The 66,576-nt window shown below is 39.2% G+C and overlaps 1 protein-coding gene and 1 long non-coding RNA gene across 3 annotated transcripts; one reads left to right on the plus strand and one right to left on the minus strand.

Annotated features, from left to right (window-relative positions):
• Window positions 1-33,190: 33,190 nt before the first annotated feature.
• On the plus strand, window positions 33,191-39,433 carry ALG10 (ALG10 alpha-1,2-glucosyltransferase). Of its 2 annotated transcripts, none has more exons than XM_061125273.1 (3): window positions 33,191-33,515; window positions 34,781-34,978; window positions 36,624-39,433. In XM_061125273.1, the coding sequence occupies exons 1-3, from the start codon at window positions 33,333-33,335 to the stop codon at window positions 37,677-37,679; spliced, it is 1,437 nt and encodes a 478-aa protein (XP_060981256.1). In that variant the 5' UTR covers window positions 33,191-33,332; the 3' UTR covers window positions 37,680-39,433. The 2 variants fall into 2 exon arrangements, with proteins under 2 accessions (XP_060981256.1, XP_060981257.1); XM_061125274.1 differs by having other exon boundaries at window positions 33,351-33,489.
• A 15,242-nt stretch (window positions 39,434-54,675) lies between these two features.
• Window positions 54,676-60,188, minus strand: LOC133043328 (uncharacterized). Its single transcript, XR_009689685.1, has 3 exons — window positions 59,778-60,188; window positions 59,420-59,634; window positions 54,676-54,984 (listed from the first exon to the last, which is right to left on the minus strand). It is a non-coding gene; the product is annotated as an uncharacterized LOC133043328 (long non-coding RNA).
• Window positions 60,189-66,576: the final 6,388 nt, after the last annotated feature.

Here is a 66,576-nt window from a genome sequence, read left to right on the forward strand (position 1 = left end):
CTTATATACTAAAATTTAGACAAACTGGGGCTATGAAAACATTAGAAGAGCAGAAAGGAAAATGGGTATTATTTTGGGATTGTATAAGAAATATTAATGTCAATTTCAGGACAAAAAGTTAATAATGTCTAAAAGAGAAAAAAGAGTAAATGATATTATAAGCACATATTTTTAAATATGAGTGTAATGTCAACATTGTATGAAAGGAAATGACAACTGGAGTAGAAGAAAGAAATGTTGGATATAGGCATGTATAATTTTGATAGTATCATATTCTGAAATTTTTATTCAGATTTGAATAATTGTATGTAAGGTATTTCTGACCCAGAATCAAACAACATGAAAAATGAAGGCATAAGTAAATATTCATTAATTTTTAAATTTAAAAATAGTGTTTAAAGGACTAAACTTATATCTCTACTATATATAAAGTAAGTGAGCATCAAGGATATATTTTGTAGCACATGGAAATATAACTATTATTTTATAATAACCTTAATAGAGTATAATCTATAAAAATAATGACAAACTACATGTATATCTGAATATAATATTGTAAATCAACTATACTTCAATCTTTTAAAAAAGCTAAATTTTGTTTTTGTTAAACATCATTTATGTGGAACCATTCAGTGCCTCCAAAAGCAAACTTCAGATTTCTTTTTGCTGTTTGTTCATCTACAAACTATAAATGAAAGTCTGTGGTTATACTAATAGCAAGATGCTAACTGGATCATATATCTTCATTTGACTTAATTTTAGAATTCTAAAAATAATCAAACAAAATTGGGAAATCACCAAAATAAATCATTAGCTTAGAAAACATTAGGTTGAATGTGATGCCTGATTACATAACATTATAGTACTTTTGAGATATTAGTTCTTCATTATCAATAATGAATTTTTATTTTCATCTGATCCAATTTAACCAGGAATACTTGATCTTTATGACGTCCACTGTTTATTCCTAGCTAAAATCTACCCATGATACCTATCTATCCATGATACCTATCTGCTATTTTTCTTAGATGATGGATACCTAGCAAGGGAGGATCCTCTAAAACCTCTTTTACATTTTTCCTTGAGGTAAAAAGCAGAGCTAAACCTATGTAGCCAGGCAGGGCTAATTTGATTCTTTCTTGGGTTAAACTCCAGCTCTCAGAACAGTTTACCACTTCTCAAGATGAAGGCAAACCTTGGTTGATTTCACCACTCTGGTAGGAAAAAAGTCTGTAGAACAGTTTGAAATGAATAATGCAGGATCGTCAGTACCATCTTTCTAAATTCCATATATATGCATTAATACACAGTATTTGTCTTTCTCTTTCTGACTTACTTCACTCTGTATGATAGGCTCCAGTTTCATCCACCTCATTAGAATGGACTCAAATGTATTCCCTTTCATAGCAGAGTAATATTCCATTACGTATATGTACCAGAACTGCCTTATCCATTTATCTGCCCATGGACATCTAGGTTGCTCCCATGTCCTAGCTATTGTAAATAGGGCTGCAATGAGCATTGGGGTATGTGGGTCTCTTTCAGTTCTGGTCTCCTTGGGATGTTTGCCCAACAGTGGGATTGCTGGGTTGTATGGCATTTCTAGTCCCAATTTTCTTTAGGAATCTCCACACTGTTCTCCATAGTGGCTGTACTGGTTTTCATTCCCGCCAACATTGTAAGAGGGTCCCCTTTTCTCCACACCTCTCCAGCATTTAGCACAGATGTTAAAAAAGACTTTTGGACTCAATGGGAGAAGGCGAGGGTGGGATAATTTAGGAGAATAGCATTGAAACATGTACATTACCATATGTAAAATATATGACTAGTGCAAGTTTGATGCATGAAGCACGGAACCCAAAGCCAGTGCTCTGGGACAACCCAGAGGGATAGGGTGGGGAGGGAGGTGGGAAGTGGGTTCAGGGTGGGGAAACACATGTATGCTGCTGCTGCTTCTGCTGCTGCTAGGTCGCTTCAGTCATGTCCAACTCTGTGCAACCCCATAGATGGCAGCCCACTAGGCTCCTCTGTCCCTGGGATTCTCCAGGCAAGAATACTGGAGTGGGTTGCCATTTCCTTCTCTAATGCATGAAAGTGAAAAGTGAAAATGAAGTCACTCAGTCGTGCCTGACACTTAGCGACCCCATGGACTGCAGCCTACCAAGCTCTTCTGTCCATGGGATATTCCAGGCAAGAGTACTGGAGTGGGGTGCCATTGCCTTGTCCGGAACACATGGATACCTGTAGCCAATTTGTGTTGATGTGTGGTAAATATTTACACAATATTGTAAAGTAATCCTCCAATTAAATAAATTAACTGAGAAAAAGAAATGAATAATATTTATTTTTATAATCTCTCAAAGATTCTTTTTCACAATGGATTCCTTGCATTAATTTGATTATTGCTTTATTTGATAAATATACTTATTACATGAGTCAGGCATTTGTACTAGGCACTGGAGATTCAATGGTGATGAAAACAATCGTCTCTGTCCTACTAGAGCAAAGAGACCAGAGAAGGAGAGAGACTTTGTCAAATAATAACACGAATGTATAAAATTCAGTGAGTGACTTAGGAAGGACTACCCATGTTTTACTTATTCCTTGTCACAACCCCATCATTCCTTTTCTGAAGTTAAGATTTTGTTAGGAAGGGATAGGGTAGGTTGAGTGAATACATGCAGGTGTGTGGGGGGAACACAGGAAGCAGAGGGAAATATAATAATAATTATATTTAGATATAATAATAATTATAATTATATAATTAAATATAATTATATATTAAATATTATAATTAGATAATTAGGAAATATACCTTTGATACAGGGAGTCAGATTGCTTACTAAAAATTGGAATAAATTTTTGTTTTTAATGTAACTATGTAGTAGTGTAGACTTTTAGGCTAATATTTTTAAAAATCAGTTTTGCAAAGCAATAAATTTGTCCAATGAATCTATCCAACAGATTTTTTGGTATCAAAATTTTGACAGTGGAATATTGAGCTTTGGAAAGCTGAGAAAGTGTAAATGAATTTTTTTTTGGAGCCAGATTTGGCACTTTGTGATTTAAGACACTGTGATGTTTCCAAGGAGATGTTTCAGTCTTCTGTATGAAAATGAATGACTTTTCTCACCAACCTCCAACAAGGGAGCCACAAGTGATTATCACAGGGAAAAAAAAAAAACAGATCCTTTGCTTAGAAAAGAAACCCTGGCTGAGAAGATTATCATCAAGAAGAACCTTAGGATAAAGTTGTACCAACAATGTAATGAAAACAAACCAATTTGGCCAGGCAGGGCTAATTTGATTCTTTCTTGGGTTAAACTCCAGCTCTCAGAACAGTTTACCACTTCTCAAGATGAAGGCAAACCTTGGTTGATTTCACCACTCTGGTAGGAAAAAAGTCTGTAGAACAGTTTGAAATGAATAATGCAGGATCGTCAGTACCATCTTTCTAAATTCCATATATATGCTGGAGAGGGTGGAGAGGGGAACTAGATTCAATTTTTCTCACTCTTAATCCATGTCCTTATATAAATTAACTAGTTGGAATGCTTATTCAGGTTTATGACCTTATGTTTCTTTCAAAGTTCTCAGACTAATTTTTTACTGCCCTGTTTTCTATTCAGAGAAAGAACATAGTGAAATATTAGTTAGCATTTTTTAATAGATGCAAGTGTTACATTTATGTTTCAGATGGTTCTTCTTTTATTATGTTTGAATATTCTCTAATAAATATGAGGATGTAGCAGAATTATATTGTAAAATACATAATTCTTGCATTAAAAAGAGAAAAGGAAGAGGATTGCAGAGCATTAATGGTAAATATCTGAGTTGAAAAGTTGATTGTTTTTGGATTCAGTAATGAATGACATTTACTTTATTTTAAATTTGTATTTCCTTTCTAAAAAATTAAAAATATAAACATTTACCCATACTTTGGCAAAACCCATTAAGATATAGCTTAGCTGCATACTTATTAAGTTGTAACAGGTGTCACTAGTGGTAAAGAACCCGCTTGCAAATGCAGATAGATCACCCGTTGTTGTTCAGTCTCTAAGTCAGGTCTGACTCTTTGTGACCCAGTGAACAGCAGCACATCAGGTTTCCCTCCCAGAGTTTGCTCATACTGCTGTCCACTGAGTCAGTGAGGCTACCGAACCATCTCATCTTCTACTGCCCTATTCTATTGCCTTAAATGTTTCCCAGCATCAAGATCTTTTCCAATGAGTCAGCTCTTAGCATCAAGTGGCCAGAATGCTGGAGTTTCAGCTTCAGCATCAGTCCTTCCACTAAATTTTCAGGATTGATCTCCTTGATTTAATCTCCTTGCTCCAAGGGACTCCCAAGAGTCTTCTCTAGCACCACAATTCAAAGGCATCAACTCTTCGGCCTCAGCCTTCTTCATGGCCCAACTCTCACATTCACACATGACTACTAAAAAAAAAAATCATAACTTTGACTATACAGACCTTTGTTGGCAAAGTGATGCCTCTGCTTTTTAAAAATGTATTTAGTTTAATTGGAAGCTAATTACTGTACAATATTGTAGTGGTCTTTGCCATACATTGACATGATTCAGTCATGGGTATACATGTGTCCCTCATCATGAAGCCCCCTCCCACCTCCCTTCCCATCCCATCCCTCAGGGTTGTCCCAGTACACTGGCTTTGAGTTCCCTGTTTCAAGCATCGAACTTGGGCTGGTCATCTATTTCACATATGGTAATACATGTTTCAATGTTATTCTCTCAAATCATCCCACCCTCGCCTTCTCCCACAGATTCCCAAAGACTGTTCTTTATATCTGTGTCTCTTTTGCCATCTCACATATAGGGTCATCATTACCATCTTTCTAAATCCCACATAAATGTGTTAATATACTGTATAAGTGTTTTTCTTTCTGACTTACTTCACTCTGTATAATAGGCTCCAGTTTCATCCTCCTCATTAGAACTGATTCAAATGTGTTCGTTTTAATAGTTGAGTAATATTCCATTGTGTATATGTACCACAGCTTTCTTATCCATTTGTCTGCTGATGGACATCTAGGCTGCTTCCACGTCCTAGCTATTGTAAAGAGTGCTGCGATGAACATTGCAGTACATGTGTCTCTTCCAATTCTGGTTTCCTCGATGTGTATGCCCAGCACTGGGATTTCTGAGTGTTATGGCAGTTCTATTTCCAGTTTTGTTTTGTTTTGTTTTGTTTTTTCCTTTTGACTGGTTTATTTATTTATTTTTTCATTTATTTTTATTAGTTGGAGGCTAATTACTTTACAATATTTCCAGTTTTTTAAGGAATCTCCACACTATTCTCCATAGTGGCTGTACTAGTTTGCATTCCCACCAACAGTATAAGAGGGTTCCCCTTTCTCCGCACCCTCTCCAGTATTTATTGTTTGTAGACTTTTTGATAGCAGCCATTCTGACCAGCATGAGATGGTACCTCATTGTGGTTTTGATTTGCATTTTTCAGTAATGAGTGATGTTGAGCATCTTTTCATGTGTTTGTTAGCCATCTGTATGTCTTCTTTGGAGAAATGTCTGTTTAGTTCCTTGGCCCATTTTTTGGGGGGGGGGGGGTCATTTATTTTTCTGATATTGAACTGCATGCACTGCATGTATATTTTGGAGATTAATTCTTTGTCAGTTGCTTCATTTTATATTATTTTCTCCCATTCTGAAGGCTGTCTTTTCACCTTGCTTATAGTTTCCTTCGTTATGCAAAAGCTTTTGAGTTTAATTAGATCCCATTTGTTTATTTTTGCTTTTATTTCCAATATTCTGGGAGGTGGGTCATAGAGGATCCTGCTGTGATTTGTGTCAGAGAGTGTTTTGCCTATGTTTTCTTCTAGGAGTTTTATAGTTTCTGGTCTTACATTTAGATCTTTAAACCATTTTGAGTTTATTTTTGTGTGTGGTGTTAGAAAGTGCTCTAGTTTCTTTCTTTTACAGGTGGTTGACCAGTTTTCCCAGCACCACTTGTTAAAGAGATTGTCTTTTCTCTGTTGTATATTTTTGCCTCCTTTGTCAAAGATAAGGTGTCCATAGGTGCGTGGATTTATCTCTGGGCTTTCTATTCTGTTCCATTGATCTATATTTCTGTCTTTGTGCCAGTACCACACTGTCCTGATGACTGTGGCTTTGTAGTAGAGACTGAAGTCAGGCAGGTTGATTCCTCCAGTTCCATTCTTCTTTCTCAAGATTGCTTTAGCTATTCGAGGTTTTTTGTATTTCCACACAAATTGTGAAATTATTTCTCTAGTTCTGTGAAAAATACCGTTGGTAGTTTGATAGGGATTGCACTGAATCTATAGATTGCTTTGGGTAGTATACTCATTTTCACTATATTATTTCTTCCAATCAATGAACATGGTATATTTCTCCATCAATTTGTGTCATCTTTGATTTCTTTCATCAGTATTTCATAGTTTTCTATATATAGGTCTTGTTTTCTTAGGTGGATTTATTCTTAAGTATTTTATTCTTTTTGTTGCAATAGTGAATGGGATTGTTCCCTTAATTTCTCTTTCTGTGTTCTCATTGCTAGTGTATAGGTATGCAAGGGATTTCTGTGTGTTAACTTTATATCCTGCAACTTTACTATATTCATTGATTAGCTCTAATTTTCTGGTGGTGCTTTTCAGGTTTGCTATGTAGAGTATCATGTCATCTGTAAACAGTGAGAATTTTACTTCTTCTTTTCCAATCTGAATTTCTTCAGTTTCTTTTCCTTCTCTGATTGCTGCAGCTAAAACTTCCAAAACTATGTTGAATAGTGGTGAGAGTGGGAACCCTTGTCTTGTGCCTGACTTTAGGGGAAATGCTTTCAATTTTTCACCATTGAGGATAATGTTTGCTGTGGGTTTAATCATATATGGCTTTTATTATGTTGAGGTATGTTCCTTCTATGCCTGCTTTCTGGAAGGTTTTATCACAAATGGATGTTGTATTTCTTCAAAGGCTTTCTCTGCATCTATTGAGATAATCATATGGTTTTTATCTTTCATTTTGTTAATGTGGTGTATCACATTGATTGATTTGTGAATATTGAAGAATCCTTGCATCCCTGGGATAAAGCCTACTTGGTCATGATGTATGATATTTTTAATATTTTGTTGGATTCTGTTTGCCAGAATTTTGTTGAGGACTTTTGTATCTATGTTCATCAGTGATATTGGCCTGTAGTTTTCTTTTTTGTGGCATCTTTGTCTGGTTTTGGTATTAGGGTGATGGTGGGCTCATAGAATGAGTTTGTAAGTTTACCTTCCTCTGCAATTTTCTGGAAGAGTTTGAATAGGATAGATGTTAGCTCTTCTCTAAATTTTTGGTAGAATTCAGCTGTGAAGCCATCTGGTCCTGGGCTTCTGTTTGTTGGAATATTTTTTATTACAGTTTCTATTTCCATGCTTGTGATGAGTCTGTTAAAGTTTTCTTTTTCTTTTTTTTCTTTTTTTTTTTTACACATTTAGTTTTATTGTAACAAAGCAACTGGTAAACTTTTAATGTTTAAAACTGAGCACCATCTTTCCTTTCCAGTGAAACAAAAAGAAAAATTTAAAAATAAACAGGAACAAAATTACAATAGAGATACATAAATCACAGCAAGATCGTCTATGACCCACTTCCCATAGTAACAGAAATAAAAACAAAAATAAACAAATGGGACATAATTAAACTTACAAACTTTTTCACAATGAAGGAAACTATAAGCAAGTTGAAAAGGCAGCTTTCAGAATGGGGGGAAATGAGAGCAAATGAAACAACTGACAAAGAATTAATCTCCAAAATATACAAGCAGCACGTGCAGCTCAATATCAGAAAAATGAACAACCCAATCAAAAAATGGTCCAAAGAACTAAACAGACATTTCTCTAAAGAAGACATACAGATGGCTAATAAACACATGTAAAGATGCTCAACATTACTCATCAGAGAAATGCAAATCAACCCACAATGAGGTACCATCTCACATCAGTCAGAATGACTGCCACCAAAAAGTCTACAAAAAATAAATACTGGAATGGGTGTGGAGAAAAGGGAATCCTCTTACACTGTTGGTGGGAATGCAAACTAGTACAGCCACTATGGAGAACAGTGTGGAGATTCCTTTAAAAACCGCAAATAGAACTGCCATATGACCCAGCAATCCCACTGTTGGGCATACACACTGAGGAAATCAGAACTGAAAGAGACTTGTACCCCAATGTTCGTTGCAGCACTGTTTACAGTAGTTAGGACATACAAGCAATCTAAGATGTCCATTGGCAGACGAATGGATAAGGAAGTTGTGGTACATATACACAAGGGAATATTCAGTTCAGTTCAGTTCAGTCATTCAATTATGTCCAACTCTTTGCGACCCCATGGACTGCAGCCTGCCAGGCCTCCCTGTCCATCACCAACTCCCGGACTTTACTTATGCTCATGTCCATTGAGTCAATGATGCCATTCAACCATCTCATCCTCTGTCGTCCCCTTCTCCTCCTGCCCTCAATCTTTCCCAGCATCAGGGTCTTTTCAAATGAGTCAGCTCTTTGCATCAGGTGGCCAAAGTATTGGAGTTTCAGCTTCAACATCAGTCCTTCCAGTGAACACCCAGGACTGATCTCCTTTAGGATGGACTGGTTGGATCTCTTTGCAGTCCAAGGGACTCTCAAGAGTCTTCTCCAACATCACAGTTCAAAACATCAATTCTATGGTGCTCAGCTTTCTTTTTAGTCCAACTCTCACATCCATACATGACCACTGGAAAGACCATAGCCTTGACTAGACAGACCTTTCTTGGCAAAGTAATGTCTCTGCTTTTTAGTATGTTGTCTAGGTTGGTCATAACATCCTTCCAAGGAGTAAGTACCTTTTAATTTCATGGCTGCAATCACCATCGGCAGTGATTTTGGAGCCCAAGAAAATAAAGTCAGCCTCTGTTTCCACTGTTTCCCCATCTATTTGCCTTGAAGTGATGGGACTGGATGCCATGATCATAGTTTTATGAATGTTGAGCTTTAAGCCAACTTTTTCACTCTCCTCTTTCACTTTCAAGAGGCTCTTTAGTTTTTCTTCACTTTCTGCCATAAGGGTGGTGTCACCTGCATATCTGAGGTCATTGATATTTCTCCCAGCAATCTTGATTCCAGCTTGTGCTTCATCCAGCCCAGCATTTCTCATGATGTGCTCTGCGTATAAGTTAAATAAGCACGGTGACAATATACAGCCTTGACTTACTCCTTTTCCTATTTGGAACCAGTCTGTTGTTCCATGGAATATTACTCAGCTATAAAAAAAGAATGCATTTGAGTCAGTTCTACTGAGGTGGATGAAACTGGAGCCTATTATACAGAGTGAAGTAAGTCAGAAAGAGAAACACCAATACAGTCTAGTAACACATATATATGGAATTTAGAAAGATGGTAATGATGACCCTATATGCAATATAGCAAAAGAGACACAGATGTAAAGAACATACTTTTGGACTATGTGGGTGAAGACAATGGTGGATGAGTTGAGAGAATAGCATTGAACATGTATATTACCACATGTAAAACAGATAACCAGTGCAAGTTTGATGCATGAAGCAGGACTCTCAAAGTTGGTGCTCTGGGACAACCCAGAGAGATGGGATGGGGAGGGAGGTGTTAGGGGGTTTCTGAATGGGAGTACACATGTGCACCTGTGGCTGATTCATGTTGATGTATGGCAAAAACCACCACAATACTGTAAGGTAATTAGCCTCCAATTAAAATAAGTTAATTAATTAAAAAAAAGATTTCCCCATCATAAGAATAGCACCATCCATGCATTCTAAATCTCTCGAGTAGTGTCCAGTTCTTTGTGAGCCTACAGAGTGTAACCTGCCAGGCTTTTCTGTCCTTGGAATTCTCCAGGCAAGAATACTGGAATGGATTGCCATGCCCTCCTTCAGGGGATTTTCCTGACCCATGTATCAAACACACATCTTTTATGTCTCCTACATTGGCAGGTGGGCTCTTTACCACTAGCAACTCCTGGGGAGCCCAAGAATAGTGCCATATGTACTTGCAAATAAGCAGACATGCATATAAGTGCTGGCCAAGACACCAAGTGGCAGAGAGAAGAAACTCCTTTCACTTACAGATTTTATGGCTGCTTCTGCCTTTTAGAGCCAGTGTCAACTTAAAAAAAAAAAAGCACAATGTGAGAGTTGCAAGTTAAACATTCTTTGGGGCAAAATGAGGACCGTAGCCCATGAGACAACACCTCAATAGCTCTGAGAAACTACTCCAAAGAGGTAGGGAGGAAGTACAGTATGAATGTAATTTTGCTGAAGTGAAAGTACATTCAATCAAGCAGATACTGTTTCAGAAGCTTTCTGCTAATCACAAGGAACAGCCATTACCATGAAGGATTTTAGTGCTTTTCTAGATATGAGATATAAGAATTGGGCTCATAAAATCAGCTCCTGAAAATATCTAACTACCTGAACACCTAACCTGCCAGTTTTTCCCCAAAGCACAGAATCCCCCATTTCTGCTCTCCAATCTGAACTCCTTTCAGGGGGTGTTGAAGGTAAGTAGCTACAGTAGCTAAAGAGCCCATGGCAATTGCCAATTTGTATTTATTCTAGTAAATGTCCATTTTCTGAGAAATTGGCAGTTTGTTTTCACTGCAATCAATCATCTGATAATGAGCTTGTAGAGGTGGAGTACTAGAACTCTCACCAGCATCTCCCAACAACTGCAGGGTACCCATATACATGAGAGGAAAAAATTCTGGTACTCACTGAAAAGCCAAATTAGTTTAGGCTAGGTTTATAAATAACCTTGTACTCATAGAGACTAAATTCTCAGAAATAAAAAAGGGAAAATTTTAGACTGAATGTTGAACATTATACTAAATGATGTTGGACAAATAGAAGCACTATATTTAGATATCTATTACATTAAATTTCTTGATTTGCCAGGTCAAAGACAAGCCACTTTATGCATCTTCTGGACATAGCACAAAGTTTTTGTTTGGTTTTTTTTTTTTTTTTTTTTTTTTTAGTTAAATTATCATTTGTTATAATGAAATAGAGTGTTTATCAAGTTGTATGTGATATAAAAATCAGTTTTTTTAAATTTTCAACCCATTATGAACTGATAATTTTATAAAACACACAAAAAATTAAATAGTAAAAAGTAAAAGGAAAAAAGACATATAATCTTTTTTGCATTAAATTCCACAGACATGCAATTACTCTATGATACGGCTATAAAATTTCTAAATATCTATTTTTATTTCTGTATTTCAGTTCAGTTCAGTTCAGTCACTCAGTCCTGTCCAACTCTGTGCGACCCTATGAATCACAGCATGCCAGGCCTCCCTGTCCATCACCAACTCCCGGAGTCTACCCAAACCCATGTCCATTGAGTCGGTGATGCCGTCCAGCCATCTCATCCTCTGTCGTCCCCTTCTCCTCCTGCCCCCAATCCTTCCCAGCATTAGGGTCTTTTCCAATGAGTCAACTCTTCGCATCAGGTGGCCAAAGTATTGGAGTTTCAGCTTCAGCATCAGTCCTTCCAATGAATATTCAGGACTGATCTCCTTTAGGATGGACTAGTTGGATCTCCTTGCAGTCCTAGGGACTCTCAAGAGTCTTCTCCAACACCACAGTTCAAAAGCATCAATTCTTTGGTGCTCAGCTTTCTTCACCGTCCAACTCTCACATCCATACATGACTACTGGAAAAACCATAGCCTTGACTAGACAGAACTTTGTTGGCAAAGTAATGTCTCTGCTTTAAATATGCTATCCAGGTTGGTCATAACTTTCCTTCCAAGGAGTAAGCATCTTTTAATTTCATGGCTGCAATCACCATCTGCAGTGATTTTGGAGCCAAAAAAAAAAAAAAATACAGTCTGACACTGTTTCCACTGTTTCACCATCTATTTCCCATGAAGTGTTGGGACCAGATGCCATGATCTTAGTTTTCTGAATGTTGAGCTTTAAGCCAACATTTTCACTCTCCTTTTTCACTTTCATCAAGAGGCGTTTTAGTTCCACTTCAATTTTCTGCCATTAGGGTGGTGTCGTCTGCATATCTGAGGTTATTGATATTTCTCCTGGCAATCTTGATTCCAGCTTGTGCTTCTTCCAGCCCAGAGTTTCTCATGATGCACTCTACATATAAGTTCAATTGGCAGGGTGACAATACACAGCCTTGACATACTCTTTTTCCTATTTGGAATTAATTTGGTCATAAACCAGTTGTATGGGTATCTGGACAGGCACCTGTTGATAGACCACGTTTTAAAGTACAAAGAGCTTTTCAAAATACAATAAATTCAAAGGCTTATAACTTTTATTTTAAAATGGGCACTATCTTCACCAACCTGATTTCTGTTCCCCAGATTAAAGCATCTTCCACTCTTCAAGCTGCTCCATTGGACAATTAGCTCTATAAACTAAAATAACATGCTTATATTAATGTTACTACTGCTTGATTTTTCAATATTGTTGTTGTTGTTCAATTGCCCAGTCGTGTCCAACTCTTTGTGACCCCATGGACTGCAGCACACCAGCCCTCCCTGTCCCTCACTGTCTCCCAAGTTCATGTTCATTGCATCCACGATGCTGTCCAGCCATCTCATCCTCTGATGCCCTCTTCTCCTGCCCTCGATTTTCCCAGCATCAGGGACATTTCCAATGAGTCATCTGTGTGCATGAAATGACCAAACTACTGGAGCCTCAGCTTCAGCATCAGTCCTTCAGTGAATAATCAGTGTTGATCTCTCTTAAGATTGACAGGTTTGATCTTGCTGTCCAAGGAACTTTCAGGAGTCTTCTCCAGCACCACAGTTTGACAGCATCAATCCTTTGGCATTCTGCCTTCTTAACAGTCCAGCTCTCACAATCATACATGACTAATGGGAAGATCATAGCCTTGACTATACAGACCTTTGTTGGCAAAGTAATGTCTCTGCTCTTCTACACAATGTCTAGGTTTGCCATTGCTTTCCTGTAAAGAAGCAATCATCTTCTGATTTCAAGGTTGCAATCACCATCTACAGTGATTTTGGAGCCCAAGAAGAGGAAATCTGTCACCACTTTCAGTTTTTCCCCTTCTATTTGCTATGTAGTAATGGGGCCAGATGCCATGATCTTAGTTTTTTTAATATTTAGTCTTAAGCCAGCTCTTTCACTCTCCTCCTTCACCCTCATCAAGAGGGTCTTTAGTTCCTCTTTGCTTTCTGCCTTTAGAGTGCTATCATCTGCATATCTGAGGTTGTTGATGTTTCTCCTACCTGTCTTGATTCTGGCTTGTAACCCAGCCAGCCCAGCATCCTCATGAAGTGCTTAGTGTTTAGGTTAAACAAACAGGGTGATGGCAGACAGCCCTGTCCTACTTCTTTCATGATCTTGAACAAATCAGTTGTTCCATACACGGTTCTGCTGCTTCTTGACTGCATACAGGTTTCTCAGAAGACAGGTAAAATGGTCTGGTATTTCCATCTCTCTAAGAGCTTTCCACAGTTTGTCATGATCCACACAGGCAAAGGCTTTAGCACAGTCGACAAAACAGAGAGAGGTGTTTTTCTGAAATTCCCTTGCTTTCTCTATAATTCAGCAAATGTTGGCAATTTGATCTCTAGTTCCTCTTCCTTTTCTAAACCCAGCTTGGACATCTGGAAGTTCTTGATTCACATAATGCTGAAGCCTAGCATGCAAGATTTGAAGCATGACCTTACTGACATGGGAAATAAGTGCAATTATCCAATGACTAGCACATTCTTTGGTACCACCCTTCTTGGGAATTGGGATAAATGACCTTTTCCAGTCCTGTGGCCACTGCTGGGTCTCCCAGATTTGCTGACATAAGATGAATGCAAAGCCTTGATGGCATCCTCCTTTAGGGATTTGAATATTTCTTCTGGAATTTCATTGCATCCACTAACTTTATTAACAGCAGTGCCTCTTAAGGCCCACTTGACTTCATACTCCAGAATGTCTGGCTCTGGGTGACTAACCACACCATCTGGTTCATTAAGATCTTTTTTATACAGTCTTTTTGTATATTCTTTCCATCTCTTCTTGATCTCTTCAGCATCTACTAGGTCTCTACCATTTTTACCCTTTATTGTGCCCATCTTTGGGTGGAATATTCCCTTGATGTTTCCAATTTCCCTGAAGAGATCTCTAATATTTCCTCTTTTGTTGTTTTCTTCAATTATTAACCACTGTTAATTGAAGAATGCCTTCTTGTCTCTTCTATCCTTTGAAACGCTGCATTTAGTTGAATGTAAATTAAACATCCCTCTCTCCCTTGCTTTTCACTTCTCTTCATCCTTCCACTGTTCATAAAGCCTCCACAGATAACCACTTTGCCTCCCTGTTTTTCTTTTTCTTTGGCATGGCTTCGTTCACTGCCTCCTGTATAGTATTATGGACCTCTGTCCATAGTTCTTCAAGTACACTGTTATCTAGATCTAGTCCCTTGAATCTATTCATTACCTCTACTGCGAATTCATACAGGACTTTATTTAAGTCATACCTGGCTAGCCAGAAAAATCGTTTCCTGGTTTTCTTTAAGCCTGAATTTTACTATGAGAAGCTAAAGATCTGAGGCACGGTCAGCTCCAGGTTTTGTTTTTGCTAACTGTATACAGTCGTCTTTGGCTATAAAGAATGTAATCAATTTGATTACATTGACCATTTGGTGTTGTCCATGTGTAAAGTCATCTCTGTGCTGTTGAAAAAGAGTATTTGCCATGACTAGTGCATTCTCTTGGCAAAATTCAGTTAGCCTTTGACCTGCTTCATTTTGTTCTCCAAAGCCAAACTTGCTGTTACTCCAGGTATATCTTGATGTCCTACTTTTTGCATTCAAATCCACAATGATGAATAGAACATCTTTTTTAGGTGTTAGTTCTAGGAGGTCTTCTAGGTCTTCATAGAACTGATCAACTTCAGTATCTTCAGCATTGTTGGTAGAGGCATAGACTTGGATTACTCTGATGTTGTATGGCTTGCCTTGGAAACAAACCTAGATCATTCCGTCATTGTTGAGATTTCACCCAAGTATTGTATTTTAGACACTCTTGTTGATTATAAGGGCTACTCCATTTCTTCTTTGGGATTCTTGCTGACAGTAGTAGATATAATGGCCATCTGAATTAAATTAACCTATTCTGGCCCATTTTAGTTTGCTGATTCCTAGGATGTCGATGTTTATTCTTACCATCTTCTGTTTGACGATGTCCAATTTTCCTTGATTCATGGACCTAACATTCCAGGTTCCCATACGATACTGTTCTTTGCAACATTGGATTTTACTTTTGTCACCAGACACATCAGTAACTGAGCATCCTATCCCCTTTGGTCCAGCAGATTCATTCATTCCGGGGCTATTGACAATTCTCCTCCACTCTTCCCCAAGAGCATATTGGACACCTTCAGACCTGGGGGACTCATCTTTTGGTGTCATATCTTTTTGGCCTTTTATACAGTTCATGAGGATCTCACAGAAAGTATACTGGAGTGGTTTGCCATTCCCTCCTCCAGTGGATCACGTTTTATCAGAACTCTCTGCTAAGACCCATCCATCTTAGGTGGCCCTGCATGGCATGGCTCATAGCTTCATTGAGTTATGCAAGCCCCTTCACCATGACAAGGTAGTGATCCATGAAGGGGTTTTCAATATTAGACATTCTCAACTGACTTCATACTATGAAATATGAGGATATGGTTTATTTGCATCCTTCACTTATATGTAATATTCTTCCCATATTATCCAAACAGAGATCTATCATTTGTTTAAATTTATGGAATTGTTTAAAATCAAGACTCAGAATGATGTACCGAAAAGAGGTTGACAAACAATATCAAAAACTAAAAGTGTAGTGAACTACTTTATACAGTAAAAATGTCATTTCTCCCCTGAAATAGCTGAATAGATTCAATACAATATTAATTGAAACAGCAACTAGTTTTTTGTGGGAATTAATAAAATATAAATGGATATGCAATATCCAAGAGTATCCAAAATACTCTGAAAAAAGAACACAGTGGGGAAAAAAACGTGTGTGCTCAGTCGTGTCTGACTCTTTGCAATCCCATCATGGACTGTACCCCACCAGACTCCTCTGTCCATGGGATTTTATAGGCAAGAATACTGGGGTGGGATGCCATTCTATTCTCCAGGGGATCTTTCTAACCCAGGGATCGAACATGCATCTTGCATCTCCTGCATTGGTAGGTGGATTCTTTACCACTAGTGCCATCTGTGAATGGGGAAAAAATGCCCTACCAGTTGTCAAGATTTATTTTGAAAATGCAGTAAAATAATGTAATATTATAATGACAAATACAGCAATGGAATGGAATAGAGGGTTTAGAAAGAGACACATGCAAATATGGGCCTTTATTTTCTTCATTTGACATAAGTGACACTGTAGAGCAGAGGCAGTAAAGTAGCCTTTTAAAATTTTCCTAGGACAACTGTTTATTTTTATGGAAATATAATTTCCATTTCTAGATTCACATCTCACATAATGCACTAGAATCCGTTATAGGTAGATTGTAGATCTAAGTTTTTGTTTTTTGTTTTTTGTTTTTTGTTTTTTTTTAGGTAAAAGCAAAGATAGCTTTATTGGGAAACCTGACAATCCTGGGGAGAAGCTGGACTCATGTTCCAAAGAACCAAATCCATTGCTGATCAGAGGGCAAGAGATTTTAAAGGGGAATTTCAAGAATACACAGGTGGAGAGGGGTGGCTACATGCAGAGGAATACAGTCATGTCTGACAGTCATCTTGAAATTGTTCATGGGTGTTCTGACCAGTGTCATCTTCTTTGTTTCAAGTACAGTTAATCTTCAGTTCCAGGGTCAATTTGTTCCTATTTCCTTGAGATGAACTCTCAGAATTGTGTAGGACAGAGCAGCTTAAGTCATGCCTATAGTCTGGTCATGATGTAATCAACTTCTTCCAACTGATGGGGGCTCCAGTATTAAAGGATATGGCTCAGAAAATGATCTATAGCCCTTGCGTGCTAAGTCACTTCAGTCATGTTGAACTCTTTTCGACCTCATGAACTGTAGCCTGCCAGGTTCCTCTGTCCAAGGGATTCTCCAGGCAAGAATATTGGAGTGGGTTTCCATGCCCTTCCCCAGGGATCAAACCCTCATCTCTTAAGGCTCCTGCATTCACAGGCAGTTTCTTTACCACTAGTGCCTCCTGGGAAGCCCAAGATAGCCCTTGTGAAGGAACTAAAGATCCTCGACTTTAATGGCTGAAGTATTTCATCTTTTTTTTTTTCAAAATTTAAGCTTTTTGTTTTGTATTGGAGTACAGCCAATTAACAGTGTAGTGGTAGTTTCAGGTGGACAGTGAAGGGACTTAGCTACACATGTACACGTATCCATTCTTCTCCAAATCCCAGTCCTGTCCAGGCTGCCACATAACACTGAGCAGACTTCCCTGTGCTTACAGCGGGTCCTTGTTGTTATCCATTTTAAATATAGCAGTGTGTACATGACCTTCCCACACAAAATTTCATCTTGTTTGACTGTTTTCCTTTGTTGCTGCATTTTTCTCATTTCTCTGATTAAATCTATCCTTTGACTATAAATGCCTCCAGCTAATCTCAAGTTCACATGGTTACCTGTACTTCTGACCAATAGGCTATAAATCAGAGGTTCCCAGGAACCCTTCTCCTTGGGTCTGATTAATTTGCTACAGTGCAAATTAATCACAGAACTCAGGAAAGTGACTAGATTACAGTCGTATTCTGATGACCAAAAAAAATGACATCATTTATAATTATTTCATTGTCCTCAAGATCTGTTGAACTCTGAATCTGGATTTGGTCACTAGGGCAGCATGGTTCTTTGTATCATCTGTCTCTGCCTCCTGAAGTCCTCTTTACCATCTCCAGAAGCTGAAGCGGAAGGTATGTTTAGAGGGGTATGTTCCCAGGAAGATCATTAATGTGGAGTCCAGGCTGATGACATCAAATACACCAAGTCTGTCTCCGTGTTTACTTTGTTCTGGCTCCAGAGAAATAAAACAGTCACCATGGAATGCCATTCTGTATACCTTGAACTCTTCCATATCAGAGATCCTGTCCCTGGTTTTGTCTTTGGTCTGAAGCTTCTTCAAGGCCCCTTTTTCTCTGGATACAGAGTCTAGATCTTCGATTTTGGAACCAAATCTGGACTCTTGACTCTGGAACCCCAATTTCTTCAGCAAGTTGCTCTCTGGAGTCAATCCCAGGATAGGGGTTTTCTGTGAACGCGTTCTTGAGAGTTTGTAACTGAGAGGAACTGTAGCTGGTACGACACCGTCTGTCTCTTCCATCTTGAATCTTCTCTTTGGGGGAGGCGTGGTCTTTGCTTGAGCCTAAGTTCTTCTTGGGTCTCTCCAGGAATCCATGCCTTGCTCTTCGATTCTGAAACCATATCTGGATCCTAGACTCTTCAGTGTTGATTTCCACGGCAAGTCTCTGTTTGGCAGTATAGCCGGGGTAAGGGTTTTGGCTGAACTCCTGGACGAGGATCTTCAACTGCTCTTTTGTGAACGAGGTTCGGCTGCGCCGACACTTTTTTGTCGCCACGGTTGTCTGAAGGACTGTCTTGAGCCATCTGAAAGAGAGCTCCGAAGTCTGGTTCCAGCAGAAGGCTAGATCTAAGTTTGAAAGGCAAATAACTGAGAGTCTGTAAAATATTTTAGAAGTCCTGGCCTCAGGATATATGGAAACTTCATCAGTGGAAATTACCATAAAGGAAAAGACTGCTAAATCTGAATACATAAATTTAGTAGATTCCATCATTTTATAAATAGTTAAGTAAGTCACAGAGGGTGGAAAATTTTCAAGACATCCAAACAGCAAAGGGTTCACTATAAATAAAGAATTAAAAGACACACAACTTAGAAAAGTGGACAACTGACTTGAGTAAAAGCTCCATAAATAAGAATATTCAAATGACCAATTATAAACATACTCACCACTTCCAGTTCAAGATGGTGAGTAGATGGACGTATGCTCATCTCCTCCCATGAGAGTACCAAAATCACAACAAGCTGTTGAACAATCATCAACAGGAGGACACTGGAACCTACCATAAAAAGATACTCCACATCTATTATCAAGTGTGAAACAGATCGCCAGTCCAGGTTGGATGCATGAGACAAGTGCTCAGGGCTGGTGCACTGGGATGACCCAGAGGGACGGGATGGTGAGAGAGGTGGGAGGGGGGTTCAGGATGAGGAACACATGTAAATCCATGGCTGATTCATGTCAATGTATGGCAAAAACCACTACAATATTGTAAAGTAATTAGCCTCCAACTAATAAAAATAAAGGAAAATAAATAAATAAATAAAAACAGAGAAGAAGCCACAGCAAGACAGTAGGAGGGGCACAACCACAATAAAATCAAATCCCATAACTGCAGGGTGTGTAACCCACAAACTAGAGAACAATAATACCAAAGAAGTTCTCCCACTGTTGTGAAGGTTCAGAACCCCACGTCAGGCTTCCTAGCCTGAGGACCTGACAAAATGACTGGGACACCCCAGGGAATCTGTCCTTGAAGGCCACTGTGATTTGATTACAAGACTTCCACAGGACCAAGGGAAACAGAGGCTCCAGTCTTGAAGAACACAAACAAAACCTTGTGTGCACCAAAACTCAGAGGAAAGGAGCGGTGACTCCACAGGAAGCTGAACCAAAACTGTCTGCTAGTGTCAGAGGGTCTCCTGTGGAGGTGTGGGTCTGCAGGAGCTCACCACAGGGACAGGGGACAAGCAGCAGCTCTCTGGGAAGTTCCCAGTTGGCATAAACACTCCTGGGGGTCACCATTAATCTGAGCATACAGCCCATAGAACCGAGGGCTAGGTCACCTCTGGCCAAACAACTACCAGATAGGGAGCACAACCCCACCCATCAGAGGATAATTGGATTAAAGCTTTACTGAGCAAGGCCCTGCCTACCAGAGCAAGGCCCAGTTTTTCCCATTACCAGTCCCTCCTAACAGGAAGCAGTACACAAGCCTCTTAGCCTCCTCCATCAGAAGGCAGACAGAAGCAACAAGAAGAACAACAACCCCATAATGACTAAAACAAAACCACATTACAGAAAATTAATCAGCATGAAAAAGCAGAGTTACCTTCCAGATGAGAGGCAAGATAAAACACCAGAAAGACAACAAAATGAACTGGAGATAGGGAACCTTCCAGAAAAAAAATTCTCTGAATAATGACAGTGAAGATGATCCAGGATCTTGGAAAAAGAATGGAAGCAAAGATTGAGAAGATGCAAGAAATGTTTACTAAAAACCAACAAGAACCAAAAAAAAACAAACAAATAGAGATGAATAATACACCAGAAGGAATCCATAGCAGGATAACTGAGGCAACAGCAAGGATGAATGACCTGGAGGACAGAATGATAGAAATCACTGCTACAGAACAGGCGATAGAAAAAAGAATGAAAAGAAATGAAGACAGCCTAAGAGACCTCTGGAACAACATTAAACACATGAACATTTGCATTATATGGGTCCCAGAAGGAGAAGAGAGAGAGAAAGGACCTGAGGAAACATTTGAAGAGATAATAACTGAAAACTTCCCTAACTTGGGAAAGGAAATAATCAACCAAGTCCAGGAAGCGGAGAGAGTCCCAGGCAGGATAAACCCAAGAAGGAACACACCAAGACACATAGTAATCAAATTGACAAAAATTAAAGACACAGATAAAGTATTAAAGTCAACAAGGGAAAAATTACATATAACATACAAGGGTTATCATGGGATAACATACATATAACATACAAGGTTATCCCATCAGGCTATCAGCTAATTTCTCAACAGAAACTCTACAAGCCAGAAAGGAAAGTCATGACATATGTAAAGTGATGAATGGGAAGAACCTATAACCAAGAATACTCTACCCAGCAAGACTCTCCTTCATATTTGATGGTGAAATCAAAAGCTTTGCAGACAAGCAAAAGTTAAAAGAATTCAGTATCACTAAACCAGCTTTACAACAAACGCAAAGGAACTTCTCTAGGAAGAAAACAAGAGAAGGAAAAGCTCTACTTACAGAAAATAAAACCAAAACAATTAAGAAAATAGTAATAGGATCATAGCATCAATAATTGCCTTAAATGTAAATGGATTAAATCACTAAACAAAAGACATAGGTTGACTGAGCGGATGAAAATATGTGCACTTCTGCTTACCACATCACTCTGCTTGACCCCTCTAATTGTATGCAATTATTTTATTCTGTTAATTTAATCATGTTCCCATTATGGCTTGCAGTTATAATTATTTTACTTTTTGTCTGGTTATTGATTGAGAAAATGGATAAACATCTTTTATTATTGTGATTATGTAACTATTACTCACTTAATAACATTGTATCATGATTGGTCAACAGAAAAATTATAGAATTCTATGCACCAAAACTACCATTTAATAGAAAAACCTATAATCACTTTTTAAAATCCCAGATGCATATCAAAATTATCTTGGAATTTTAAAAAAATATATACAAATGCCCAGGTATTGCTTTTTTATTTTATTTTATTTTATTTTTTTGGCCAGAGCTCCAGGCATGTTTCTAATGAACAGCAGTGTTCAGAAACAACTGGACTATATGAGGATCTTTTACTTTTATCTAGTTTGTTTCACTTTTTCTATTTCATATTCAATGCTCCATTTCATTTAGTTTATGTTTTCCAATTTCTCCATCTCCTTTTTTTAATTTTTGTGTTCTTTCTCAAGTGTGTATAAAGTACAGTAGGAAAGCTTTTGCATACATATATATAAATAATATATATATAATATAAATATTTTAGAAAACTTGTGAATTTCTACCTAACCAAAATATTTGGCATGGATTCCACTTGTTTGACTTAGTATGAAGAGAACACTAGATTTCAATTTTTAAAAAATAAATATGCAACAAGCTACAAAAGTTTACACTATAGCACAGGGGACTACAGTTAATATCTTATAACAATCTATAATGGAAAATAATTTCAAAAGTAACATATGAGTATATGTATCACTGAATCACACACATAAAAGAGTTCTACTTTTTGAAATTTAGTAATGTTTATCTTTTTACCAGTTTCCCTAAATGCTCTATGGACATCTAATAGCAATGTATGGGATACAAAATTTTAAATATACTTGTGTAGAATATGATTAATATAATTAATTAAATATAAATCTATTATATTTAAACTATTAATGACAAAAAATACCATACTCACTTTCATTGGTTATAATGATGTAGGAGATAGATGCAGTCCAGATTAGACATTTACAACTAGCCTCCTATTTGCATTCCCTGAGACAAGAGATAGGTGGGCTCCAGTTGAAGTATTTATGATCAGCCTCCTTCCCTGGTGGCTCAGCTGGTAAAGAATCTGCCTGCAATGCGGGAGACATGGGTTTGTTCCCTGGGTTGGGATGATCCCCTCGAGAAGGGAAAGGATACCCGCTCCTGTATTCTGGCCTGGAGAATTCCATGGACTGTAGAGTCCATGGGGTCACAAAGAGTCGGACACGACTGAGAGACTTGCACTTTCACTTTGCCTTCCAAAATGGAAGTAACAACAGAAATAAGGTAAATAGCCAGTGTTTGTCTCTTGTAAGCTCCTTAAGTTAGTAGTCATGGCAAGGATAAAGAGGGGCAAAACCTTGTTTGAGTAAAGCATTAAGAGGTCTCCCTTCCTCCCCTTTTAAGACAAGGCAGACACTACACATGCATAGAAAGGTTTCTTGAGGGTCAAAAGTCAAGGGATAAAGCTAGGCCATAATGAGTCTTGCTCCTCCCAGAAGCCTTCACTTTGAGATCCATCTTGGCTGAGGGGTGCATGGGAACCCCAGGATAGGGTTCCAGGGAAGGTCAGGTGTAGAAAAAGAAACCAGATAATTGGCCTGGAAGAAGACAACAACCTGGAAGAACTGACCTATCTAAATGACTTAACTGCCTCTTTAATGTGCTCCTCCTCACCAGGGGGGACACCCACACCTTTTCTCTCTGGGTGTTAGTCTCTGCCTTGCTTCTATCTCAACTAGATAAACTATTTCTCTGTGCTATCTCACTTGTTGTGCTATGTCTCTAACTATAAACTTTGTACCTGCATTTAAAGTTTCTGCCACCATAATAAATGAATTTTTCACTGGCGGCAAAGATTCAGGGAAAATCAACTTCTAGCCTCTAAGCCTTGCTGGTTTGGTGGCTAGGATTCCTGGTTTTCATCTAGGCTATCCAGGTTTAATTCCTGGGTAGGAATTAAGATCTTGCTTCAAGCCACCACTCACTGCTGCCTCACCGAGATCAATTAAGGAAGTGCAAATTAAATTGCAATGAGATATCATTACATATGCATCACTTAGTAAAATTTTAATGTTTCACCATGTGTTGACAAAGCTAGGAAATAAGAAAACTCTCAAATATTGCTTGGTGGTGGTGGTTTAGTTGCTAAGTGGTAATAAGTATAATTTAAAACAACCACTTCGGAAAACTCTTTTTCAACATTTCAACTAAAAAATACACAGATTTATGAAAAACTAGAGCAAGGAAAACATAACATGTTTGCAAAAAAAATAATAATAATAAAAAATACATAGATTTATGAACTAGCAATTACAATCCTAGGCATATACTATATACTCTGTAGAAATATGTGCTTAGGTTATATAATTGACACACACACAACATGAAGGTACATCATGGACTTCAAATTCTAGTGGGTGAGTGAGTGACAATCACTCAGTCATGTCCAATTCTTTGTGACCCCATGAACTATACACTCCATGGAATTCTCCAGGCCAAAATTCTGAAGTGGGTAGCCTTTCCCTTCTCTAGAGGATCTTCCCAACTCAGGGGTCAAACTCAGGTCTCCTGCATTGCAGGCAGATTCTTTTACCAACCGAACCAGCAGGAAAGTAGAGGTAGAGGTCTGCTTTTACTTTGTGCTAAGTACTGAGCCATGGGTGTCAAAGGTGTTTTTGTCAGTATTCTTGCTTCACTCTCAACTTTCATGCACCTTTGCAAGCATGCATTTCAGAGGTTTCTCTCTCTATGTCTTTGCCCCACTGCAACAGTAAACTGCTTTGTCACTCAGAGATAGTTTCAGAGGAGTTTGATTTAGTATTCCTGATCCATCTTCTATGTTAAGCATGCCCTGTACCTAGGCCTTAAGGATGGACTTTCACATTGGTCCTGTTCCTCCCTGTTATGGTAGCCTTGCATCTGTGGTAGCCCTAGAGGGAGGGAGAGTTGCTCTAGAGAGATGAAGAGTTTGCATCTGCCATTAGCCTCTCCCCTAATGGCAACAGATCTCTTCTTTGAAGTAGTGCAGGATATTGGGCCCAAAGGCATTCTTGTCCTTCTGTCAGCAACAGGTTTTTACTTTTTTCCCTTTCCCAGAATCAGTGGGGCTTTGCTTGGGTCCTGGGATGCAAACATCTCCTCACCTTCCCCCGAGGTCTAAGGCATTCACTTCACTTGCTTGAAAGGTCCAGGAAAGTAAGCGATGTTTTTATGTTTGTCCCCATATGACACACATGCATCTCTATAGCCTCTCTCCAGTCTCTCACCTGCCTCCAGTATTTCTTGCATGATGATATGATAATTGTAAGATATCATCAATATAAAAATATAGTAATGAATTAATATTGAAAATAATGAACTTGAAAAAACTACCAACAACCATCCTGAGTGACAGTCTTGTTAGGCATATATTGGAGTGCTGATCAATAATCAGCTAAAACATTATTGGAATTCATTTTTAAGGAAAGATAACAAATTGATCTTGATATTATAGAAGCTGTCAGCACCCTCTAGTGAAAAGAAGTCTGAAAAATCACTTCTTTAATAACACAGGCCTACCTTAAATACGTTTGCACAGATGTATTATCAATCATTAAAATTTGGTAGTTACAGAAACTAAAATTTTGAGATGGTAATAAACAATGTATATTTCATTGTAGTGTATTAAATGATTATAAATCCTTTGATATGGGGTGCTGTCTCATTCAGAAAAGCAATGCTAAACAGCACAACATCAACAAAAAGACCTGAAAGCAGAACTAGGACCACAGATCGTTAACTACCTCTACCTACAATGTGTTTGCTTTTCCTAGGAAAAATAAAATCTAAATGAGCATTTCTATATTTAAATTTGCTTAATGAAATTTCAATTTTTCTGGCCTCACTAAATTAATTTTACGCAAGTAATTGAGGAATTATATTTTGAATATATGTCAAACTACCAGTTGGTGCAGGGCGTCAATTGTCAGCCCAAGGGTGCCCTCATTCCTTCGTCTGGCTCTAATATAAAAGCAGAAAGCAAACTGAAAGTCTCTTCAATATTTCACTTTAACTTGAATAAGTGTCAAAATATTAATTGTATCATAAAACTCAGTCCAAGCTCTGAAATTTTAAAATTAGTAAAATCATATTACAGTGTTTATTTAAAACTATAAATTAAGTGAATGTCTTCCCTTCTAGCTTGTCACTTTGGCTGATTTAATGGTACTGCAATTTTATTGACATAACAACCTAATCCATTTAATAATCCATTTACAATGACCTTAAATTTAATGTAATTTAAAGGCAAAGTCTTTTGTGAACTGTATCTTCCTTGGAATGTTTCTCATTAAACTGGCAGTGATAGCTGTACGATAATTATTCCAGCTACTCATGTTTTCACAGAGAACTCCTCTTCACATAGAGATTATTTTAAATAAAAAATTTCCCATTTCTGAATATGTTTCATAGAAAAATATGAAATTGTTTGTATTTAAATTTCTTTTCTCCAACTTCTGTGTTGCTTGGCAATGAACATTGTGTTTTTCATTGTGGAAAGCCTGGAGATGAGCAACTGAAGAAGAGGTCAAATTTTTCTCTCTGAGGAAAAAAAAGGATGAAAAAATAAAAAGAAAAAATCCTAGAGAGGTGATAACACAGGATCCACTCCAGATGTTACATATGCTTTGGGTCATGTGGTAAAACTTTCCAGAGGATGAATCATCCCTGTTCGTCTGAGATAAAGCACTTCCTGGACATTGCAAGGCTAAAACTGGGAAGTCTCAAACTAGGAACATTGTTTACCCTGCATCATATCTCCAAAATATTTTCAGTAAAGAGTTAAAATATTGACTAATGCTTTTGTACCAACATTTTGTGTGTCTTTTCTTTTTAATTAAATGCTGAGTTAACTGATTAATTTTAGTTTTTCTAAAATTGGAATGTTGAGATTTAGCTCAAGGCTAGTTGCATTTTGGTAGTTATCATCTATGATTTTGGCCCAAGATGCAGTTAAGTCATCACTGTGACTGTCAAGTGGTCAGTATTTTGGTTCAGTAGAAAGTGAAAAGGGCCTCAACAAGAGGAAAGATAGTACTTGGACTATCACTTCAAATGATAATACTTGCCAAAATTTCTTAGTTATCAGAATTACAATGTTTGGGGAAACTCACAGTTAGGGAATAAGTATTTCACATAGAGTTAAATATATACTGTATTATATGAGTTCACCAAATTAAGAATGTCAAAATTGATCAGGCTGGGCTATGTTTCATTGCAGTAGTAAATGAAAAATCTTAATAGCTTAAATCAACAAAGATTTATTTCTTATACACACTACCTATCTTTAAATTCCAAAAGAAATTGCCCATTTTGCCATAACTTGTTATATCATAATTCAAGAGACAACACAAAATAAAATTCTTAATTGAGGATCTATGATGCCCATTCTAGTAGTGACTCTTTATCAAAAAAAAAGGACATCTGGAAAATGGAGAACATAAGGAGAATATTAATGGTGATCCAGTTTTAAAACATAGATCTAATAAAATATAACTTACTTCATGAAAACCCCTAGAAATGACTATGTAAACGTGAGGTCTTGATTTAGTGGCAGATCTTGGAAAAACATTTATAGGTTATGAGAAGTGTCATAGTCCCAAAGGAGACAAGTGACAACAACTTCATCAATTTACAAGCAGTAAAAGTAATTCACCAACAAACCAGTGGAGTATTCTATGAAGACCCCTATTGGGCCCTGAGTGTTTCTTAACATTCTTGGGTAATATGCTTTTCACTGATGATTATTATCTGAAAATTATTACTCAGTGGTGTAAGATAATAATCTGGAATCTAGTTTTTTACAAAGCTCCTCAGCAGATTTTGATGCAATTAGCCTGTACCGTTGACATTTTAAAAAAATTAAATCTGTATTTTGACTTGGTGAATTTAAACACAAAAGAATAGAATGTAAATAAAAAGTTATTGAGATTAATGAAATATTCAGTTCAGTATAAATTGAAGATAATTTTAAACCATAAATCTATGGGGTTATTTATTACTATCAATCTGATATTCTAATTTCTAACCATGACTCTGCTACTAACTTCATATGTGATTTCAGGTAAATCATTCATTTTGGCTTCAGCTTATTCTGTAAAATGAAGACAAGTTAATTATTAATGAAACTACCATTTCTAAAAACCCTTATTTCCATGAGACTTTCCAATTATTTTAAAGGGATGTGTGGGACATGTGTAGGGGTCAAATGTTCAATGTAAGACCTTGGTGGCAAGTGCTATGAAGAGAAATACATAGCGTAAGTGTCTGGTTTTGTACCGTTACCATCAAAAATTCCCACTATTTCTAGAAAAAGTCAGTAGGTTTTAGGCGATTGACAGGGGTTCAAGAAACTCTAGGTTCAAAACATGGCATTTTGGCATATTAAATACCTGAAGCATAAGGAGTCCTAAGAATTAGCATATGCAGGAAGAACTATCTGATCTTCCAATGAAGCAGATCATAAAACCTAAGAAGGACATTCTTACCTTTCCCTGAAGTAGGTCAGAAAACCCTCACATGAGAGGTGCCTTTCCTATACCCAAAAGAAAGAAGTATCATTATTTCTGAAGATAAAGGTGAAACTGCAGAAATGCATCTTAAGGAGCTCTGAGGAACTTCAATTCTCTCTTTTGTTTTTTTTTTTTTGTTTGTTTGTTTGTTTTGTTTTGTTTTTTTAACTTCAATTCTTTATATCACAGCACAGAAAAAATTCAGCATGAGGCAAAGTGATATACAAGAAGATTTATTAGAATAGGATGCTTGTAAGGCTTATAAGTGGGCAGGCAAGAGGATGTCACACCTCAGGAACTTAGTGGGCTACAGTTTTGTAGTCAAAGGGAAAGTGGGGAGGGGAAAAATACCACCTTCTTTCTCATTCCTGAGTATATGTCACATTTCCATCATCAGTTCCTTCTGCAGGTTGGACTGGGGAGTTTTTTTCTCCCTACACGATTAAGCCAAGACTGTCATGGTGCAATGGAAATAAAAAGGCAATAGCATATAGTTAAAATGGCAAATAATTTCAAGGTTCAGTATAATGTCACCCTTTCCTTATATTTTTGTTTTTAGTGTGTGTATAGGCATACTAAATAATATACACAATAAAGGACGGACCTAACAGAAGCAGAAGATATTAAGAAGAGGTGGCAAGAATACACAGAAGAACTATATAAAAAAGATCTTCATGACCCAGATAACCACAATGGTGTGATCACTCACCTAGAGCCAGACATCCTGGAATGCGAAGTTAAGTCGGCATTATGAAGCATCACTATGAACAAAGCTAGTGGAGGTGATGGAATTCCAGTTGAGCTATTTCAAATCCTAAAAGATGATACTGTGAAAGTGCTGCACTCAATATGCCAGCAAATCTGGAAAATTCAGGAGTGGCCACGGGACTGGAAAAGGTCAATTATCATTCTAATCCCAAAGAAGGGCAATGCCAAAGAATGTTAAACTACCACACAACTGCACTTATCTCACCAACTAGCAAAGTAATGCTCAAAATTCTCCAAGCCAGGCTTCAGCAGTATGTGAACTGTGAACATCCAGATGTTCAAGTCAGATTTAGAAAAGGCAGAGGAACCAGAGATCAAATTGCCAACATCCGTTGAATCATCAAAAAGCAAGAGAGTTTCAGAAAAACATCTACTTCTGCTTCATTGACTACACCAAAGCTTTTGACTGTGTGGATCACAACAAACTGTGGAAAATTCTTCAATAGATGGGAATACCAGACCACTTGACCTGCCTCTTGAGAAATCTATATGCAGGTCAAGAAGCAACAGTTAGAACTGGACATGGAACAACAGACTGGTTCCAAATTGGGAAAGGAGTATGTCTAGGTTGTAGATTGTCACCCTGCTTATTTAATTTATATGCAGAGTACATCATGTGAAATGCTTGGCTGGATGAAGCGCAAGCTGGAATCAAGATTGCCGGGAAAAATATCAGTAACCTCAGATATGCAGATGACACCAACTTTATGGCAGAAAGCAAAGAACTAAAGAGCCTTTTGATGAAAGTGAAAGAGAAGAGGGAAAATGTTGCCTCAAAACTCAACATTCAGAAAACTAAGAGCATGGTATCTGGTCCAATCACTCCATGGGAAATAGATGGGGAAACAATGGAAACAGTGACAGACTTCACATTTATGGGCTACAAAATCACTGCAGATGGTGACTGCAGCCGTGAAATTAAAAGACACTTGATCCTTGGAAGAAAAGCTATGACCAACCTAGACAGCATATTAAAAAGTAGAGACATTACTTTGCCAACAAAGATCCGTCTAGTCAAAGCTATGGTTTTTCCAATAGTCATGTACAGATGTGACAGTTGGACTATGAAGAAACCTCAGCACTGAAGAATTGATGCTTTTGAACTGTGGTGTTGGAGAATACTCTTGAGAGTCCCTTGGACTGCAAGAAGATCAAACCAGTCAATCCTAAAGGAAACCAATCCTGAATATTCATTGGAAGGACTGATGCTGAAGCTGACACTCCAATACTTTGGCCACCTGATGCAAAGAACTGACTCATTTGAAAAGACCCTGATGCTGGGAAAGGTTGAGGGCAGGAGGAGATGGGGACGACAGAGGATGAGATGGTTGGATGGCATCACTGGCTCAATGGGCATGAGTTTGAGTAAGGTCTGGGAGTTGGTGATGGACACAGAAGCCAAGCATGCTGCAATCCATGGGGTCGCAAGAGTTGGACATAACTGAGCAACTGAACTGAACTGAACTGAACTGATGCCTATAGGAGCATGACCTAAGAATCATTAACTTACTGAGCTCACTGTGCAGGATGTTAGTTTCATGTAACCACTGTTCTATTGCTTTGGGGAATGTCTCATGCTTCTGTTACATGGTTTTCTTGCTAAGCTAGTCTGTGTGGTTTTGTGGTTTAGCAATTCTGCTTTCTTGAGTGATCATTAACTTATAGGAATATCACATACTTTTTTCTCTACTTACAAAACCCTAGTAGGATTAAATGTTTAATCATGAATTTTGTCCCATTACTCTGGCCCTATCAAAAGAACATAGAGGAACCTGAATAAACAGGCCCTGCTGTTTCCTTCCATTTACTACACCACCTCATACACTTATATTCTTCCATGACTTTCTGCTCGCCATCAATCTAATAAAAAAATGTTTAGGTTTAAAATATTCCTTCAGGCCCTCATTTCCTTATGAATGCTTCCATATCACATGAAACTTACATTAGATAAATTTTATGCTTTTTTTCTTTTCAGGCTGTCTTTTGTTACAAATGCCCCAGTTGAGGACATAGAAGAGTATAAGCAGTTTTTGCCAGAACAGAGCTTTCTGTGAGAGGCCCCATTTTTCTTGACACTAACCATAAACCAGGCACCGTCATGCTCTACTCATCTCCAGCCATAGCACACCTTTCAAGTATTTTGATCACACAATACCCTGTCTAAAATGTTGGTTCTTTCCATAGATCAAAGAAGTAGAAATGAAGAACATGATTAACAGATGGCCAGCTCTCTTCCCTAGCTTTCCCTTGAGTGAACTAGTGAACAAACTATGTGAACAAGATAGCATATAAAGAAAAATCGCAAGAAGTGGACAAGTCTGCACATAAGCCTGCACTCAGTGGCAATGACTCTAATCCCTATTTCAATGACTAACTGAGATTACATTATTTTCACCTCTGTTGACTTAAAAAATAGTCACAACTTAGAAGTTGAGAGTTATGCTTTATTTGGCAGAAATTTTTATGACTTCAAGCTTGGGGGACAGCATCTCAAGTGACCCTGAGAGAATTGTTCCCAGGAGGTGAGGAGGAGGAGCCAAGTTATATAGAAGTTTGCAACAAGGGGCAGGTAGTCTGAGCATCAAAAGATTATTGTTAATTAAGGAAAACCAGATAGCTCAAGTTAAAGAATTTAATGATTTTCTATGTATGGAAAGTTGCAAGAGTATGGGTTCACTGAAATCATTACTTTCATATACATCTCAGCTATCTAGGACCAGCATCCAGCAACTTGATTTTTCACATCCCTAGTCCCTCGGTCACCACAGAGAGTGGCAGCAGCCTGATAACTGTTAGACTGCAGGCGCTGCTCTTTCCGGGCATTCTCTGGGTTCAGATTTCAAATTTGTAGGGCTGGAATAGCTGGTGGCTGTGACATTTTGTTTATTGATACGGCAGAAAATACTCCATTTCACACTTCTAAAAACTTTCATGATGAAGCAGAATCTTTGGAGATTGGCGGCGGGGGCGGGGGGGGGGGGGGGGGGGGGGCGGTGGACACTGAGTCCACCACCTCCCCAGACTGCCAGCATTCTGATTAAAAGCAACTTTCCTTTCCTGCAACAATTTTCTCTCTCTCTCTCTCTCTCTCTCTCAAGTATTGATTTTGGAGCTGCGAGCAGCCAGACCTGAGTTCAGTACCAAGAGTAGAGAAAAAAACTATTTTTCTGCCCTTATAATATGTATATGGTGATTGAGAAAGGCATGGGTTCTAGAGTCAGTTATGGTAAACCACATCAATTTCTGGAAGACTAGATCACATGAACATGGTATCAAGAAGATTAAGTACAGCATAGACTAAATAATAAAATGGGAGAGAACAGGGAATACAATACTAAGTATCATATCAAAGTAGGATCCTGACGTGATTTTATTTCAGTAGTTTATACATATTATTATTCTACCACATATTCGCCTCATACCCCTCTTATTAATAAGGAAATGGCAGAGACTGAATAGAGAGGCAGTCAGTTTAATTTGAGAAAGTTGCTTAAATAGGAGAATATGAATTAGCTTTGCTCCAGAGAAAGAGTTGAACTGAAAACCCTGAGGTTTGCAACTTTAAACAAATCCTGACTCATTTCTCATGTATTCCCACCAAAACAACAGTGATTGAGGTTACCCAAGAGGTAATTTTTCTACAAAACATTGTGAGCTATGTCAGGCAAAAATATAATTTATCTCCAGCAGTCTTCAAATACTTTCTCTCACCTCCAGCCTCCAACCCCAATAATGGAATTGTGCAAAGTCCAGGAAGCTATAAGAGTCTTCAAAGTTAAGTATCCAACATGTGAAAGACATTCTAGGGACTAAAAATAAAAATGGTACATAGTATATCACCCATTAACATGCACATGCTTGTTATTTGTAAGAATACATTATGCTGCTACAGAGATGTTAACCTTCAAACTTTCAGCACAGAGACGCTTTCCTTTTAACTAAAACGCCCCAGTTTCTAAAACACTGTTTCCCCAACTCCCATAGAGTACTGCAATTTGCCTGAATGCACTGTGAATGCTGATACAAATGAATCCTGGTTCAGAGTATCCACATTTTGAAAAATTACTTAGTACTAAATTCGCTCAATAGTGAAGGGTCTCTCTGGACCTTCAAGTTTTAATCTGAACGTCTCCATCTTTCCTTTCACAACCAAAGCTCCTCCTCCCATCCTCCAAAGTTGATGAAATCAAATGCCTTGGACCTGAACGTTTTAGTAATTCAGATCACTTGAGAGAAAACAAAATAACCAGGGCGGAGAGTACAAATTTTTAGTTTGGGGATTGCAAACATGGAGAAATGCCGCCTCCTGATGGTAAGAAGTGGAAACAGCAGGGAAAAGGCCGACAAAGACCTTCAGAAAAAGCAACTGCTTTCATTTCAAAGCATCAAACGGCTCAAGTCAGTGGCCCTCAGATCGCCGAGGTCGGCCTCTTCCGGCTGCTCTGACCACTCAGTGCGCCCTGTGCAACGTGATTGACAGGGTAAGAGTCCTGTCCGTTACCTAAACTCGTCACTCAGGAAACAGTGAACCCGACCCTTCCGGAAGCTCCATGTCCGCGCTCTCCCGGCATCCTTTGTCTTCCGGCTGTGCTCAGATCCCTCCGGCGAGTCCCGCTTTGCGCGCCCATTTCGAGCCCGAGTGTCAGACTCGGCTTTGCGGACTTGAGACTTCTGCACAGATTTTCCGGGACTAGGTTCTTGGCTATGGGGGCAGGAATGGCTCAGCTGGAGGGTTACTATTTCTCGGCTGCCCTGAGCTGTACCTTTTTAGTGTCCTGCCTCCTTTTCTCTGCTTTCAGCCGGGCCCTGCGAGAGCCCTACATGGACGAGATCTTCCACCTGCCGCAGGCGCAGCGCTACTGTGAGGGCCATTTCTCTCTCTCGCAGGTGGGGTTCCCAACCTGTCTGCACGCTCACACTGGCTAGAAAGGGGAGATCTGGCCCCAGCGCTAATTTCCCCCGTCTTTATCCTTAGCTCCCTTCACTCCAAACAGGAAAGGAACTGGGTAATTTTTTGTTCCTCTAAGATCTGTAAAATATTTGCTAAATGACTGCATAAATGGCAGATTTGTCTCCTAGCAAGAAATCCTCTGGGAGATTAATCAATGGGGAACTACGTTATTGCCCCTCTTTTTGGCAACTAATGAAAGCTGTCCTAGTTTTTCTTTGCCAGTTCCAGAATTAGAAGCATTGGATTGCCCCTAGGAAATAAAAAAATTTCACATTCGGTCACCTGTCAAGCATCTCACTGTGTCTTTTGAGAGTGGGATAGGAGGGGGCGGGGGTATCTTCAGCCACTAAGAAGTGACAAGTTATGTTAGTTCCACCCTTGGTGTTTTTAGCAACCTTCTATAAACAGGATAAGCTGTCAACCATGAAGTGTTTGAATATGCATTTGGAGATGGCAACCCAGGCTAGTATTTTTGCCTGGGAAGAAATCCCATGGGCAGAGTAGCCTGCCAGGCTACTGTCTGTGGGGTCACAAATAGTCAGACAGAACTTAGTGCCTGAACAACAGCACCAGCATATGCAGATATGGATATAAAAATCCTCTGGGGGAAGGCATTGTAGAGTATGGTTAAATATAGTTATAGAAAAATCTGGTTTTAAAACTTGGTGCTAATGTTTATTATTCATGTGGCTTGGAAATTTTCTGAGTTTCTGATTACTCATCTGAAAATGATGGTAAAACCGTTATCTATTATAGAGTTTGTTACAGGATTAAATACAGAGTATTGGCTCAGTACATTGTAGTTGTCATTATGGATCCTGTGCTTTAATCCCTTTATTTTTCGCTCCATACCCATCAGAGTTCCAGCAGGTATTTCCAGGCTTTTTAAAACTGTAGCGTCTACAATTTAATCACCAAAAGACAGGCCCTCCAAAGAGTATGTCTTGGAAACTGAGTTTAAGTTGTTGACTCCTGGTTGCTGATACTTTAACAGTCAGAAAGCAAATACAAAAGACAATAAGGAAGACTTCTTTAGAGGAAGTGTCTGATTTGCCCTGATGTTAAAAGGACTCATTTAACTGTGTCATACGATAACTTCCCAGAAATGCCTGATTATTAGTGAAGATGATGTTTCTGTGTCAGTCTTATCAGTATAATCTGTTTCTTGCTTTTGCTTCGTTGTTGACCTTTTGTTTTTAAGTGGGACCCCATGATTACTACATTACCTGGCTTATACCTGCTGTCAGTTGGAGTGGTCAAACCTGCCAGTTGGATCTTTGGATGGTCAGAACATGTTGTCTGCTCCATTGGAATGCTCCGATTTGTTAACCTTCTCTTCAGTGTTGGCAACTTCTATTTACTGTACTTGCTTCTCCGCAAAGTGCAACCCAGACACAAGGTTTGTTTCCAAAATAATTTGTTTATTTACAGGCAGGTCCACAATTATGGTGAATTTATTTTATGAAATTTGGTTTTGAACAATATTTGTATATATTTTGTAAAGTTAAAGCAAGTCTTCTACCTACCCCCATTTTAGATGTTTGTGTTTAAATATTTGAAAAACTAATTAAAAAATATATAAATTTTCATGAGTTAAGTCAGTTCAGTAAATATTTATTGAGCTTATTCTGTGTGTTAAGCACTGAGACTACAGAGGTAAGTGAAGCAGTCTTTTTCTTATAAAACTTACGTCTTCATTAGGGGAAACAGATGTTACCTTGGCAGTTTTTTATGATTTAAGTATGCAGACCCTGGAGGTGAATTACGTGGGTTTGAATTTTATCCACTATTAATTGTGTTACTTTGGGCAGGTTACCCCTTAGTGACTCCATGTTTTCATTTGTTAAATGGGAAAAATATAGACTCAACCTCACAGGACTATCCTGAAGCATAAAGGAGCTTAATAAATGGAAGTTTCCTAGAATACTGCTGGATGTAGTAGTAAGGAATCAGTAAATATTAACTATAGTAGTTAGTTTTAACTTAAATGATTTCAGTAGTGTAAATTGTGGGATAACGATAACTGTAAAATACTACAAGAATACAGAGAAGCAGCCTGACTGGGAAGGAAAGCTGTTGGTTACATTGGGTAAGACTTCACACATCAGGAAGATCATACCCAATCTGAATCTTGATGACAGATAGGGCTGTAGAATAGGAATGAATTCTGACAGACATAGCATAAGCAATTATAGAAAGACATGGAGCAACAAGATACAGGGAATTGCTATTTGTAACTATAAGATTATAAAGTACAGGGATGTAAGGCTGTAGAAGTAGGTAGGAGAGAAGTCATGGGTATCCTTTTTATGTCATGAAAAGTATTCTAAACTTTATCTAGTAGGTGATGGACAGCCCTTAATTTTAATCAAAGGAATGGCATGATCTGGCTTGGTGATTTAGATTAACTGGAAGATAGAATTCAAGGAAATAAGAGTACTTTCAAATTCTGAAATAGATTATCAGGCCAAAAGAAGATGTTTAACTTTAGATGAGCCCCACTATTTTCAGGAAGATCCCTGTAATTTCATCACAAAATAGTAAGATCATTGTGTGTGGTGGTATAAATGTTATATACATATTTAAATTCTCTCTGGTATAGAGTTTTGAGACTGCACTAGAAATTGGTGATGATGGCCAAATGAATGCTCATAGAAGGCTCACTGAAATGGAACCACTTGTGCTGTGTCCCATTCATCTCCATGTTCTCCATAGAATTGAGTTCATAGTCTTGCACACAGTAACTCCTTAACTGTTTGTTGAATGATTCAGTGTAATAGGCAATAGAAGCTTTGACACACATATGTTTTGTTTTATCGGCTTCCAAATTGCTAGGTGTAACTAAAAAGTATCAGAAAGTTCCCTCATAAATATATACTGTATTTTTGCAAAACCAAGAGTAAGATTAATATTGAATAATTTTATTTAGTTAGAACTCAGGCAGTTTTTGGTTTGTTTGTTTGTTTGTTTTAGTAAATCTCTCCCTTAGCTCTGCAGGAATAGCCTATTGGTTTTATTGTGAACTGTGTTTTCTCTTTTCATAGGCTGCCTCATGTATCCAGAGGATCTTGTCAACGTTAACATTAGCAATATTTCCCACACTCTATTTTTTTAACTTCCTTTATTATACAGAAGCAGGATCCATGTTTTTTACTCTTTTTGCCTACTTGATGTGTCTTTATGGAAATCATAAAACTTCAGCCTTGCTTGGATTTTGTGGCTTCATGTTTCGTCAAACAAATATCATCTGGGCTATCTTCTGTGCAGGAAATGTCATTGCACAAAAGTTAACTGAAGCTTGGAAAACTGAGCTACAGAAGAAGAAAGAAGAGAGGCCTACCCCTATTAAAGGACCATTTTCAGAATTCAGGAAAATTCTTCAGTTTCTTTTGGCTTATTCAATGTCCTTTAAGAACTTGAGTATGCTTTTACTTTTGACTTGGCCCTACATTCTTCTCATGTTTCTATTCTGTGCTTTTGTGGCAGTTAATGGTGGAATTGTTATTGGTGACCGGAGTAGTCATGAAGCCTGTCTACACTTTCCTCAGCTGTTCTACTTTTTCTCTTTTACTCTCTTTTTTTCATTTCCTCACCTGCTGTCTCTTAACAAAATCAGGGCTTTTCTTTGCTTAGTTTGGAAACGGAGAATTCAGTTTTTTGTGATAACTTTAGTCTCTCTATTTTTAGTTTGGAAATTTACTTATGCTCATAAATACCTGCTAGCAGATAATAGACATTATACATTCTATGTGTGGAAAAGAGTTTTTCAAAGATATGAAATTGTGAAATATTTGTTAGTTCCAGTCTATATATTTGCTGGTTGGAGTATTGCCGACTCATTAAAATCAAAGTCGATTTTCTGGAATTTAATGTTTTTCATATGCTTATTTACTGTTACAGTACCTCAGAAGCTGCTAGAATTTCGTTACTTCATTTTACCCTATGTTATTTATAGGCTTAATATACCTCTGCCACCCACATCCAGACTTGTTTGTGAGCTGGGTTGCTATGCAATTGTGAACTTCCTAACATTTTATATCTTTCTGAACAAGACTTTTCAATGGCCTAATAGTCAAGACATTCAGAGGTTTATGTGGTAATATCAGGGATATCTTGAACTTTAAAAATAGACTTATTATTTAGACTATTTCTATAATGAAAACTAAGTAGAAATTTTGAAATTTCTTTTAGACACTATGGTGACCCTCAAATCACATCAGATTTTTTGTTTTAACTACCGAAATATGTATTTTAAATACACATATTTAAATATGTATTTAAAATATATATTTTAAATGCACACACACATACATATATGTATGTGTATATATATATATGTTTATATATGTGTATATATATAAACCTGAGGAAGTTAAATGGTAAAGAACTGAAGAAAATTTAAGACTTGCTCCATAAGCTTGAATAATAATGGGGAAAAAATTATTTATAGCTATCATATTTCTTTAACACTTTGCCACTCAAAAAGCTTAGAAGCTTTTTATATACAGGTTTAAGAAAACTGAGCATGCTTTATAGTACTGAAACTTATTTATTAATTCTCTTCAGAAAAATTAGCAAAGTCTTTAAAAATATTTGCAATTAGGTAATATTGTTGATTGAAAAATTGTTTAACATTTTAGTAAATCTAATTTTAATCATAAGTAAAATAGACTCACATAGATAAGTAAATGTTGTAAAATAGAGGCTTTTCTGTGTTTATCTAGGAATCAAGTGGATTTTTGTTAAAAATCTAGAAATGATGATGTCCTTTCAGTGTTCCTAATGTGAAGCATACATATGATGGCCAAAGATAAATTGTGTTGATGATAATACCTTTTCAATTGGGTTTTCTTTCTGAAATACATTACTGTATTAGTATCCTATGGTGGCCATAACAGATTACCACTAATTTGGTGGCTTAAAAAAATCTTTCACAGATCTGGAGGCTAGATGCCTAAAATTAATGTGTCACCAGTGTTAGCTGCTTTTGGAGGCTCCAAAAGAGAATCCATTCCATGCCTCTCTCTTGCTTTCTGCAGTCCATGGTGTTCCTTTGTTTATAGATGGATTACTCCAGTATCTGCCTCTGTCTTCACATGGCCTTCCTCCCTGTCTTCCTTCTCTTATAGTGACAATTCTTTCTCTTTGGATTTAAAGCTCACCCTAATTCAGGATAATTGCATGTCTAGATCTTTAACTTAATTATGTCTGCAAAGACTCTTTCCATATAAGGTCATATTTACAGGTTTCAAGTTCTTTTTGTGGAGCACTTTTTAACCCATCAAACTTACTAAAGGATATTTTTCAATAAGCTTCATAAAACTTGTAGGAAATAATTTCTTTGCTAAGATATTTTAAATAGCATCTTTTCTGAGAGGTTAAAAACAAGTGACTTGCAAAGTCACATAAAAACTAAAGATAGCTGGTATTTGATCCCATTATCCCCCCAAAATAATTAGAATTTAAAGGAAGTTTAGAAATTATTTGATCTAGTCTTATTTTGTAGATTAGGTAACAAATGTTTGGGTATGATTTAGGGGGAGTAATTTTGGATTCTCTGTCTACTATTTGGAGTACATTCATTTGAGTTGTCATTCCCTTACAGAGAAGTATTATTTGGATATGTTAACTTTGACATGTAAACTTAGAACTGTGAATAGAATTCATTTTTTAATCTAGTTTGACATTTGTAAATTTTTCAACTGTGAACTGTTTTCAGTGTTGGATTATGGTTCTCTGGGTTTCAAATAAGGAGTGAATTTGGAAAATACTCTTTATTTGCAAATATAAAATTGTATACAAGTACAAATTACAAGTGTAGCCCTGAGTAATAAATACAAAGTCTTGTGTTGTACACACTCTTTGGGGCCAATTTGTATTCTATTCAGTGCTTACAAAATAGTTTGACTCTTTAGTTAGACTGTGAGACAAATATTTTTACTGACACTTCTTTTTTTTTCAAATTAGACAAGATAGCACACTTGAACAAATTATTATTTTATAATGGAGATAGGAAGTCAAAATTCCCCCCAAAATATGTAATTTAGGGAAAACAAATTTCTTATCTGATGCCGTCAGTGCAATGCTTTTAGTTTTTAGGCATATTTCTGAGACAAAAACCTTTTTTCCTCTAATGTAGTCTGGCAATAATGGGGAAATTATTCCACCCCATCAGTTAAGGAAATCATTGTGCTAATTCATTTTTAAGTGGAGAGTCCAAGCTGTTTTAAGAGATCATTTGAAATGCTGTGAATTAAAAGGTACTCTACAGCATTGCTTTTAGAAACATCCTGAAGTTTTATGTATTTTGAATATTTTTCAAGAATTACCAAATAAATATATATGTTTGACATTTTTTTTTAAAACAGACTTAACTGAATTATTGATTAGAAAATAATTCTTAGGGAGGTGATATGTGTATAATTATGGCTGGATTGCATTATTATTCTGCAGAAACCAATAAAACATTGTAAAGCAATTTTCTTCCAATTAAAGAATAAATTTTTTAAAAAGTATTGGTAAGCTACAGAGCCTTTGGGACCTTGCAGTTATTGCTGTTAAAGTCTATAAGTGGGATTATTTTAAAGAATGTCATAAAAGGATTTGGTCCCTAAGTTTTTTATGCCCGGTAATACATCTTTTAAACTTTTTCTACCTTATATGAAATTCTGTAGACACAGTGTATTATCTTTATATATCATTAGTAAAGTTCCAATGTCCTGTGTTTCCTCACATATTTAAATTTTCTTTTAGTGGATACCTAGAAATCATTTCTCAGAGAAGGCAATGGCACCCCACTCCAGTACTCTTGCCTGGAAAATCCCAGGGACAGAGGAGCCTGGTAGGCTGCAGTCCATGGGGTTGCTAAGAATCGGACTGAGCAACTTCACTTTCACTTTTCACTTTCATGCATTGGAGAAGGAAATGGCAACCCACTCCAGTGTTCTTGCCTGGAGAATCCCAGGGACGGGGGAGCCAGGTGGGCTGCCATCTATGGGGTCGCACAGAGTCGGACACGACTGAAGCGACTTAGCAGCAGCAGCAGAAATCTTTTCTCGTACATCTCCGTATTTAAATTATTTGGAAACATTTATACACTTATTCCTGAGTTTAAGCATAGCATGTCATTTCAGCAAGAGAAATTATATTAGCTTTCTGGTCTCTTCTTAAAGTTATTTCAGGAATGTGCTTAGCCTGTCATAAAGTACCTTAATAAAAGTGACTTAATTCATTTCTAATAAATAAATAGCTTAATGTAGTATATTTGTAGTTTTAGTTTAACCAACACCGGTCTTGACATTTTTTTTTTCTTTATAATTGTCTGAAGACCAGGAAAGGAGAAGAAAAGAAATACTCGATTTTTATTTATACCCTCTAAATAGTGAACTGTTATTTTAGGCTCACTTTGCAGTAAAATATTTCTATAAAGAAGTAAATTCATTAGGTTAGAGAACATTTATTATTTTTAAAATAATTAGAATTTCATTAAAAACACAAAAAACCTCATGCAAATAATAACAAAAAAGTTTTTTTTTAATGGTAATTTAAATACAATTCAGGAAACATGGACTAGAAGAAGCATTTAACATGAGAGTTAGGAATTCAGTATTTGACTGTGGTTTTGGAATCAATAAGGCAGGTTTTTTTAGTCTTTGGTCCTCCCTTCAAATGAGAATAACATTTTTCTTAAGTCAGTGCCTGGCATCTATGTAGCCTTATTTCAAAAATAATTCAGTCCCTGCTACATATCCATAAACTTCATAAATGTGTCACAAAATAAACATTGTGTGAATGTATGCTGAATGAAGTTTTTTAGTGTGGAATGAAATGAATATCCTAGAAGTATGATGTGTAACCATAAGCTAACTTCAGGAAATAAATCACATATTTGAAAATGAGACATTCTAACCCTTTTTTGCCTAAGTTCCCTAGTTTTAATTTTTTTATTTTGTGTTTAATATATGTATTTACTTGAAAATATATGTTGCTTCTATAATAGGATGTGTGTATTCTGTGTTCTCAGCTCAAAACTATAGTGTGCATTTAAAATAAGAGAAGTAACTATCAACTGTTAAATTATAATAGAATTCTTGATTGTTACAAAACTTTCAAGGGAAGAGACTTCAACCAATTATGAATATTTTATATTGTATTACTTAAACTGTATTTACTACTTTAGAGATCATTGCTGCTTAGGGTACTCTTTGGGGCTTCCCTGGTAGCTCAGCTGGTAAAGAATCCACCTGCAATGCAGGGGACCCTGGTTCGATTCCTAGGTTGGGAAGTTCCCCTGAAGAAGGGCATGGCAACCCATTCCAATATTCTTGCCTGGAAGAATCCCCATGGACAGAAGAGTCAAACAGAAATCAAATCCTCTCTAGTTGTGTTGTGCATGGGGGTTCCTCTCTAGTTGTGATGTGGGAATCCTGTCTAGTTGCAGTGTGCAGGGAAGGGGGGCTCCTCTCTAGTTGCAGTTTGTCAGCTCATCTCTATTTGTGGTTGAGGGGGCTCCTCTCTAGTAGTGGTGGGGGGCTCCTCTCTAGTAGTGGTGTGCCAGGGGAGGGGAAGGCTTCTCTCTAGTTGTGGTGTGCAGGGGCCTCCTTTCTACATGCAACGTCTGGGTGGGCTTTTCATTAGTTGCAGTGTGTGGGCTCCTCCCTAGATGTGGCAGGGAGCTCCTCTTGAGTTACAGCAGGAACTTGGGGTTCCTCTTGAGTTGCAGTGGGGTGGCTCCTCTCCAGTAATAATGTGCAGGTGGCTACTGTCTAATTGAATCTGGGGATCCTCTCTAGTTGTGGCAGTTGTTCAACTCTAGATGTGACGATTGGGCTCCTCTCTAGATGTGATGTGTTGGGGTGCTCCTCTCTAGTTGCACTGTGCCTGAGGGGTCCTCTAGTTGTGGTATGGGAAATCCTGTCTAGTTGCAGTGGGGGGAGGGGGGCTCCTCTCTAGTTGTAGTTTGTCGGCTCATCTCTATTTGTGGTTGGGAGGACTCCTCTCTAGTAGAGCTGGGGGGCTCCTCTCTAGTTGTGATGTTCAGGGGCCTCCTTTCTACATGTGTCCAGGTAGGCTTTTCACTGCACTCCTCTCAAGTTACTTCAGTGGGCTCATCTCCATTTGCAGCAGAGTGACTCCTTTCTAGGTGTGATGTGTCCTGGGAGCTCCTTTCTAGTTATGGTGGGGTGATCCTCTCCAGCTCTCGCCAGGGAGCTCCATGTCCGGGGTCTCCTCTCATGTTACAGCAAAGGGCTCAAGTTGCGCCAGATTCTCGATTCCTCTCGAGTTGTGGCGGGGGCTTTGGGGTTCCTCTCAAGTTGCAGCAGGGAACTAGGGGTTTCTCTCAAGTTGTAGAGGGACTCGGGGTTCCTCTGAGTTGCGGTAGGGCCTCCTTTCGAGTTGTCTTGGGGTGACTCCTCTCTAGCAGCGATGTGCAGGTGGCTACTCTAGCTGCACTATGGGGCTCCTCTCGTGATGGTGTGGGGGTCAACTCTTAGTTGTGGTGGGTGAGTTCCTTTCTAGTTGTGGTATGAAGGTGCCTCTCTAGTAGTTGTGGTGAGGGGGCTCTTCTCTAGTTGCAGTGTGGGGGGCACCTCTAGATTTGCAGTGGAGTGTTCCTCTTGAATTGTGGTGAGGGGTTCCTTTCTGATAGAGATGTGCAGGGGCATTCCTTCCCAGTTGCGATGTGCAGGAAGCTACTCTCTATTTGTGGCAGGGGGCCTTCTCTTTAGTTGTGGTGTGGAGGGCTCCTCTCTAGTTGTGGCAGGGGGCTTCTGTCTAATTGTGATGTGTGGGTGAGCTCCTCTCTAGTAACGATGTTCATGGGGGCTACTCTCTAGTTGCGGCTTGGGTTCTACTCTTGAGTTGTGCTGAGGTTGCTCCTGTGTGTTTGTGGTGGGGGGCTCCACTCAAGTTGTGGCTGGAGGCTCCTCTCTGTTTGCGGCAGAGGTGATCCTCTGTAGGTGCGATGTCCCAGAGGTTCCTCTCTAGTTGTGGCGGGGTGACATTCTCTAGTTTTGGCGCGTGGGTGCCTCTCTCACTGTGGCTGTGGGCTTCTCTCGAGTTGCGTCATAGGCCTCCTCTCGAGTTGCAGTGTGCGGGCTCCTCTCTAGTTGTTGAGGCGGGGGGGGGGGGGGGCGTCTCTGCTCTAGTTGTGGAGGGTAGGGGGCTCCTCTCTAGTTGTGGCAGGGCCTCAAGTCTCTAGTTGTGTCGGTGGGCTCCTCTCTAGTTGTGTTGGGCATGGGTATTCCTCAATAGTTGCTGTGTGCATGGGGGCTCTTCAGATGTGGTGTGCAGGCTCCTCTCTAGTTGTTGTGGGGGGCTTCTCTCTTGTTGCAATGGAGAGTCAACTCTCTAGTTGTTTGGGGGGACACCTCTCAAAATTTGGCAGTGAAATTTCCTTTCTAGTTGCATTGTACTAGGGGTTCCTCTCTAGTTATGGTGGAGTGGCTCCATCAAGTTTTTTCAGTAGTTCCTCTCTAGCTGCAATGAGCAAGGGGCTACTCTAGTTGTGGCAGGGGCCTCCACTCTAGCTTTATCAGGGGGGCTCATCTCTAGTTGCATTGAACTAGGAGCTCCTCTCTAGTTGTGGCGGTGGGCCTCCTTTGAGTTGTTGCAGTGGTCACTTTCTAGTTGCAGTGGGCGAGGGGCTACTCTCTAGTTGTGGTGGGGTTCAACGCTCTAGTTGTGGTAGGTGGTCAACACTCTAGTTGTGGTGGGGGCTCCTCTCTAGTTGCACTGGGCAGGGATAGCCCTCAGTAATTGCAATGTGTGGTGGGGCTCGTCTCCAGACGTGGTGTGTGGGTTCCTCTCTAGTTGTGGCAGGCTGCACTTCTCTAATTGTGGTCTGGGTGCTCCTCTCTTTTAGTGATGTGTGCTTGGGCTCCTCTCTTGTGGTGGCATGGTGACCTTCTCTAGTTGTGATGGAGAGCTCCTCTTGAGTTGTGGCAGGTGACTCGGGGCTCCTCCCGAGTTGCAGTGGTGCTTCCTCTCGGGTCATGGTGGGGATGGGTCTGCGGGGTGGACAGTCCTGTCTACTTTTGGCACTGGGGGCTCCCCACTAGTTTTCATGGGGCTGGTCCTCTCTAGTTTTCAGGGGCTCCTCTCAAGTTACTTCAGTGGACTTGTCTCTATTTGTGGCACAGTGACTCCTTTCTAGGTGCAGTGTCCTACAGGCTCTTCTCTAGTTGTGGCAGGGGTATCCTCTCCAGCTCTGGCAGGGAAGCTCGTCTGTCTTTGTGGCTGGGGGCTCCTCTCAAGTTGCGGTGGACCCTCCTCTCAAGTTGTGTTGGGGCGACTCCTCTCTAGCAGCGATGTGCAGGGTGATTCTGTCTAGTTGCAATGTGCCAGTGGCACATAGTTGCGGCATAAGGCTCTTCTCTAGTTTCAGCGGGGGTCAACTCTGTAGTTGTGGTGGGTTGGATTCTCTCTAGTTGTGGTGTGCTGTCTCCTCTCTAGTTGTGGTGGGAGGTTCGTCTTTATGTGCGTCAGAGAGGCTCCTCTCTAGGTGCGATGTCCGACGGCTACTCTCTTGTTGTGGCCAATGGCTTCTCTCGAGTTGTGGCAGGGGACTGGGGCACCTCTCAAGTTCTGGGGATGCCTCCTCTCAGCTTGGGGTGTGGATGGCTCTGCGAGGGCGGTCTGTCTACTTTTGGTGCTAGGGGTTCCTCACTAATAATGGGGTTGCTTCTCTCTAGTTTTCAATGAGATTTATATGAAAATAACTTTTAAAGATTTGAAAGATTTGAAAATCTTTTTCAAATCTGCATTTGAAAATGCAGATTTGTTAGTCCAACTTCATCCTCTCTATACTCAGAAACCACACATTGTAAGTACAAGCTGGGAGGACCTCTGTGGAAGTAATTCACGGGAGCTTGATAACGTGACAGTGTCGGCAGGATGTGATGAACTCCATGGCAGACAAGTGTGTGTGAGTGACTGGTTGTCTTGGAGATGAGATATTCAAGGCCACGTAGGAACACAGTTAAGTCATTGTCTTGACAGGCCTTCCCAACAGGGCAATTCCTAAATGACAGACTCTGAAGAATACGTAGTCTGTTCCTGGGAACCACACCAAGGTCTCCCCATCAGATGTTTGTTTACATAACGAATCATTGCCTGAGATACTGAACCACCCTGAATCCTTGACATGCTGTTTTTGTACAATATATAAACTCACAAGGGTTGTCTTACAGGACTGTACAAGCCACCTAAAATATTTTAGCAGGTTCAAGGCCACTTCAGCTTTCACCTGACTCATTCTTTTTAGAGAGAGAAGTCTGTTTTTAAGGTAGGGTTTAAATGGGGCATGAGACCAGAATCTCTTTTTTTGTGGGTTTTTTTAAATTATTGGAGTGTAATTGCCTTACAGTGTTCTGTTCATTTCTACTGTACAGCAAAGTGAATCAGCTGAATGGATGACTATCCCCTCTATTTCTGGATTTCCTTCTCATTTTGGTCACCAAGGGGGACAGAGGGGTGGAATGATTGGGAAGTTTGGAATTGTCATATATACACTATTGATATTATGAATAAAATAGATAATTAACAAGAACCTACTGTACAGCACAGAATCTTTTTTAAAATTTTTCTTTATTTGTTTATGGCTGTGCTGGGTCTTCATTGCTGTGTGGGCCTTTTTCTAGTTGTGATACAGGGTGACTTCTCTTGTCGTGACTCCGGGCTCCAGAGCACAGGCTCAATAGCTGTGGCACAGGCCTAGTTGCTCTGCAGCATGTGGGATCTTCTCAGACCAGGGATCGAACTCATGTCTCCTGCATTGCCAGCTGGATTCTTTACCACTGAGCCCCCAGAGAAACCCTCAGAATCTTTTTCAAATACTCTTCTCTCGGCCATTAACACACTCTGGCAATCATATTGATACACTTTTAAATAAATTTGAGTTTCTTTTTCTTTGAGTAAGGGAAGTTAATAACTGATTCAAATATTTTCTAAAGTTAGGTTTTAAATTTCACATTCATGTATCCCAGGAGGTAGGCAGGACTTTCTAATATATGACAGTAAGGGTCAATCTCACTTAAGTTCATGTTTAATCATAATATGCTTACATTGTGGAAATGTGCATAAATTATTAATTATAGCTTATTAAATTTTTACAAATGGCAACCCACACCACTATTCTTTCCTGGAGAATCCCATGAACAGATGAGCCTGGCAGGCTACAGTCCATGGTGTTGCAAAGAGTCAAACACAACTGAGTGACTAACACTTTCAACTTTTCTCAAGCAAAAAAAAATCTAGGTATCTTTTGTTCATACTCTCATAAATTGACTGTCTTGTTCAGATCTGTTGGGACTGTACCTTGGTCTTCACGGTCTGAATTTCTGCGGCTTCTTCTCAAATGCCTCCATCTATCTCCAGAGCTACTCCTGGTCTCTACTAAAAATTTGCTCCCCCTGCCCACTTTTGGCAGGAGCGAGCCTACATCTTTAAGTTAAAGGGTCCAGAGATCTCAAGCCAGGCTCCTCAAGAAGTTTATAGTGACTTTTTCAGGGGCCATAATCCTAATCCCAGAACACCGACCAAGATGACGATTCATCCAGGAGACTACTTCTCCAGAAGACCCAGGAAGCTGGCTCCCAGTATCAGAGACGGGTTGTCCTCTTTCGGCCTGCTCTCCTGTGTTCTCTCCTTGTGTCCTCACTTTCTTCTTCACTTACTTAAGAATCTAGATTATTAACAGATACTCAAGCCTCTTATCTACAATGTGTATATGTTTTCCATCTTTAATTTTTCTTTCAGTGCTTTGAGTCACTCCTTTGTGTGTCTTTTGATTAAGATGCACATTTGGTATAATTATTGTTTTTACTTGTGTTCCTTTGAATGACAACCAGCTTCCTCTGAGGCTAGTTCTTTGCAATAAGAAAGGTGATTTTCTGTGTAATTGGAATCAAGCAATAAGTGCTTTGTAAATGACAGGACAATGGGTCAAGTGGCCAGAAAAATAAAACTCCCATCAAGACCTAGACATGAAGATGTCTGCCTGAACAATAACAACACTTGGCCACTTTGTAGCCCATGTTTCACAGAAAGAGAGCTTGGGCACCCTTAGCTCCTGATGAATACAGGACTCCAAACCCTGAGACAAGTCTTTCTTAGTATTATTCCATGTTGCATTCCATCTGTGATGACACAGATATGTCATCACCAAAATAGAAATACTGAGAAATGGACTTTGTCCCTTCAAGTGATCCAATAAGTGATCTTTGAGCAAAAAGAAATAGCAAATATGACAGTAATAGATTCTGGAAAACTGCAGTAGAGTCTTCTCATATATCCACAGCTAACCAAAAAGCAGTGAAGATGGAAATTGCTTCTGTTTGCAGACAATGGTGTTGTGATCTCCATCCTGGGGTGACATGGATGTCACGGAGGGGGGGCTGAGAGCTTAAACCCACGTGGTTTTGGTTTTCCCCATGATTAGAAAGTATACATCCCCACGATACATTCTTGTCACTATGTGAAGGCTGAGAAAAATGAAATATCAGGTAAGTCTGGCTCTGGGAAACACTTAGCCCTGAATATTAGCTGTAAATTAGCAAAACCACCTGTCGCGCAAACTTGGCTCAGAACTTGGTCTTGTATGCATATGAGTATAAAGCTATTGTGTCTCACACACTGCCAGTTCCCAAGGAGTTCCTGATCTCACAAGACTTGTCTGAGAATCTTGTCACCCAATCACACCCTGTAAACCCATCACTCCACTCTTCCTGTCTGAGCGGTTAAGATTCTGCAAGGGTGTTTTCCTTTCTTATCTCAGCAAATCCAGCAAAGTAGCCCTTGTCTGCTCAGTGGGGTTTTTTGATGGTGTTTTGCTAAAGCCTAAAGTTGACAAAATATATAAACACAAAAATCAATAGTTTATCTGTAGGATAGCAAGGCTTTCCTAGAAATAGAACTGGAAACAATCTTTCCATGATACTTAGAGCAATAATAAAATGCTTATAAACAATGTCCACAAGAAAGGCACAGGATCTGTATAAATAAAGCAATCGAGTCATTCTGAAAGAAGTAATGGAAAATGTCAACAAAATGGAAAAGTGAGAGAAAAAGTATCAATTTATCCCAAATTATCATAGAATTCATACAGTCTTAAAGGACCACAATACTTTACAAAACTTTTACCATGTTAAACAATTAACACCATTGTCAAATTGGTAGCTTTAGATGAAATGTGAGTGGAACGTTACATCCATAGTTTATTTTGGCAGGTAAATGATATTAAACTAGATAAGCATTAGTCTTATCTTTATAAAAATAAATGATTTAATTACATCTTCAAAAGTATTTAAATTCAGCTTAATTCAAGTCATTCTGATTATTTTTTTTTTCTTTTTTTGGGGGGGTGTGATATTACAACTATTTTTTTTCCATTTATTTTTATTAGTTGGAAGTTATTCTTTTCATTCTAATTTATCTTTTCATTTTAAAGATAATGTTGAAGTAATATAATTTTGATTGAACAAATCAAGGTGATCTATTGAAGGGAAAGTAGTATTTAGATGGAAAAAAATTGAGTTATATTTTGTAAACTTTTATTACCTTCATTTTAGCAAAATCACTGTTTTCAATTATTTATATAAATATCCCTTCAACAGAACATGAAAGCTGGGCAGTGGTAGTCAGCAGTCTTGGATATTTTGTCAAATTTCAGTCACATAGCACTCATAATTTCACACATTTTAAAGTCTTGTCTTGAAGATTCACATATTATTTGATAGTTTATTGGCACTTGTGATTTTGTCTTTAAAAATGTAAACACATCACCCACACACCTTACTTGCACTGTTGCTCACGACTGTTAGGAGAAGCTGCAGGAGGGTTCCTGAATTCATCTGAAAAGCTGGCAGGGCGGTGAGAAAGCACAGGTGTCCCGAGGAGCTGGAGTGGGGATGGGGCACAGGTGGAGCCTGGAGGAGCTCTAGGTCCAGAGAAACTATAGAGGGCCTTTGTTTCTTGACCACAGTACTTATTTATTTTTACTGTGGTATCTTTATGCTTTTATTTATACATTTTACTACTGTAATACAGATGAAATGGAAGACCAGTGTTGGACTGCGGTAAATTAAGCAATGTCATATCACTTAAGACCTATCTGGTCTTTGGTGAGGATTATTCTCAGCGTCATGCTGTATGAAACTATAGCATTGATTATTGTAAAACCTGTTTTGCATAAATATGAAAATACAGTATCATGGGTCTGAAATGTTTCTGAAACAATCTCATAAGAAATAGAAACTTTTATTTATTTTTTAGATATTTATTTATTTTTCTGCACCTGGTCTTGTTTGTGACATATGGGATCTAGTTCCCTGACCAGGGATTGAACCCAGACCCTTGTATTGGGAGAAAAAATATTTTTTCCCTAATTTTTATTTAGTTGTTAGCTCTGGATATGGCAACCAAGGCTCTATATAGGAAGACTGGGTCTGGATATGATGAAGAATTTAAGAATAGAAGACTTAGGAGTTTTGTTGTTTTAAATAAAACAACAGGGAAAAGGGCAATTAACACTTTGCTTTAAATGTGAGACAAGTGCAAGTTCAAAAACAAAAAACTTGGTGGAAAAAGCTATTCCTGTATTCATTGAGGAAATATTGTGTGATGGGCCAGGCAGGTTCACATCCCATGAACTGTACACTCTAGTGGGCAAATGAGACACCCCATTTTTGGAACCCCAAGCACACCCTGGACATATTTTTATTAGAGAGTGCGGTTGGACCTATTTGAGTTGTGTGAAGCAGCAGAATCTGGTGAGTCAAAAATGCTCAAGTTCTAATGTTCTGCAGTTTATGAGGAAGGCCTTACAAACAGATTTTAGTGAACAGATTTCACTGCTTGTGTTGCTTCCATTAAATATTAACAGTTCCATGATGAGGCAGAACCAAACAGGGTCAAAATCACTCATCAATCATTGGAGTTAGACTTTTAAAAAAATGTTTATTTATGTATTTATTTATTTATGGCTGTGCTGGCTCTTTGTTGCCGCATTCGCTTTTCCCTAGTTGCAGCGAATGGGGGCTTCTCACTGCAGTGGCTTCTCTTGCTGTGGCGTGCAGGTTTCCATACTTGCGGCACATGGGCTCAGAAGTTGTGGCTGCCAGGCTCTATGGTGTGTGTGTGTAGTGTCTGTGGCCTCTGGCTTAGTTGCCCCACAGCTTGTGGGTATTCCTTGACCAGGGATGGAACCCGTGTCTCCTGAATTGGCAGGTGGATTCTTTACGCCTGAGCCACCAGGAAAGCCTTGGAGTTACTCTTTTACTAAGTAAGCCTCAAAAAGAAATAACTGAGCCTCACGGATGATGGTGGTCATCTTTCTTGCATTCAGTTCAGTTCAATCGCTCAGTCGTGTCTGACTCTTTGCAACCCCATGGAATGCAGCACGCCAGGCCTCCCTGTCCTTCACCAACTCCTAGACCTTACTCAAACTCATGTTCATTGAATCGGCGATGCCATCCAACCAACTCATCCTCTGTTATCCCCTTCTCCTCCTGCCCTCAATATTTTCCCAGCATCAGGGTCTTTACAGATGAGTCAGCTCTTCACATCAGGTGGACAAAGTATTGGAGTTTCAGCTTCAGCATCAGTCCTTCCGAATGAACACCCAGGACTGATCTCCTTTAGGATAGATTGGTTGGATCTTCTTGCAGTCCAAGGGACTCTCAAGAGTCTTCTCCAACACCACAGCTCAAAATGATCAATTCTTCGGTGCTCAGCTTTCTTTATAGTTCAACTCTCACATCCATACATGACTACCAGAAAAACCATAGCTTTCACTAGACAGAACTTTATTGACAAAGTAATGTCTCTGCTTTTTAATATGCTGTCTAGGTTGGTCATAACTTTTCTTCCAAGAAGCAAGCGTATTTTAATTTCACAGCTGCAGTCACCATTTTTGCAGTGATTTTGGAGCCCAAAAAAAATAAAGTCTGTCACTGTTTCCCCATCTATTTCCCATGAAGTGATGGGACCAGATGCCATGATCTTAGTTTTCTGAATATTGAGTTTTAAGCCAACTTTTGTGAGAGTTGGACTATTAAAAAAAAAAAAAAGCTGAGCACCAAAGAAATTATGCTTTTGAACTGTGGTATTGGAGAAGACTCTTGAGAGTCCCTTGGACCACAAGGAGATCCAACCAGTCCATCCTAAAGGAAATCAGTCCTGAATGTTCATTGGAAGGACTGATGTTGAAGCTGAAACTCCAATACTCGGCCACCTGATGAGAAGAGCTGACTCATTAGAAAAGACCCTGAGGCTGGGAAAGATTGAAGGCAAGAGGAGAAGGGGACAATAGAGGATGAGATGGTTGGATGGCATCACTGGCTCAGTGGATGTGAGTTTGAGCAAACTCCTGGAGTTGGTGATGGACAGGGAGGCCTGGCATGCTGCAGTCCATGGGGTCACAAAGAGTCGGACACAACTGAGTAACTGAACTGAACTGAACCGAAGCCAACTTTTTCACTCTCCTCTTTCACTTTCATCAAGAGGCTTTTTAGTTCTTCACTTTCTGCCATAAGGGTGGTGTCATCTGCATATCTGAGGTTATTGATATTTCTCCTGGCAATCTTGATTCCAGCTTGTGCTTCATCCAGCCCAGCATATCTCATATATAAGCAGGGTGACAGTATACACCCTTGACGTACTCCTTTCCCGATTTGGAACCAGTCTCTTTTTCCATGTCCTGTTCTAGCTGTTGCTTCCTGACTTGCAAACAGATTTCTCAAGAGGCAGGTCAGGTGGTCTGGTATTCCCATCTCTTTAAGAATTTTCCAGAGTTCATTATGGTCCACAGAGTCAAAGGCTTTGGCATAAAGCAGAAGAATCCCAGGGGTGGAGGAGCCTGGTGGGCTGCCATCTATGGGGTCACAAAGAGTCAGACACAACTGAAGCGACTTACAAGCAGCAGCAGCAGATGTTTTTCTGGAACTCTCTTGCCTTTTCGATGATCGAACAGATGTTGGCTATTTGACCTCTGGTTCCTCTGCCTTTTCTAAATTCAGCTTGAACATCTGGAAGTTCTCCATTCACATACTGTTGAAGCCTGGCTTGGAGAATTTTGAGCATTACTTTGCTAGCATGTGAGATGAGTTCACTTGTGTGTTAGTCTGAACATTCTTTGGCATTGCTTTTCTTTGAGATTGAAATGAAAACTGACCTTTTCCAGTCCTGTGACCACTGCTGAGTTTTCCAAATTTGCTGGCATGTTGAGTGCAGCACTTGCACAGCATCATCTTTCAGGATTTGAAATAGCTCAACTGGAGTTCCATCACCTCCACTAGCTTTGTTCATAGTGATGCTTCCTAAGGCCCACTTGACTTCACATTCCAGGATGTCTGGCTCTAGGTGAGTGATCACAACATGGTGATTATCTGGGTCATGAAGATCTTTTTTGTATGGTTTTCCTGTGTATTCTTGTTACCTCTTCTCAATATCTTCTGCTTCTGTTAGGTTCATACCATTTCTGTCCTTTATGGAGTCCATCTTTGCATGAAATGTTCCTTGGTATCTCTAATTTTCTTGAGATCTCTAGTATTTCCCATTCTATTGTTTTCCTCTATTTCTTTGCATTGATCGCTGAAGAAGGCTTTCTTATCTCTCCTTGCTATTCTTTGGAACTCTGCATTCAAATGGGTATATCTTTACTTTTCTTGTTTGCCTTTCACTTCTCCTCTTTTCACAGCTACTTGTAAGTCCTCCTCAGACAACCATTTTGCCTTTTTGCATTTCTTTTTCTTGGGGATGGTCTTGATCCGTGCCTCCTGTACGATGTCACGAACCTCCATCCATAGTTCTTCAGGTACTCTGTCTATCAGATCTAATCCCTTGAATCTATTTGTCACTTCCACTGTCTAATAATAATCGCTGGTATTTATTGAGTGGTCATTGTGTACCATGCATCAATATGCACTTTTAATGCATTATCCACTTTTTATGTAATTGTGCCAAAGATATGTTGGATATTGATTTTTAATGACCCATTTTCAAGTAAAGACCACTCACCACCATCTATTAATACTCTCTTTCCATTAGTTCAGCTTCTCTGGCTTAATCGTGTTATGGAAGGCTTGCAAGACACACATCTCAGGAGGTTATAGTTGAAGGATTTTCTTCTAATGCGTTCTTTTATCATTCACATTTAATATTTTTGTGTTACGCCTGCTGGCGTTGTTTCTTACTGAAATCAGTCCATTTCTACATAAGCACATCTCATGATGTCAACATATTCAGTTCAGCTCAGTTCAGTCGCTCAGTCATGTCCGACTCTTTGCGAACCCATGGACTGCAGCATGCCAGGCCTCCCTGTCCATCACCAACTCCCAGAGTTTATTCAAACTCATGTCCATTGAGTCAATGATGCCATCCAGCCATCTCATCCTCTGTCATCCCCTTTTCCTCCTGGTCCCAATCCCTCCCAGCATCAGGGTCTTTTCCAACGAGTCAACTCTTTGCATGAGGTGGCCAAAGTATTGGAGTTTCAGCTTCAGCATCAGTCCTTCCAGTGAACACCCAGGACTGATCTCCTTTAGGATGAACTGGTTGGATCTCCTTGCAGCCCAAGGGACTCTCAAGAATCTTCTCCAACACCACAGTTCAAAAGCATCAATTTTTTGGAGCTCAGCTTTCTTTTTAGTCCAACTCTCACATCCATACATGACCACTGGAAAAACCATAGCCTTAACCAGATGGACCTTTGTTGGCAAAGTAATGTCTCTGCTTTTTAATAAGCTATCTAGGTTGGTCATAACTTTCCTTCCAAGGTATAAGCATCTTTTAATTTCATGGCTGCAATCACCATCTGCAGTGATTTTGGAGCCCAAAAAAATAAAGTCAACATATTATTTGGCATCAATTAATTTTTTTTAATTTTGTAATCCTATTTTTATTTTTTATGCAAAGACTTCCTCTCCTGATCATCACTTTCTCCTTTCCTAGCTGTCTGTGATATTTATCTGTTTCTTCCAACTTAACTTGATTTGTTAAAAAATCATATCATCCAGGTAGCATGTAAAATACTTTCTTTATTTTTAGATAAGGAAAGGGAGAAATTAATTCCCTGGTGGTCCAGTAGTTAGGACTCCATGCTTCCACTGCAAGGGGCTCAGGTTTGATCCCTGGTCAGGGACCTAAGATCCCACATGCCACTGAGCAATTAAGGCCATAAGTCACTACTAGAGAAGATCCATGTGCTGCAAGGAAGACCCAGCACAGGAAAAATAAAAAATAAAAATGTTCCTTCCCTCCTGCACCCCACTGCCTCCCACCCCTCCAGGCCGATGCACATGTATACTCACGGCTGATTCACATTGTTGTACAACAGAAGCAAACACAACATTGTAAAGCAATTATCCTCCAAACAAGAAATTTTTTTAAAAGTATTATCATTCCCTCCTGCAAAAAAAAAAAAAAAAATCTGTGGGATATGTAATGAAGGTATATGGGTCAAAATTCAATCATTTGAAAAAAATTTTTTAAATATAAATTTAAATGAAAAATTTTAAAGTCATGAACTTTGCTTTATCTTCCTGGCTTGTGCATTAACCCTTTCCCTTCCCAGTGGCTGGGGGTGAACATCTCATGAACTAAAACAGAATACATTCGAGAAAGACAAGTATTTGAGAAGAATTGCAGCAAATTTGCAAATATGTATTGGATTGTACAGATTCAATAGCTAAATCACTTTATTAATTTTTCCTTTTTCTCTCATGAGCACTTTCTAAATGACTCAAGATGCTGTCATTGGTAACTCACATGGAGCCCGGCTATTTTTAATTATTGGATCAGAATTCATAAAGACAAGTAAATACATATGCAAGTGTTTGTGTAGTCATTAAAACTTTCATTTAAAATTTCAGAATCAATAGCAAATGAATACATTAACTCTTTTGCCCTAGGGAGTATTTCTATTTTCAACATTGGTGGTGGTTGCATAGTCACTGAATTGTGTCTAACTCTTGTGACCCCCATGGACTGTAGACTGCCAGGCTCCTCTGTCCATGGGATCCTCCAGGCAAGAATAATGAAATGGGTTGCCATGCCCTCCTCCAGGGGATCTTCCCAACCCAGGGACTGGACCTGCATCTCCTGCATTGGCAGGCAGATTCTTTACCACTGAGCCACCAGGGAAGTTCATTTTCAGTAATGAATTACTACAATCATTGTGCATTTTTGCTGAACAAGGTAACATAGAATCAAATTTTGTTATTTTTCTATGAAACAATAGTTAATGTGATGAACTAAGCGTAAAGTCATCTTTGAAACTGTGTATCAGAGAAGAAATATCTAATTAAATTAACTTTTAACACAAGAAGTTCCTGCAATGGTGATCTGACATTGATTAAAGTTGTATTAAAACTATGAAGTGTTTGCACAAACTGTTTCAGAAGAGAGAAAAAGTTGTAACCATGCATCTAGATATATCCTCCCTTCCTGAAGTTGCAGTGACTTTCAGAAATGCATGTATTTACCCCTGTCCCAGAATCGATTTTCAAGTGTGCCCAGTTTCAATCATTAATTAGTGTGGAGTCATGGGAAATAAATCCTTTCTTAGACGCATTCGTCTTAACCACTAACAACATCCTTGACTTTAGTACATCCAAACATCAACGTTTCACTTCATTGTCATCTACCTTTGGATCCACATACATTTCTGATATTTTTTGAGACCAGGAAAGCATAAAGAAGAAGAAAGCCCAGCAAATAAGTAATTATGTTGTTTTCTCCATCTGTACTTGTGAATTGGCTGTGATTTCTCATTTTTCCCATGACCTGAGTTTAGCTTTCCCTTAGTGACTTTTTCTTCACACCTTTAATATGTGCTGAGTTTTATCACAGAAAATGCTACTTTTCAATGAACTCCAATCTCTTCTTTGAAAACCCTCAGAAACGTTTGGCCTTGTGTGAACAAAAGTACAGAAACCACCTAGAACAAATGTGAAACTGTAATAACTGAACACTGTTCGCCACAAAAAAATAAGCAAGTGTTTTAGAACAAGAAAATGGTAATATAATAAAAATAAGATTGGGAATCACAGAAGAATCAAGCAATAAAGTTAGAAGATAATTTTAAGCTCAGGAAAGCAAACATAAGTCATGGCTAATCCAATGTCTGTATTCAAACAAATTAGTTCACTTTAAGGGTGAAATACAGATTGCTTTGTTTAAAGATGCTTCTTTTTGTCTAGACAGACATCTTGATTCTGAATCCAAGTAGAAGATATCTAAAAGTCACATTATGTGTGCACTCTAATGATATCATCTCCATAGTTTGAATAATTCTGGGTTTGTATATTTACATTAAAAGTTTCACTGGAAATCCAGAACCACAGCTAAATTTGTCCCAAAAGTCAATGGTGTTGATGAGTAAGAAGCAAAGTCAGGTGAATCAGCTGGAGAACAGAGCAGAAACTATTTTAAAATAAACACCAGTTTAAACTTTGACTATGGCATTTGGTTTGCATGAATAAACAATATTGTTTCATAAGGCAATTTAAAAATGACATGAAAAAGAAAACAGCCTTCCAAATAACTGGCTTAATGTCCATTTTGTAGTACTTAAATAAAAAGGACAAAGATTTGAAAAAGAAAAGAATCAATAAAAACATATTTGTGAGGAGATGAGAGTACCCACTTTTTGTTTAAGTAGTGTATTGATTGAATAATGGCTCTGATTACTGCATTCAGCCTTTGAAACAGTTCCATCCACACCACTGACGCTGATTTCCAGTGTAATGTCAGGGCTGAGTCACCAGAATCGGGTGGTGGAATTTTACTAGTAAGGCTTTGTGCTGCCCCATTTCAATGTGGACCACAGGAGAATGTGGGAGACCCTGCAGGGCCTCAGGCAAAACAGGCTTAGGATGAGCACAGTCTCTCTAAGTTGATGTGCTGGTGATAACTCAGATTTTAAGATGTGACTTCAGAGGCAGATATTATTGAATGGTAAAAAAAAAAGGATATTTAGCGTTGACATGAAATTAACCCTCAGCCCTCACTACTATGTATAAAGTAGATAACTAATGAGAATCTACTGTATAGCATAGGGAACTCTACTCAATGCTCCGTGGTGATTTAAATGGGAAGGAAATCCAGAAATGAGGGGATTTATGTATATGTGTAGCTGACTCACTTTTTTCACTCACTGACTCACTTGCCCACTGACTCACTTTGCTCACTCACTTTGACTCACTTTCTACTTTGTATGGTAGAAATGAACACAGCATTGTAAAGCACCTATATTATACCCCATTAAAAAAAAAAAAACCTGATTGCATACAAGGCACCTGTGTAGGCTCTAGGGTTGCAAACATTGGATAAACAATCAAAACCTGTCCTCATGGATCTCAAGGTCTAGTGGGGAGAAAGAGAAGATGGGAGATTAATAAATCTATAAACAAAGGAAACTGCAGAGATACATGTCATTAAGTGCCGTGAACAAAACAAGCAGGGAAGCGATTTAGGGAATTTCTGGTGAGGATACAGTGTTTGTAACGGGTAAGGGTATCTAAGGGTATCTCTCGAAGAAGGTAACATTTGAACAGGCTGAGAGTGCAGGAGTTCTGTTTGCGCCAGAGACGAGGGGACACTTGTGGAAGCGTGTTCTCAGGAGAGGGAACAGAAACTGCAAAGACCCCGAGGCAGGGGCACAGCGAGGAAGCCTGTCTGTCTGGGGCCAGGGAGAGGGAGCAGGACCAAGGAGACGCAGGGCTCACAGGTTATTTATTGTGACGACTGTGGCTCCGGCCCCAAGTGACAGGACTGCTTTGAAGGGGGTGGTAAAGAAAGGCTTTGTCGACTTAGTGTGAACATCTGGTAGATTTACATTTAGCCTCCAATTCTATCACACAGGGGATTTGTTTTTAATTTTCTAACATAATATTAGGGCTTCTTAGGTGGTGCAATGGTAAAGAATCCACTTGCCAGTGCAGGAGATGCAAGAGACACGAATTCTATTCCTGCGTCAGGAAGCTCCCCTGGAGAAGGGCATGGAAATCCAGTCTAGTATTCTTGCCTGGAGAATCCCATGGACAGAGGAGCCTGGCATACTACAGTCCATGGGGTCGCAAAGAATCCCACATGACTGAGCAACTGAGCATATTGTCAAATGAAGAAAAGCATTAGAAATGCCCAGGGGTTCAGTGGCAGCTGGAGAATAAGATGCCAACTGTCTCATGAATGTGAAATCATCTTAGGAGATGATACACACTTTCTCTAGTATACAAATCCTTCTATACTCATAGTACTCTAAAAAAGGCTCTTTCCCACTTTCAAATATTCCATGCGTATGTATTCTTTCTGTTGTAAAGAATGTACGTTAGTACTAGCACATTTATTGATCATTAGAAAGTATTTGTTTAACAGAAAGTTGTTTTTAAAGAGCAGATTAAACACTCAGCAAAGATCATTAAAATGATGTATTTTCAAACTCGCTTTTAGAGTAGATCTCTGCAGTCAAAAAATGTGTTATTCGTACTTTTCAGCACAGCTATAGTTTTGCTATTTAAAACTTACAGCATGGACCACTTGTTAGTCTTTTTTTTTTTTTTTTTTCGGTTTTGATTTTTATTTCATTTTTGGTTGTGCTGGGTCTTCGTTACTGCACTCAGGCTGTGTCTAGTTGCTGCGTCAGGGGACTACTGTCTAGTTCCCATGCATGCGAGGGCTTCTCATTGTGGCGGTTTCATTTTTGTTGTGGAGCATGTTGTGAGTTCTCAGTGCATGTGTTTCAATAGGTGTAGCACTCAGACTCAGTTGCCCCACAGCCTGTGGGATCCTCCCAGACCAGGGATTGAACCTGTGTCCCCTGCACCGACAGGTGTATGCTTACCTGGTGAACCACTAGGGAAGTCCCACTTGTTGGTCTGGATACTTGACATTGTGCCCCTGGATCTTGGCGTGTTGGTTTTAGGCTCACAAGCACTTCATGCCCCTGACTCCACGTAGGTGTGATGGAGGACTCATCGTCGCAGAGGGGTGGTCTCCACCCCTAGGCGGGTGGAGATGCCTGTGATGCATGGAGAACTCTGATGCTCCACTTGGTCCCTGAATGAGAGAGAGTGCATCCATGCAGGGGCGGGAGCCAGGGGCAGGGCAAGCTAACCCAGGCTCACCTAACCAATGCTGGGGGCCCGACTGCAGCAGGAACTCTGGATGTCATTTTGTAGAAAGGAGACAGACATACTTACCTGAGGCAGAGGACACAGGACACAAGGCACTTGTTGCTCCTCCTCTTCATCTCACACCTTTGGTCCCGGGGCTGGGTGACCTCACAGCCCAGGTCTCACTGAGTCTGTAAACGCTGGTGGTCGGTGGACTCTTTGGGGCCCCATGGACTGTAACACGCCGGGCTCCTCTGTCCATGGCATTTCCCAGGCAAGAATACTGGGGTGGATTGCCATTCCCTTCTCTCAGGAGATCTTCCTGATCCAGTGCTCAAACACATGTCTCCTGCTTGGCAGGCAGATCCTTTGCCACTGAGCCACCCAGGAAGACCGGACTGCTCCTTAGGTGAGAGCAAAGCCAGGGAGTGGAGGTCGGCTCCACAGTCATCGGAGCAAACACCGCGCTTCCTCCTTCATCAGAGAAGGCACCTCAGGTTCATCTCCTCCAAGTGTGTCTCACTGGAAATAAAGCTGTGATGATTATCAGCCTTCTTACTCCTGAAAAACGGTCATCAGAAGCATTAGTCTAGTTTTTATTGATGTAAACACACTATTTTTCACAGTGAACCACTGTAGGTGCTGGAATGTTTCTGTCGTCCTCGATGCTTGAGGAGAACAAGTTTTCTTTTATTAGGTATTAGATTACCAGTCATGAATAAACAAGTGTAATCTTTTTTTTCTTGACACACCTGGGTAAATAATTCAGCTGTAATCCTTTCGTGTAAGTCATAAGAAGTTGTAAATTGTCTAATATATGTTTAACTGACTTTCTGCTTAAGATCACTAACAGTGAGACTAAAAATGATAATAATGAAATACAGCCATTATTTCTGCTGCTGATGAATTTATGATAATAAGTACACAGCTGAACTTCTACTATTCTCTTGCCATTTATGTAACATGAACCAAAACATTTCTGTTTTAGATCCCATTACATTGTATTATAATTGTGTGAATTGTCACAGTTCCATATTCTACACTTTAGGAACGTGTTGCAACAAATTTTTGTAAGTCAAGCAAGTTGTTTCCACTTGGAGAAATAACCAGGCTCTGGGAGTGCAGACTCAACCTACTGCAAACCTTTAGGAAGCATCTCTGTGGGCTTCTTATTTGGCAGAATAACATAAAAAAAAGAGAGTCAATTATATGAGAAAAACATGGGCCACTTTTGTCAGCCATAGCATGCATAGTTTTCTTGCAATAAAATGATGGTTGTACCAAAGTAATCTTGAGAAAGAAGAATGGAACTGGAGGAATCAACCTGCCTGACTTCAGGCTCTACTACAAAGCCACAGTCATCAAGACAGTATGGTACTGGCACAAAAACAGAAATATAGATCAATGGAACAGAATAGAAAGCCCAGAGATGAATCCACGAACCTATGGACACCTTATCTTTGACAAAGGAGGCAAGGATATACAATGGAAAAAAGACAACCTCTTTAACAAGTGGTGCTGGGAAAACCGGTCAACCACTTGTAAAAGAATGAAACTAGAACACTTTCTAACACCATACACAAAAATAAACTCAAAATGGATTAAAGATCTAAATGTAAGACCAGAAACTATAAAACTCCTAGAGGAGAACATAGGCAAAACACTCTCCGACATGAATCACAGCAGGATCCTCTATGACCCACCTCCCAGAATATTAGGAACAAAAGCAAAAATAAACAAATGGGACCTAATGAAACTTAAAAGATTTTGCACAACAAAGGAAACTATAAGCAAGGTGAAAAGACAGCCCTCAGACTGGGAGAAAATAATAGCAAACGAAGCAACAAAGGATTAATCTCAAAAATATACAAGCAACTCCTGCAGCTCAACTCCAGAAAAATAAATGACCCAATCAAAAAATGGGCCAAAGAACTAAACAGACATTTCTCCAAAGAAGACATACAGATGGCTAACAAACACATGAAAAGATGCTCTACATCACTCCTTATCAGAGAAATGTAAATCAAAACCACAATGAGGTACCATTACATGCCAGTCAGGATGGCTGCTATCCAAAAGTCTACAAGCAATAAATGCTGGAGAGGGTGTGGAGAAAAGGGAACCCTCTTACACTGTTGGTGGGAATGCAAACTAGTACAGCCACTATGGAAAACAGTGTGGAGATTTCTTAAAAAACTGGAACTAGAACTGCCATATGACCCAACAATCCCACTTCTGGGCATACACACCGAGGAAACCAGATATGAAAGAGACACGTGCACCCCAATGTTCATTGTAGCACTGTTTATAATAGCCAGGACATGGAAGCAACCTAGATGCCCATCAGCAGATGAATGGATAAGGAAGCTGTGGTACATATACACAATGGAATATTACTCAGCCATTAAAAAGAATTCATTTGAATCAGTTCTAATGAGATGGATGAAACTGGAGCCCATTATACAGAGTGAAGTAAGCCAGAAAGATAAAGAACATTACAGCATATTAACACATATATATGGAATTTAGAAAGATGGTAACGATAACCCTATATGCAAAACAGAAAAAGAGACACGGATGTACAGAACAGACTTTTGGACTCTGTGGGAGAAGGCGAGGGTGGGATGTTTCAAGAGAACAGCATCGAAACATGTATATTATCTATGGTGAAACAGATCACCAGCCCAGGTTGGATGCATGAGACAAGTGCTCGGGCCTGGTGCACTGGGAAGACCCAGAGGGATTGGGTAGAGAGGGAGGTGGGAGGGGGAATCGGGATGGGGAATACATGTAAATCCATGGCTAATTCAAGTCAATGTATGACAAAAACCACTACAATATTGTAAAGTAATTAGCCTCCAACTAATAAAAATAAATGAAAAAGAATAAACTACTTAAAATAAATAAATAAAATGATGGCTATAGTCCTTGTTTATCTGAAGTGTTTAAACTTTGTATTACCATAATATTTTCCTTCAGCCCATTTCACCATTCTGTAACATTTCTTTGCAATCATATAACATTACTCAATATTCTTACTTAGTAAAAATGGACTCAATACTTTTTAAATTTTTCTTAAAACTTATTTTAAAATTTATTTGGCTTCCCTAGGTCTTAGTTGCAGCATGTGGACTGTTTCATCTTCATTGCAGCATGTGAACTCTTTAGTTGTGGCATGTGGGATCTAGTTCCCTGACCAGGGATCAAACCCACACGCTGTGCATTAGGAGTGTGGAGTCTTAGCTACCGGACCACCAGGGAAGTCCCTGGACTCAGTATTTTTGATTCATCTAATTGCTACTGTCTTTCCTTTTATGATACATTTGGTCTTGTGCCTGAGCATTTACTACTTGAAATAAATTTACTATGGCTTTATTTTTTATATACTTTTCTCCACTTCAACATGGTATCTCAGATTCCATCTGCTTTAGGTCATGGAGATGAGAGTGAGTGATGAAGTGTGTGTGGAGCTAATAGTACCAGCTAATAGTACCCGGTTTTCCCAAACATGAATTTAGAAATACCCTTCACTCCTCCGTCTCTGAGTCACTCTGTTCTGTGAGACACACCAAGTATACCTGATCAAATAGAGCTTTACTGTTTTCCTTCAATCTGTCATTGTTTATGGGCTTCCCTGGTGGCTCAGACGGTAAAGAATCTGCCTGTAATGAGGGAGACCTGAGTTCAATCCCTGGGTTGGGAAGATCCCCTGGAGGAGGGCATGCCATCCCACTCCAGTATTCTTGCCTGGAGAATTCACATGGACAGAGGAGCCTGGCGGGCTACAGTCCATGGGGTCACACAGAGTTGGACACAACTGAGCGACTAAACACAGCACAAAATATCATTGTTTATATGCTAATTACAGGCCTCCCCGGTGGTTCAGTGGGTGAAAAACCTGCCTGCAATGCAGAAGCCACAGGAGACAAAGGTTTGATCCCCGCATTGGGAAGATTCCCTGGAGGAGGAAATGGCAACCCACTCCAGTATTCTCTCCTGGAGAATCCCACGGACAGAGGAGCCTGGCGGGCTACAGTCCATGGGATCACAAAGAGTAGGACTTGACTAAAGCATGCACCCACACATATGACAATTACACTTTAGTACTTCAATGAAACAGTTTAAGAAGCAGTAACTACCAGTAATCTAGATCTTTCCATTGTACTTCTATAAAAGTAACAGGAAATACTTTTTTTTAAAATCGGGTCTTATCCCAATCAAAAAATGGGCCAAAGAACTAAACAGACATTTCTCCAAAGAAGACATACAGGTGGCTAACAAACACATGAAAAGATGCTCAACATCACTCATTATTAGAGAAATGCAAATCAAAACCACAATGAGGTACCATTACATGCCAGTCAGGATGGCTGCTATCCAAAAGTCTACAAGCAATAAATGCTGGAGAGGGTGTGGAGAAAAGGGAACCCTCTTACACTGTTGGTGGGAATGCAAACTAATACAGCCGCTATGGAAAACAGTGTGGAGATTTCTTAAAAAACTGGAAATAGAACTGCCATATGACCCAACAATCCCACTTCTGGACATACACACTGAGGAAACCAGATCTGAAAGAGACACATGCACCCCAATGTTCATCGCAGCACTGTTTATAATAGCCAGGACATGGAAGCAACCTAGATGCCCATCAGCAGATGAATGGATAAGAAAGCTGTGGTACATATACACCATGGAATATTACTCAGCCATTAATAAGAATTCATTTGAATCAGTTCTAATGAGATGGATGAAACTGGAGCCCATTATACAGAGTGAAGTAAGCCAGAAAGATAGAGAACATTACAGCATACTAACACATATATATGGAATTTAGAAAGATGGTAACGATAACCCTATATGCAAAACAGAAAAAGAGACACAGAAATACAGAACAGACTTTTGAACTCTGTGGGAGAAGGTGAGGGTGGGATGTTTTGAAAGAACAGCATGTATATTATCTATGGTGAAACAGATCACCAGCCCAGGTGGGATGCATGAGACAAGTGCTCGGGCCTGGTGCACTGGGAAGACCCAGAGGAATCGGGTGGAGAGGGAGGTGGGAGGGGGGGGATCAGGATGGGAAATACGTGTAAATCTATGGCTGATTCATATCAATGTATGACAAAACCCACTGAAATGTTGTGAAGTAATTAGCCTCCAACTAATAAAAAAAATAAATAAATAAATAAATAAAATTGGGTCTTATATTCCCTTTGCTGTTGTTCAGTTGCTAAGTTGTGTCCAACTTAGCCTTTTCATACTGTTCATGGGATTTTCCAGGCAAGAATATTGGAGTGGGTTGCCATTTTCTTCTCCAGTGGGCCACATTTTGTCACAACTCTTCACTATGACCTGTCTGTCTTGGGTGGCCCTACACGGCATGGCTCAGAGCTTTATTGAGTTATGCAAGACCTTCGCCAGGAGAAGGCTGTGGTGTATAAAATAGATAACTAATGAGAACCTACTATATAGCACAGGAAACTCTACTCAGGGCTCTGTGGTGACTTAAATGGGAAGGAAACCCAACAAAGAGGAGATATGTGTATACATGTGGCTTATTCACTCTGTTGTACAGCAGAAATTAACACAACAGTTTAAGTCAATGAGTATACTCCAGTAAAAAAAAAAAAAAGTAAAGAAAAATAATGAGACTGTTACAATTCTATTTAGAAGCATTAGAATGAGCACAGCTCAGCTAGAGATACATGAATCTTCTAAAGCCTTATGAAGTACTCAAAGCATAATTCATGAGATAAGAAAATGATGAATGAGAAGATGGATCTTAGCTGAGCCTACTGTGGTAATCATCTCACAATACACATCAATCAAAACTGTCATGCTGTATGCCTTAAACTTATACAATGATGTATGTCAATTATTTCCTAATAAAACTGGAAAAGTAATACAAATAAATTTTTAAATTAAAAAACGAAAAATTAGGTCTTATTGGGGTCATTTAGATCAGCCCCATGAGAAGCCTTCTGTCTTCAGGGGGGTCTTCCTTCAAACATCTACCTTCCCTTCCCAAGTTTCAGTGTTTCCTCAGTTCCTACGTGCAATATTCAAAGCCTCTGAAGTAGTACACAGAAGTGCTCCTAATCCATTGGACTCGATGGACATGGGTTTGGGTAAACTCCGGAGCCGGTGATGGACAGGGAAGCCTGGTGTGCTGCAGTCCATGGGGTCGCAAAGAGTCAGCCACGACTAAGCGACTGAACTGAACTAAAGTCGTCAACTAAAAAATACAGCCACAACCTGAAAGTAGAAAGTTAATTTACTTAGTGGGAATGTTTACTACTCCAATCTTGGGAGACAGCATCTCAGTAGCTCTGAGAAAACTGTTCCAAGGAGGCAAGAGGAGTCAGGCCATATACAAGTTTGCAACAAAGGGAGCAGGCAGTCTGAACAGCAAAGATCAGATTTACAGTTCTTTGTGGATCTACCTCTTAGAAAAATGAAAAATAAACCACAAATCAGAAAATGGGGCCAAATTAACCTTAAAAGCTTTTGTATACCAAAAGGAAACTGCCGGGAGCCGTTATGGGGGGTCCCGCCGTGACGAGGTCATGAAGAAAATACCGGGCAGGCAAGGCCGTCCAGGACCCCATCCATGACGAGGTCACGAGGAAAATACCTGACAGGCAAGGCCGTCTAGGATAAGGGACCCTCCAGGTTGGCCTCGGCCTCTACCCTACCCGATATCCTCCCCCCTTTTCTGCTGTTGTTCTTGTTTGCCCTGCTGCAGATTCTTGTGTTGCCTGCCGAGAGCTCTCCTGCTCCTCTTTCACTGAATGAAGACCAACTTAAAATCCTAATTAATAAATCTCCTGGACACTGGTACCCTATGAGGGGGGCAGGGATGAAGGAAATGCTTCAATTCAAACCC

The sequence above is a fragment of the Dama dama genome, chromosome 22, assembly GCF_033118175.1.
Source record: "Dama dama isolate Ldn47 chromosome 22, ASM3311817v1, whole genome shotgun sequence".
In the NCBI taxonomy this organism is placed as follows: domain Eukaryota; kingdom Metazoa; phylum Chordata; class Mammalia; order Artiodactyla; family Cervidae; genus Dama; species Dama dama.

Bases quoted from the DNA above. Each gene is read 5' to 3' on its own strand.
- ALG10 (XM_061125273.1), top strand. From the start codon at position 33,333: ATGGGGGCAGGAATGGCTCAGCTGGAGGGTTACTATTTCTCGGCTGCC. The intron at 33,516-34,780 runs GTGGGGTTCCCA...TTTGTTTTTAAG, and splicing joins GCCATTTCTCTCTCTCGCAG to TGGGACCCCATGATTACTAC. The intron at 34,979-36,623 runs GTTTGTTTCCAA...CTCTTTTCATAG, and splicing joins AAGTGCAACCCAGACACAAG to GCTGCCTCATGTATCCAGAG.